The sequence below is a fragment of the Drosophila suzukii genome, assembly GCF_043229965.1.
Source record: "Drosophila suzukii chromosome 2 unlocalized genomic scaffold, CBGP_Dsuzu_IsoJpt1.0 scf_2c, whole genome shotgun sequence".
NCBI classification, from domain to species: domain Eukaryota; kingdom Metazoa; phylum Arthropoda; class Insecta; order Diptera; family Drosophilidae; genus Drosophila; species Drosophila suzukii.
In genome coordinates this window covers 19,661,275-19,720,815 of record NW_027255896.1, presented here as the reverse complement: position 1 = coordinate 19,720,815, position 59,541 = coordinate 19,661,275, and the positions used below count along the sequence as shown (strand labels likewise).

Genomic DNA, 59,541 nt, shown 5'->3' with positions numbered 1-59,541 from the left:
CTGGTTCTACTTGTCTTTTTAATTTTACTTTGAGAAGAAACATACCAAAAACCTACTATTTCGGTGGATCGTACATAGTTATTATTGTTGTGAATACATTTTGTAGTCGAAATTTCGGAAAACTGCGTAAGGCCTAGTTCTCAGATCGGCTAAGAGTTTCACTAATCGAAAAATCGTATTCTTTGTAGTGTGACCCAATTTTTTAAAGTTCATTCGCAATGCATGTGGTGTTTGTAGACAAATGAAAAAGAATTAATTGGAGCAATTTAAATTAGAAAAAGTTGCTAGTGCGCAAAGAAATTAAAAGAAATAAATGGAATATTCAAAGAATGTTTTTAAATATGTAAATTAGTACTTTAACACTTCCTTCACGTCTCACGAAAGCTTTTCCATTTTTCCCGTGCCATCTGCAGCACAGCTCCGAATCCCAATAGGCATATTGGACCTTGAGGAAGTGGGAGCCAGACTGGGAACGGGGTTATTCCACCTGATGCTGCAGGAAGTAAAGCTCCACACAGTTCTAGCCCAGGACCTGACACAGTTATGAGTGAGTAGGTGTACCACCGTCGTATGCCCCATCTCTACGCGCACATAGATCGCAGCACCGTATGCTTTTTGCGAAGCGTCACAGGATCCGTGATGCTTTACGCGGTATTCCGGACGGAAGGAAGCCCATCTTGGAATTCGGACCTGATCTTGGACCGAATAGCTCCAAAGAAACCTGCGCCCCCTTACCATAGTTCAGTTGAAAGTTCATCGTCCCAACCTAGATCGAGAAGAAAAATCTCTCGCATAAATATCTTGCCACACAAGAAATGGAGCGAGCCAGCCTACTAGGTAAATTAGCTTGGCAATTTAAGAGAGAACTTTGCGTTTCGTGGGGGAGATCTTATTTGCTAAGTCTGGTGGGACGAAGAAAAATTCATCGGACATCGCTTTCCAACGTACTCCGAGAGGTTTGGCTGCTCCTTCAGTGTTCATCTCGAGGAAGTCTGCGTTCAGAAGATGATCGCTTTGGATATGAGCTAGGATTTCTATGTGGTTAGAGGTCCATTTTCTCAATGGAAAGGCACTGTGTAGCTCACGAGCAATGAGCTGAGTGCCCTCTGCGGAGTCAGCTTCCGAAAAAGGATCATCTCCATACGTGTAATTGCAAATGACGTTGCTAGCTCTTGGATGGCTGAGCTGCACGTCAGCCGCCGTTGCACAACTTGAACCGCGAGGTCGTAAAATTGACTCAAAAAGTTACCGTTTTTAATTAAAAAATTTCGAATCTACCTCTCGCTGTTGCGGAATTAGATGCTTCGGATCTAGATCTGTCGAAGCATTCACTACGAAAAGGTAAACAATGATGACAGGGAACCATCGATAATGGAAGGCGCAGAAACAACAGGCTATATTCTTGATCAGGATCACTAGTCGATCTAGCCATGTCCGTCTCTCCGTATGAACGCTGAGATCTCGGAAACTATAGGAGATAGGGATTTGACATACGAGGGTGGTCCGATAAGTACTTAGCCTCCAAAAGAAAAAGGAAAATTTTGGAAAAGTGGCGATTTATTTCTCAACATAATCTCCTTTTAGCTCGATACACATGACCCAGCGATGCTCCAGCTTCAACCAGTCTGAAAAATACGTTTTATCGAGGTCTGCAAAATAGGCTTCTGTGGCGGCGACGACCTCCTCATTCAACGCAAATTTCTGTCCAGCGAGTGACTTTTTCAACAAAACAAAAAAAAAGATTTTTATTTAATTATAGAAAGGAGTTTTTATTGGTAAAGTTATTTCTAGTTGGATCCCCAATCTTAAACTGACTTTAGAACATCCATTATTCTTATAACTATGGCTTTTAACAGTGACAGCGACGCGAGCAGCGAAAGTGGACTTTGATTAAACAATTTTGATTGGTCAAATCTGTGGCCCGATGAATGGGTTCTGACGAGTGGGTTCTGTGGCTGTACCCTTTGTTTAAAAATTTGAATATTGTTTATGTCTGCCGTCGTCGATAAAGGCGTGAGAAGTGTTTATAATTTGGGTGCCGCCGATCGAAGGCGTGGTAAAGATTTGTGTCTGACGGGTTAAATGATTATGTCGGATTGATTTAGACTTATTTTATTGACAATTGGAATAATACGGGTTGTATGTTAGGTTTGGGATCCAGGGTATTTGTGTATACGTCACTCTACCCTCCTTTAGAAGATTCAACATCCTTGTTGAACTAAAACAAAATTAATTTTTTGTTGGCTGGCGCCAATAGGTAAAAATGATGTAAGTAGTGTTGCTTAAAAGCATAATTATTAATATTGTAAAAACAACCCACTTATAAATTGATTCCTGTTTTTGTTGATAGGTTATAGAATTTTTAACTTTTAACAATCGTATTGGTTCATAGAAAGTAATATTAGTGCTGGATAATATAATTTTATATATTTTTTTATTTTATTTAAAAAAATTAAAGCTAGTATATAATACTAAAATTAATATTTAAAAAAGAAGGGGCGCTGGAAGCTAAAGTCCTTCGGCCCGTAATATAATTTAATATTCTTTGAAGTTGTAATTTGTATATCTCTTACTTCTAAAGTACATTGACTTAATTGTAATATATTGTTACCCCGAATTGTTTTGTTGAACATTTCGCAATCTTGATTAATTAGAGTTTCACTTAAATTATAAGTAATAATCATTTTAGGCTCAATATATTTTACAGATTCATTTTCTGTTACAAGTGTGTTGACATTTTGCAAATTGATTAGTAAGGATTTGAGAGATACATTGATCAGTGATAATTAATTTTTGGTCTAATATTTTTGCTTACGAATTTGGTGAATTTTCCAAGTAAAATACTTTCATTTCGTCATTTACAAAATATTTATAATTATCAATAATATCAATATGTCGGCCTATACTCGTATTATCTGGGTATTTAATAATTGTTTCTTTATATGATGTGGGTATATGGGCTAGAACAAAAGTTTCTTTAGTTTGACTGCTTAACCAAGCTGAAGTTTTGATTGATAGTAATTTTCTTCGTCTACTTTCTCTAACTCTTCATGTTTTAATATTTTCTCTAGTACTCTATTCTCTAGTACTCTAGTACTCTATTCTTGTTAATTGTAAACTCATTTCATACGAGTCTTTTTATATCTTTGGATTGTTCATGTATTTTGTGAGGAAAGCACCACATTTTGTAAATATAAGAAGACATTAGTAGGTTAAGGATAGACATAACTGATGTAGCTAAATAAGAGAAAGACAAAGACCCACGGAGGGGACTAGCCCAAAGGAAATCCACACATGCACATACCACGCGCTGCAGGAGAGAGAGGGGAGAAAGAGGCCACGAAGGGCGCAACAATCGACAGCAGCCGAAGCTCAAAACGCAGCCGAAGCTAAAGACGCAGCCGAAGCTAAAAACGCAGCCGAAGCTCAAAACACGCGGTCCTCTGCCCAGACGACGACAGCGCAGCAGCCGACACGATCGTCGGCAGAGGACTGCAGCTGAAGCTTCCCGACTTGTCGGAAGGGACAGTCGCTCGTAAGACGGCAAAGGAGGCGATCTTCGTGGTTCGCAGAAAGCGTGGAGATAAATCCAAGCTTGGAATTGGACATCATCACCGCCCCAACCCAGAGGATGCGGAAGAAGTAAAAGTGGCTGAGCTGACCGAGGGCCCGAAATCCCAAAAGTTGCAGAACATGTGTGGCAGGTAGGATAGGGATAACATAAAAAGAAAATGAAGAGTAACAAAGTGGAAAACAACAATGTGTCAGTGAAAGTTCGAGAGTGTCCGGAAATAGTGCCCTCGTGCTTACCGGGACGAAAAGAGGAAGAGGGCTCGCGGATGATGGGGCCCCTCCTTCCTCCGACCGCCCGGGAAGTGTTTTCCTCACCTTCGGATCGGGGAACTGGCTCACGGGTGACTGAGCCAGCCTCCCTTCTCCGGAAGTTTTCCCCACCTCCGGATCGGGGAACTGGCTCACGGGTGACGGGGCCAGCCTCCCCTCTCCGGAAGATTTTCCTCACCGAGTTCGGAGAACGCACCCCGGGTGACGGGGTCTGCTTTCCTATCTTCGGGAATTCCTGCTGAGGCCGGAAATCTGATTCACGGGTGACGGGATCTGATTTTCCGGACCTATGTCCTTGGGCTGGAAATCGACTCACGGTTGATGGGGTCGATCCTGGCCTTTTCCTTTTCCCCCCTCCTTTAGAACGACCCGAAAGTAGTCTTCGTCCTGTCTGTCTTGAAATATAAACATTTTCTGTGAAGAGACCCTGGCGTGACCGAGTTTCATCCCAGCTCTAGGACTACTTTACAGAATGGCGCCCGAACACGGACTTGACAGGATATGTTAAAGATAATTCCATCCATCGTGGTTTAAAGCACCACCAGTAAAAATTTCAGAGTCGAAAAAAAAAGATTTGGGTCGGAAATCCAGGGGATCATCAGTTGCTAGGCCAGATTTGTTTGCCGGAAATTGTCAAACTCCGTGATAAATTAGAAAGAGAAGCCGTTGGTTGTTTTGAACTTATTGGTGGAATAATTTATAGAAAGAATGATGCCGGAAGGTTATGTTTGTATGCTCCAACTCAAATACAAGAACAGTTGATCAGATTATGTTATGAAAAGTTGGGTCATCTTGGTGTTGATAAGTGTGTTGATGACCTGAAAGATAAGTATTGGTTTCCGTTGTTGAGAAGCAAAGTCGAATCCTTTATCCGCAATTGTTTGCCGTGTATCCTGCATTCAGTACCTAAAAGTGTCCATGACCGTACCCTTCATAGCATTCCGAAAGCGCCAATTCCGTTTGATACCGTTCACATTGACCATTTAGGTCCGTTGCCGTGCATCAATTCGAAAAGAAAACACCTGTTAGTTGCTATCGATGCTTTTACCAAGTTCGTGAAATTGTACCCGATTAATTCTACCAGTACCAAAGAAGTTAATTCCAGTCTTTTGAAATATTGTGAGTATTATAGCCGACCACGACGAATTATTTCGGATCGTGGTACTTGTTTTACATCATTTGAGTTTTCTAGTTTCCTAAGTGAGCGAAATATTGAGCACATTAAAGTTGCTACCGCTGCCCCCCAGGCGAATGGTCAGGTGGAACGCATAAACCGAGTGTTAGCCCCGATGTTAGGTAAATTATCCGAACCATTGAATCAATCCGATTGGTACAAGTTGGTCAACCGAGTTGAATTTGCAATCAATAATTCCGTTCAGAAGAGTACCGGAAAGACTCCTAGTATTTTGCTTTTTGGTAGCAACCAACGGGGACCTATTGTAGACGAACTATCCGAGTATCTTGGGGAGAAGTTTAGCCTTTCTAACCCGCGTGATGTTACCTTCGAAAGGATAAAAGCTAGTGAAAATATAAAACGGTCACAAGAGCAGAATGAGTTTCGATATGCTTTGAAACATAAGGCACCCCCCCGTTATAAGGTTAACAATTTTGTAGCTATCCGAAATGTTGATGTTACTCCAGGATCTTGTAAGAAATTCTCGCCGAAATATCGTGGTCCTTATAAAATCAACCGTGTATTCCCGAATGATAGATATGAAGTCACCGACATAGAAGAGTGCCAGCTCACCCAACTTCCTTACAAGGGCATTCTTGAAGCCGCCAGACTTAAACCTTGGGTGCAAACGTGTACGAAAACAATTAATTCTTGTAGTTGACTATGTAGTTAGTAAATATGTAAAGATCGAGGTCGATCTAGAGTCAGGATTGGCCGAATGTAAGCTGTGTAATTCCAATGCATAATGTTATTTAGTATATTTAGTGCAATCTAGTATTAATCGATTTAGTTTTAAGAGATATTGTAAATAATAATGAACGGGCACACTACAAATAAGCGACGCCGATCAAGAAGAGCAAAAAAGCGCAATCAAATTTAAAAACTTTAAATAAAAACTGATAAGTTTACAATTAAAAATTTCGAAATTTAAAAAAAGTGTGATTTATGGCGTACTAAGTTAAAATAATGGTAAGTATATTGAAAAATTGGTATAGATTTAGTTGTAGACTTAAGATAAGTAATTTATAACAAATTCAAGTCTATAAAAATCAAAAAGGAAACGCAAATTGCAACTCAGGGATGCAACAATGCTATCGGATGCACTTGCCATTCTTCTCCACCCCTTGAATTTGGCGTGTTGCATAGAAGTGTACGCTGACGGAAATAAAAAAAAAGTCATTTTAACTGTTTTTAATATATTTTATAAAAAAACTGTTGTTCACTGTAGTTTTTCTAACAAAGTTGCAGCATAATAACATCTATATATATGTAAATAAAACTGGATTTAAGCCGGCCACAGCAGAGAATGTGGCCGTTGTTTTTGTATATGTATGCATGTACTTATAAGTGAATTTGTTTTCTTTACAATCAGTTTGGTTCGGAACAGTCTTAAATGTTGTGTTTTAAAAATATTATTTTTACTAAAGTAAAGGTCTGACGGCACTAGTTTCGGAGACTTTACCAAAAATGACCGAATGGCGCTTCAAAAGTTAAGGAATAGAACCTACAAGGAAGCCGCCAGGACTAAGAAAATAATCAAAATTGAAAGAAAATAATTAAAAGTTCCTTACTCATCTATAATTTGTAAGTCTAAGATACTCTCAAGTAGCTTCAAAGGTTATGTAACAATATTAATTCCAATATGCAGATATACATTAAAAAAACTAGCTTTTGTAATTCAAAAAAAATCTAACCTATGTTAGCTAATTTTGAAGACATTTTCCCTAAGCAACTCCATAGGAATTTCCCTAACCAATTCCATAGGAATATTCCTAACCAATTCCATAGGAATTTCCTATATCCAATTGCATAGGAATTTTCTATATCCAATTCCACAGGAATTTCCTATATCCAATTCTATATGAAATTCCTATGTAAAATGGCGAGGGAAATTCACGGTGTCAGGGCCGAAAAAATGAGACCCCCTGAATTTCCCTCGCCCTTTTCCATAGGAATTTTCTATGTAAAGCGGTCGCGATCGTTTCAGCACAAGCTGACTTTTTCCGGCCTTTTGAAGGTGCTTAACATTTTGGACAGTCTTAAGAAATGGGAATGGACTCTGTCCTTAATGGAGATGTAAAACCTGCAGCCGATTTCCGTTGGGACGTCCGAGAGGCGCCACCCATTATCCACGGTCGGAATCACTCCTCGCGGTCTACTGCCGCCCCATCTCCCCCACAGGGACAACTCACTTACATCTTTACATTGGTACTCATATTAACTGATTTATCTGTCTTTAGTCTTCAAGACCAACACTTGGTCGCCGCCTTCAATTTTACGAGGTCAAAGCCGAGAATGCGTTCCCCACTGTATAAGGCTACAGCCCCTTGGACGATCGAGACCATTTAAAAGAATTCCTGAGACCGAACCGGGATTTATTTAAATAGTTAGATCGCCCAGTGGCCAACAATAGAAGTCGTCACCGGCATAGGGGTAATCGTGCATACGCTATCTGTCCCAATATCGGTATACTTCCAGCCGTTTCGAACTTAAAGCCTAGTACTCACATCGACAAAAACTGCGAGTTAACCACAGGAGTGAGCGAAAGGCTAACGCTTTTCGTCGGGTCTGTTTTTCAGCGCAGGATGTCAGTGCAGATGAAACAGGACGCCTAATCCAAGCTGTTGCCCAACATTGTGGGACTTCACCGACAGGAAGCAATATCAACACAGGGCAAATCCGCAAAATAGTTGAAGTATTGGAGGAGATCCACTAGAAAGTTTCAGCTTGAAGGAACATGCCGAGTGAGACTTCGCTCCCTACATGGACATCCTGCCGGGCGGGTCCTCGCAAAGAAAGTATGATCTGTCTAAAAGAACTGGGTTGCGTTGTACTAATAGAAGTATATTTTTAGCAGAACCATTAGTTATATGATCTCCGACGACCTCTCCATTAGTACTCCGTACACCACCACCACCAGCTAATTGGCAGCTTAGGCGGAGCTAGAGGAAAATAGGTCGCCCGCTAAGAAACAGTTGGAGAAGCCATAGCCATCCACTGCCAGGATGTTGGGCGACTTCCTGCAGCATCAGCGAATCAACCCCGTTCCCAATCCGGCTCCCATTTCCTCAAGTCTAAAATGCTTATTGGGACTCGGAAATGGACTGCGGTGGCGCGGGAAAGTTGGAGAAGCATCCGTGAGACGAGAAGGAAGCTTTAAACTAATAATTTACATAAATAAAAACATTCGTTGAACATTCCATATATTTTCGGTTTAATTACTTTGTGTACCAGCCGACTCCTCCTTTTTAAATTTCTCCAATTGATTTGTTTTCGTTTTGGCAACAAACCCAGCTGCTTGTCAGTAAGACCATGCTAAATGCGTTGCGGGTGAACTATGAGAACTTCGGTCACACTACAAAGAATACGATTTTTCGACTCTTAGCCGATCTGAGTACTAGGCTTAAAATGCAAAAACTAACGGAAGACTGAAATACTGAATCGATTTGCTTGTGTGGTCCCATTTTCTGCTGAAGCGAGTGGTTGCGACTGTTTCGCGTCTCTTTCTTCTTATATTTCTTATAGCCTAGTACTCACATCGACGAAAAACGCGTGAGTTTCGATGAACGCCGTTAGCCGCGACCCAAAGAACAAGTAATTTAATCTTTGGCGGTAATCGTGCAAAAGCGGTGGGGAATTTTAAAATTAAAAATGGAAGAAAAACACCAAAAACGCCTAAAGGAGGGCAATGCAGATGAAAAAGGACGCCTAACCAACGCTGTTGCCCATTATTGTGGGACTTGACCGACAGGAAGCAATACCACAACTGGGCAAGTCCGCAGAATAGTTGAAGTGCTGGAGAAGATCCACTTGAGAATCCCAGTGGGATGGAACGTGGGACTTCGCTAGATCTACGACGGGCTCTCCATTGAGGACTACACCTCCACCAGCTACTTGGCAGCTAAGGCCGAGATGGTGGACGCGCCGGCTTTTATAACTAAGGAGGAAGAGGAGGAAATAAGGTCGCCCGCTAAGGTTAGCTGGAGGAGACATCACCAGCCATCACCAGGATGCTGGCCGACTTCATGCAGCATCAGGCGAAACAACCCCGTTCCCAATCCGGCTCCCACTTCCTCAAGGTCCAATATGCCTACTGGGACTCGGAGCTGGACTGCAGATGGCGCGGGAAAGATGGCCAATTTTCCCTCCTCCGCCTCCGTGGGACAAGAAAAAAGCTGTAAACACTAATTTACATAAATAAAACATTCGTTGGACATTCCAATTATTAAATTGTCAATTTCTTTGTGCACCAGCAGAGTCTTCTATTTTAAATTGTTCCGGCTGATTTGTTTTCCGTTTGTCAACAAACCCACCTGGTCGACAGTAAGACCTCGCTACATGCATTGCGGGTGAACTTTGAAAACTTCGGTCACACTACAAAAAATAAGCTTTTTTACTAGTGAAACTCTTAGCCGATCTGAGTACTAGGCTTTAGGAAGAAAAAGTGTGAATAGGCTGTATGACGTAGGTTGGAGAGATATCAGTGGGAAGAGGATATAAAAGATTTCGTTTTAGATTATTTGTATTTAAATGGTTACTGACGGTATTTACTGGAATTTATTTACAGGTACTTATATCTTTCTTTTTAAGATTCACTCCTATCATATTTTTAATACTTTTTGTTGCAGTAATTCCTATTAAAGGAACTTTAGTAAAGGCCATGCCAAGGTTCAGTGGAGCCTTACAGCTCACCGAAATAGATGACTTTATAACGCCGTCACAGGTTTAATACTACATAATACACATACAAGATAAAGATCAGTGGGTTAGTCCCGCGTAGTACCGCTGCGTAGGTCTGCGTCTTAGCTGTGTAGCTCTGCGTCTTCGCTACGTAGCTCTATGTCCTACTGCTGATCCTGATGTATCTCGTCTTGAAGTTGCCTAGGCCAGGTGCTGGAACGATGATTAGGTTGACGGTAAACTTTACCGCTATTGCTAGTCAATAATAAAAGATATGGTTTAACGGCTTTGCCGGAGTATGTAATTTATTCAGACAAGTGAACTGTCGTATTGTTCATGCAAGACTGACAATTAGAGTTTACAACAAGAACCTTAAAGCCAAGCCACAATGCATCACGCCACAAAGTCATGGTCGGCAAGCCGACTCAGCCTTCCATACAGCGCACCACTCCACTTCGAATATGAAGTGTCAGCATATCACTGTTGGTCGTTCTTAGCGCAGAGCGCTGAACTTCAATGTGGCGCATCAGCATTACTTACGTAAGCTAATTGATAACTAGGGAAATACATTGTGCAATATTATACTTAGTTGTTTACTACCCCCCTCAGGATGATGACCGTCTTCGGGCATACTAAAGTTGTCTATGGCCTTCTGTAACTCCATAGAGACTCGTCTTCTCCTTAGCACGGAAAAGGAAGAGAGAGCCGATCAGTCCAACGTTCAAAAACACACCAACTGCGAACCAAAGTTTGGGCGAGCCTGCTGCATCTACTTCCTCTTTGAAGCCTTGGATGAATCGCAAATTTTCGTTGTTCATCCAGTGAAGAAAAGGTATGCTTAAAACTGGGTCGTGGCCGATGATGTTTAGTAGCGGTGACCTAACAATGCCAGGCTGCTTGCTTTGCATCTTTCGCAAGTTCACAAATTTGGTGCCGTTGATTGTTTCAGAGTTTTCGAACGTTACCAGGTGCGTTCCAGATGCGATCACTTCTGCGGAATTGTCTATTTGGATGCGGGCTGTCGCTTCATTGATAATTACGACGCCGTCATCTACGGGCATTATCGCCCTCAGGTGGCTATGTTGAGTGGGCAGTGTTTTCTGCGTGGAGCGAACGCGCAGAGGTTTCTTGTCGAGACCGTTCGCAAAAGGTGTTGTGTGTGGTCTCAGTGCATTCTGTGACCACATTCCGCCAGTGTGTTTTCGTCGAGACGTAGAACGACTTGTTGGTGCGACACAGGGTGTACGGTAACCTTCTTACATCTGGATTTGTTGCAAATGGAGTCGAATGGGAGCGACGTTATCGATAGGTTAGGTCGATAGGGCGATAGCTGCAGCAGCGGGATGAGTCTGGCGGGCGATCTGGCCATTTGAAGATTAATTCCGGTTCGCTCTGGGATTACTTTAAATGGACCCATGTATCCAATGACCCAATTTTGAGAGAGGCCATGTAATATGGCGGGGGGTATGAACGATGATCAGCAGATATCGAGATAGTCGCGGCCATACTGTCCAACAACCAAGGCAGATGCAGCTAGAAGTGATCCTATAAATTTTCTTTGTGCTTAAAATTAAATAGTGAGTTATGTTAAAGTTGTATAGTAGTTCGGTATTTAATATTTATCATTTATAAAGGCAGCCGGGGTCCCAATAAAAAGGGCCCCGGAAGATTTATTTGGAGTTCTACTGACATCGCCATACTTCGCCATACCTGCCAGCCCGACTTGGCTGCCCAGCAACCGGTGTCCGTTCGACCCGTACCAACCACCATCCAGAAAAGCCTTTCGCAGTCGACGCCGACGACATCAATCATTTCCCGGTGAGTCCGTTCCGGTGTACCGCGTCCACCTCATCTCGGGGACTTCCAGTCGTCGCATCGCGGCGTTGAGAGGTACCGCCATTTTGTCGGGCGGCCGAACCTCCGACTGCCCTTGCATAACTCACCGGAGAGCGCCAGTTTTCTTTCCTGGAGACCCGTATCGCTGCTGGCCTCCTGTTTGTGAATTTATCCGGAGTTAGACCAGAGAGCCTTATTTGTCCTCGTTGCTTGCCTAAAATTTGAAAGGTCGCGAGCATTAGTTAAACGGTATAGCTTACAGTGCAGTTACGTACCTTTTTGGCCTGTCCCTTCTTTTCCCCTGGAGCTCCTCAGGATTAGGTGACCATACACACGCGCATCGCGCATGTTCCTTTGAGGGCCGCGTTTCCATGCGAGCTCTACCAATACATGACTGGTAGAGCATAGTTTCCGCGGCGCCTGTACCCTTTTCCAGCAAAACAAGTCCTCTGCTTTGACCGCGTAAATATCCGAGACGGCGGCCAGGTTTCGGTCTTAAAGGCTGAGGAAGGATATACCTGTTAAGAGGAGCATGTATATAAACAATTGTACTTACGATATTTATTAAACCTATGTAATATCTACAATGTGTGAGCTTTCCCAGTGGGGGACATGAAACCGCCGTAGTCGTGAGGAGGGGGCTCCTGCTGACTGAGAATGGGTGGTGCCCTGCAGCATCTTGAGAGCATCCATGGTTGGGTGGGAGCGTTTGGCTAGGTCATCAATAGCCACCAAATAAACCGATTTTCCCGTCAATATTTGCAGGTATTTACCTTTGTTTACGTTTTTGTTTTTAGTGATGACCGATAGTTAGTCAATGTGAGACAGTGGAGTGGCGTTAGGGGTACTCTACCCTGAGGAAAGACTGAGCTAGCGGCACTGCCACCGATAAAGGCAGTTCGTAACAAATTTGACTTTTGGAAAGGCTATTAAAACATAAATTAAGTTTTCGGACTGAAGGACTCTTATTTTGGAAGCTTCTATCAAACTAACTATTAGAATGTCCTGTTCGATTAGTGTTGGAATATGACATTATTTCATATCGATAAGAATATCGTATAAGCAAAAGTATTAAGTTCCTTGGATCACGTCTTGTCGTTTTGGTTCCGATGAGCTGGTTCAGCTCTCACTTATTCCGCTTAATTTTGAAGTGACAAGACGTGATCCAAGGAACTTAAAATATATATCTAAAACTATACATAAAGTGTATTTAACTTGGTTTGTGAGTTGGTGGGAAGTGTAGTACTGCGCCGAGCACATTATACATGCTGTGGGAGGACCACAGGACGAATACAAGAGACAACACGTGAAATCTGGATTCTGACGAAATAGTGTGACGCTTCCAGGAAATCACACACACACATATATAAATTGTGTGTATTCTTATAGGTTATGGGCCCAGACCACGCCATAACTGCAGCTAAGTAAAAGTATAATTTTATTATATATATTAAACAAAACAATGGAGAAAACCAATAAACGAAATATAAGGCCATTTGATGGAGAAAAATATTCCATCTGGAAATTTCGTATAAAGGCATTGTTAAACGAAATAGATGTGTTGAAGGTTATAGACCAAGAAGAAGAAGAAGAAGATTTGGTTGAATGGCAGAAAAAGGAGAAATGCGCAAAAAGCGTGATCATTGAGTACTTAAGTGACTCGTTTTAAGGTTTTGCTAAAAGTGAAGATACTGCAAAGCAGGTTTTCCAAAATTTAGATTCAATCTATGAGAGGAAGAGTTTGGCCTCACAGTTGTCTACACGCGAGCAACTGCTATCTTTAAAACTTAAGAGCGATTCTCAGTTATTAAGCCATTTTAATTTGTTTGACGAACTCATTGCCGAATTGCTAGCATCAGGTGCTAAAGTTGAAGAAATGGACAAGGTTTCGCATTTACTACTAACACTGCCATCTTCGTATGACGGCGTTATAACGGCAATAGAAACTTTAGCAGAAAACAATTTAACCTTGGCCTTTGTAAGAAATCGTCTGTTGGATCACGAGATCAAGCTAAAAAATATTATCAAAGATACCAGTCTAAAGGTTATGCAGGCTGTAATAAAGGACAGTAAGCCTCAATTTTCTTATAAGAAAAGTAGCAAATTTGCAACAAATACAGTTTCAAAGTTCCAGAAAAAATGTTCTCATTGCGGCAAGAGTGGTCACATTAAAAAAGATTGCTTTGCTCTAAAAAGGGAAAAGGAGAAACATGGAAATGGCAAACAGGCGCAGATGACATCCACACAAAGCCAAGGATATCATAATGGGATCGCATTTATGATGAGACGCGCAAATAGCCAACCAAAAATTGGGTTCTTATTGCATTCTGGCGCATCAGACCATTTGGCCAACAATGAGAGTTTGTTTACAACTATCACTGAACTAGATGAACCTATTAAAATTTCTGTTGCCAAGAACGATGTATTCATTTATGCAGTTAAGAAAGGAGCAGTGAAGCTGTTCACAGATTCAAATGAGAAAATTGAGCTTAAAGATGCCTTATACTGTCCTGATATCCCTGAAAACTTGATCTAAGTTAAAAAAACGCAGGAGGCAGGCCTTACCATTGTATTTCACCCAGGAGGTGTAACTGTTAGAAAAGGTAAAATAATTGTAATGAATGGAAGTATATTTGGAAATGTTCCATTGGTTAATTTCTTTTCTAATAAACGAGCTTGTATTGCAAATGCAGCTAAAAATAATAATTATAGTTTGTGGCATGAGAGGCTAGGTCATTTGAGTAAGGGAAAGTTTTTAGAAGTTAAAACCAAAAATATGTTTGGCGATACAGATTTGCTGAATAACATAAAACCAGAAAATGAATTATGTGAAGCTTGTGTCAAGGGAAAGCAGGCGAGATTAAGTTTTAATAAATTTAAAAATAAGGACCACATAAATCGACCATTATTTGTTGTACATTCTGATGTGTGTGGTCCAATAACCCCATCTACTGTTGATCATAAGAATTATTATGTAGTTTTTATTGATGAGTATACGCATTATTGTGTAACTTACCTGTTGAGTTATAAGTCAGAAGTTTTTAGTGTATTTCAAGACTATGTAGCGAAAACGCATGCTGTGTTGTTTAAATAAATAAATAATTAAATAAATAATTAATTTAAATATAGTTAACCTTTATATTGATAATGGTAGGGAGTATTTATCGAATGAAATGAAAGAGTTCTGTGTTCAAAAAGGCATTAGTTACCACTTGACGGTTCCACATACTCCGCAACAAAATGGTGTATCCGAAAGGATGATTAGATCTATAACGGAAAAAGCTCGAGCTTTAGTTATAGAGGGCAAGATTCAGAAAACTTTCTGGGGTGAAGCAGTGCTAACAGCCACCTACCTTATTAATAGAAGCCCAACTAGTGCATTACATGAATGCAGAAAGACACCTTTTGAAATGTGGCACAGCAAAAAGCCGTGCCTGAAGTACTTAAGAGTTTTTGGTTCGACAGTATACGTTCTCAATAAAACGAGAAAAAGAAAATTTGATGACAAATCATGGAAAGGTATACTTGTCGGGTATGAACCAAATGGATATAAAGTATGGGATGTGGAGAATAACAAATTTGTTATTGCAAGAGATGTAGTGTTTGATGAATCAAGCAGGATAATGTCTAGAGCTGTGGATGTTGATAACAACATGGATTTTCCCATTCTTTAAGAAAATATTGAACCTGCTTTTCAAGACTCTGGTCTTATTGAGAGTGAAACGGTTCAGAAAAACACTGATATGGTAGTATCAGATGTGCAGCCTAGTGAAATTGAAAATGAAGTGGAGAATAAAGTGGAAAATGCCGATCCAGAGATATCTGGTGTTTTATCTGAAGAACCAAGTGACTCTAATACTCAAATTCGAAAAAGCAATAGACTAAAAGAAAAGCCCAAATTGTCATATAGAGGTATGATTAAAAATTGTGTTATGAATGCGCAAACTTTAACAGGTAGTGCTCCAATATCTTTTGATGAAATTAATAATAGGAGAGATAAAGAACAGTGGAGAGCAGCTATTGAAGATGAGCTTAATTCTCATGAAACTAACAAAACATGGTCACTGGTAGAAAGACCTGAAAACAAAAACATAGTCGATTGTAAATGGATATTTACAATAAAACAGAACGAGTTTGGTAGACCAGTAAAATATAAAGCCAGACTTGTAGCACGAGGATTTACACAGGAATATTTAATCGATTACGACGAAACATTTGCCCCTGTGGCTAGAATTGCAAGTTTCAGACTTATAATGTCTTTTTCAAACCAGTATAGCCTTAAAGTACATCATATGGATGTAAAAACTGCTTTTTTAAATGGAGATTTAAAAGAGGAAATATACATGAGAGTTCCTCAAGGACTGTCTTGTAATAGCAGTCATGTTTGTAAATTGAATAAAGCAATTTATGGTCTTAAGCAGGCGGCTAGATGTTGGTTTAAGGTGTTTGAAAAAGCTTTAAAAGATATTGGTTTTAAAAATTCACCTGTAGATAGATGTATATATATTTTGGATAAAGGGACTATTTTAAAAAATATAAATGTTTTGTTATACGTAGATGACTTGGTTATTTGTACAGAAAACATTTTAACAATGAATAAATTTAAGTCATATTTAATGAGCAAGTTTCAAATGACAGATTTAATGGAAATTAAGTATTTTATTGGTATTAAAATGGACACAAAAGAAAGTAAAGTGGAATTAAGCCAATCAGCTTATATTAAAAATATTTTATTAAAATTTAAAATGGAGCAATGTAATTCTGTAAATTCACCACTTCCAAGTAAACTGAACTTTGATTTATTAGACTCTGATGAAAGAGACGATTCTCCTTGTCAAAGTTTGATTGGATGCCTTATGTATGTAATGCTATGTACAAGGCCAGATCTCAGTATATCTGTAAATCTTTTGAGTCGGTATAGTCAGAAAAATAATAAAGAGCTTTGGCTATGCTTAAAAAGGGTATTAAGATATCTGAAAGGTACTATTGATTTTAAGCTAACATTCACTAAAACTGAGAAGAATGACGACTTCTTTGTTGGATATGTAGATTCAGATTGGGGTGGAAGTCAATTGGATAGGAGAAGTACAACAGGATATCTTTTCAAGATGTTTAAAACAAACCTGATTTGTTGGAGTACTAGAAAACAGAATTCAGTGGCAGCATCATCAACCGAAGCCGAATATATGGCATTGTTTGAGGCTGTAAGGGAAGCCCTATGGTTAAAATCTTTACTAGAAAGTTTGAACATAAATCTAAAGCAACCTATTACAATTTTTGAAGATAATCAGGGCTGTATTAGTATCGCCAACAACCCCTCTTGCCACAAAAGTTCAAAACATATAGACATCAAATATCATTTTTCACGGGAACAAGTTGAAAATAAACTAATAAAACTTGAGTATATTTCTACAGATCATCAACTGGCGGATATATTAACAAAACCACTCCCAGCTCCACGCTTCGCACAACTAAGACAGCGTCTTGGCTTAACCGATTGATGGATGCAGACGACAATTTTTTTTTATATACTTACATAAAAGTTGAAGACATAATTTAATTTATCATTTAAAAGAATAATTTTTTGAAACTATGTTATTGAAATTAAAATCTGTTATATTTTCTAGTTATTAAGTTTGGAAACAGAAGATATTCCTAATTACTTTATAATTTTCAAATTTATAATATTACTTCCTGAAATTGCCTTTAATTGTTTTGTATGTTAATCACATCATTTTGTCATTTTGAATATTCATTTTTCTTTGTGTTAATTTTAAGATTGACCTAATTGGGTTTTACTGGGTTTCCCCAATTCAAGCAACAAATGTTGGGTCAATGTGCACTCCCAGAAATATCTTGCCTTGCCAATTCAAATTTCAAATTTTTTATTAAACTTTAAATTTATAAATCATGAGCATCAGACTTTTGAGGAGGTGTGTTGGAATATGACATTACTTCATATCGATAAGAATATCGTATAAGCAAAAGTATTCTGCTCACTACTGGTAACACTAATATCGTTTTGGTTCCGATGAGCTGGTTCAGCTGTCACTTATTCCGCATAATTTTGAAGTGACAAGACGTGATCCAAGGAACTTAAAATATATATCTAAAACTATACATAAAGTGTATTTAACTTGGTTTGTGAGTTGGTGGGAAGTGTAGTATTGCGCCGAGCACATTATACATGCTGTGGGAGGACCACAGGACGAATACAAGAGACAACACGTGAAATCTGGATTCTGACGAAATAGTGTGACGCTTCCAGGAAATCACACACACACATAAATAAATTGTGTGTTTTCTTATAATTAGTGACTTCAAATCAGCGTGATCAAGAATAGTCTACCGTCACCGTCTAGTACCGGGATGTAGTCAGCGTGCGAAAAGTCGGTGATCCGTGCTTTGGCCGCTGCCAGGGAGATTAGCAATGTGAGGGCAAACCTGAAATCCAAGCATAGCGTAAGATAGGGTGTTTAAACTTTCTTAAATCGACTTACTAACTAATTGTAGAAGACCACCTATTTGAGGTTGTCCTTGTGGACCAAACCCCCCCTTAATGAGCACAGCCGTTCCGAGGTCTGATTCCACTTTTTGTTCTGAGCATAACGGGGTAAATTTGTTCCCTAACCTCTTATTGTTTTTTTGGGATACCTTTTCTCCTACCTCAAAGGTACGGTTCTGTCTGGAGTTGATACATCTTTTGATATTATCTTCTTGAGCTTTTACCAACCTTTCTTTGATGTCTGCAAGATACACATTGTGCCCAGCATGAACAATCTCAATTGGTTTTTCACGAGTAACTGAGTGTATGGTCCTGTTATACTCTACCGTAGCCCTCAGTATTAGATCTACCATATCATTGACTTTCTTGTCCAGTTTTAAACGATTTCTGCCAAGGTGCTATGAAAGCGTTCAACTTGGCCATTCGACGAGCTATGCAAGGGGGGCGCATTTACAACGTCAATGCCATAGGTATTCCTAAGCATGGAGGTGATCGTTTCTGAGTTGAAGGCAGCTTCATTATCGCAAAATATTGTTTTGTTTTTGGGGAAAAAGTTTAATAGCTGCAATAATGGACCAGTGATGTCGACTGTAGTTCAATCGATTGAACGACTCCAAACTTAGAGAACTTGTCAATGCATGTCAAGAATTGTTTTTTATCGGTTGAAAAGATATCAATGTGCAACATTTCGCCGGTGCAACTTGGGATGGGTTTTACCCAGAGGAAAATAATAGTCGCGAAGGACTTGTTTCACATTTTCCTGTGCCGCTCTGTGCGTCTTTTGTGCTCAGTTGTGATAACCTCTAATTGATCATTATTATCAGTTATATCTTGCACGAAATTTTTGCAGTACCAAAATTGGGTGGCTGGGAAGTGGGAGATCAGCTCATGCTAAAGTAGGCAGATCGCAGTGCACAGCGTTAACGACGTCTGTGCTCACGCGCTCTTTAAGAGACTTTAAAATGCTGCCTTTGTCTGTGAAATTGATAAAATGACGAGTTTTGCTGCGAAACATAACCAGATTCCGATTTAACGGGAAACGTGCTTCTTCAAGACCAGTCTGGTTCCTAAAGCAGTTTAGTGGCTTGTCGGTAGCCTCGATTGTGTAGGTCAGAGAGATTTCGCTCTGAACGGTTGCAGCGTCCGACTTAGGCTCATCTTGCAGAGCGTTAAGATTTTGTCTGGACAAGGCATCAGCAACAAAATTTTCTTTGCCTGGTTTGTAAAAAACTTTGGCATTGTTTTGGTCTATGTACGCCTTCCATCTTTTTATTTTGGCGTTTGTGTTCTTGTCAGCTACCGCGAATGTGGGCGGCTGGTGATCATTGAAAATCTTAAATTCGCTGGACCCATACAGAAAATTCTGCAATTTTCCCAAAGCCCAAACAATAGCTAACAATTCTCTCTCATTAGTGGCGTAGTTTAACTCTGCCTGTTTTAGTGTACGGGAAATCATTGTTATTGGTCTACCCTCTTGGGATATTACCGCGCCAATGCCTCTAGCCGAAGCATCGGTCGTAAGGTCAAAGAGCTTTTTAAAATCTGGGTACATAAGTACGACATCTTCTGATGCCAAAATGTTGCGAAGTCGCTCGAACGCATCACGTTGCGTTTCATTGAACTCGACAAGGATTTTCTTTGAGTTGTGTTTACTGACCCAACCATTTTCGCCTTAAGTATGTCTGCTATTGCCGTCGCCTGGTTGACTTAGTTAACTTATACATAGCTCTAAAAAGTAAATATACAAATAAACAAGTAAAACTCATTTTTTCAGGAGCGTTGGGAAAGGACTTCTAGGACCCGGACACATGTTTGAGAAAGGCGATGACGAGCGTGAAAAACAAACTAACAAAACAAACAAACAGAAATACTAACAATAATTGTCCCTTAATTGAAAATCTGAATCTGAAGTGAAGTCCCGTGGTACTTCGAAAAATTTTAATTTGTATTTTCATTTGTGAAAATGCGGACATCCCACACAATTGTTTATATCACTTGTTCTTCACTTGGGCCAGAGGACATGTCCCACGGGATTAAAAAAGAAGAGTCTGCTGGTGCAGAGTATAAAGCTTCCTTTTTGTCCCACGAATGCTTCGCCATCTTTCCGGCGTCATCTGCAGTCCAGCTCCGAGTCCCAATAGGCATGCATGTTGGACGTTGAAGAAGTAGCAGCCGGATTGGGAACCGGGTTATTCCGCCTAATGCTGCAGGAAGTCAATGGCTGGTAATGGCTCTTCCAGGTGCCCTTGAACAGGCGCCCTTTCTTGCCCACTTTTTCCTCCTCCCTATAGAACCCAGCGCGTCCACCATCACCGCTTTAGCTGCAAGTAGCTAGTGGAGGTGGAGTCCTGTGGTTCCCCGATGGAGGGCTTGTCAGAGATTGTTCTGGTGGTCGCAGCCTGCAGGCTTTTTTGGTGTTTTTCTTCCATTTTTAACCGCGGCTAACGGCGTTCATCGAAATTCACTCGCTAAATCTGGTATCTTTTTGGTATTTCTTTAGCTCATCTGAGTACAGCGCTGAAAAACACAGCCGACGAAAAGCGTTAGCCGCGTACTAGCCTCTCGCTCACTCCTATGGTTTGCTCGTGGTTTTTGTCCATGTGAGTACTAGGCTTCAGGGTGTATCAAAAATAATTCGGTATCGTACGATTTTTACGCTTCTTTTTGTGCGTTCAGCAGAACTATCGTAAGAATTCCACCGGTGATCAGGTATCGTGTTGTTCTGCTGAACGCTGCCATCGATGTATTTCTATTAAAGCCTAGTACTCAGATCGGCTAAGAGTTTCACTAGTCGAAAAATCTTATTCTTTGCAGTGTGACCGAAGTTTTCAAAGATCACCCGTAATGCATGTAGCACGGTCTTACTGTTAAGCGGCTGGGCTTGTTGCCAAACGGAAAAGAAATCAATTGGAGAAATTTAAAAAGGAGGAGTCTGCTGGTACACAAAGAAATTTAAATAAAAATAAATGGAATGTTCAACGAATGTTTTTATTTATGTAAATTAGTAGTTTAAAGCTTCTTTCTCGTCCCACGGATGCTTTGCCATCTTTCCCGCGCCACCGCAGTCCAGCTCCAAGACCCAATGGGCATATTAGACCTTAAGGAAGTGGGAGCTGGATTGAGAGCGGGGTTGATCCGCTGATGCTGCAGAAAGTCGCCCAGCATTCTGGCAATGGCTGGCTATGGCTTCCCCAACTGATCCTTAGCGGGCGCCCTATTTTCCTCCTCTCTATAGAAGCCAGCTCGTCCTCCAGCTCCGCATAAGCTGCCAAGTAGCTAGTGGCGGTGATATCCGCAGTCCTAATGGACAGGTCGTCGGAGATCGTTGGTGGTTCTGCTAAAAATATATTTCTGTTAGTACAACGTAACCAAATCCTTTTGGCCAGATCTTACTTTCTTTGCGAGGACGCGCCCGGCACGAAGTCCATGTAGGGAGCGAAGTCTCCTCCAGCACCTCAACTATTCTGCGAATTGTCCCCTTTTCTGGTATTGCTGCCTGTCGGTGAAATACACAATAAATGGCAACAGCTGGGATTTGGCGTCCTTTTTCATCTGCACTGACCTCCTGTATCCGATTTTGGCGTTTTCCTTCCATTTCTAATTTTTAGTTTCCACATCGCCTTTGCACGAACACCGCCGAAGATTAAATTTCTTATTCTTTGGGCCGCGGCTAACGGCGTTCATCGAAAATTCACTCGAGAAATCTGGTATTTTTTCTGGTATTTCCTTAGCTCATCTGAGTACCGCGCTGAAAAACAGACCAGACGAAAAGCGTTAGCCGAGTATTAGCTGAGGTCCAGAGGGCATCACGCGGCTAGGTCAAGGCGGTCGGTTTAACCCTATCAACAAAGTCCTGGCATTACGCCTGGAGAATAACGAGTATAACAAGCCAGAAGAGAGAGCGGTCGATCGGTACGGTCTCGAGTGGAGTTGTCCAGGAGAGTCCTACGGTTTCGACTTGCGAGGTCCCGGAGCGGCGTGTCCGAACCCCAAGTACAACAAGCCAGAAGGGAGAGCGGTCGATCGGTACGGTCTCGAGTGGAGTTGTCCAGGAGAGCCCTACGGTTTCGACTTGCGAGGTTCCGGAGCAGCGTACGCCCGAACCCCAAGTACCAAAAGCCACGCTACGTCCAGCCGCGCAGCCAGCACCGCCAGGAGCAGTGCGCAAGATAGCGTCAGCAGCAAGTCAGCCACCACATCACGACAGCCGCGCAACACAGAGCGAGCCACACGGAAACGTCCCGGACAACACGCAGAAGGGTGAGGCTAGGGTGGAACGTTCGTTTACACTAGGCGTAGAAGCGAAGTAAAGCGCGAGGCAGCTTCCTGGCGTTCCGCCTTGACTGTCCGCGCGGGTTGAGCAGAAACCCCAGTGGGACCATCCGGGACAGAGCAAGGGACGGGCTGTGCTGTGTCGAAAGGTGCGATCCTGGAGAGCGCAGCTTCTGTTCACCCTAGTCTGAAAACGGTGACGCTTCCCTAAGCCCGAACGGCTGATCCCTCTCGCGAGTCCGAGTCGTTACCAGCAGTCACCAAGTCAACGCGTCAAGGGCGAGCAGCGAGCGAGCATCTTTAGGGAGGAGCAAGGATCTTCAGGGAGCTACAGGACTGGAGCACCGAGTTAACAAGGCGAGAGGTCGTCGAGACAACCAGGAGCGTCGGAAGTACCGAAGGTTAGAAGTGACGAATCAAGGCCAACCAAGCTACCAAGACATTTGTAACAATATACCCGCAATAAACCCACTACGAACCCGTGAATTCTGTGCTTTCTCACTGAGCTTCTGGGCGGTCACGTCCATATAAATTTGGTGGGACGGAAACACAAACTACTGTGCTAGCCGCTCGAATCTCGTAGCGAGCAGACCACAAAAATCAGTTTGTTACAATATTTATCTTTAGAGACAATACTTTTAAGATATATAATGATTTATGTTTTAGGTAGCATTTATTTTGGGAGATATAATGATATATACTTTCCGTAGCATTTCTTTTGGGACATTTAAAAAACCCTCCCCTCGAATACGGTTTATTTATGCAGATCATCTGATCGCTACAGCGATTTTTTACGTGAACAAGAATCCGCATAATATTGCAACACCGAATTTAAGCGGCTGTGGGCAGAGGCTACTAGCGGTATTTTTGGATTATTTCGATGTGCAACGCAGAATTGTTTCCATTTGCAAGTGAGTTTGCAACAGCTGTTTTGAGTTATTAAAATACGCCAGCTTATTCAAATAACATGTTATTGATAAATGACATCGCTGAACAGTATTTTTACGGGATTATTATATGTGCACAGGTTGTCAAAATTATAGACAACTTTGCTGCAGGAGCAACTGTTGCAAAGGAGTGCTTGGACATACGTAAAGCCTAGTACTCACATCGACGAAAACCGAGAGCTAACCATAGGAGTGAGCGAGAGGCAAACAGGCGGCTAAAGCTTTCCGTCGGGTCTGTTTTGTGCAACGCAGAGTTGTTTCCATTTGCAAGTGAGTTTGCAACAGCTGTTTTGAGTTATTAAAATACGCCAGCTTATTCAAATAACATGTTATTGATAAATGACTTCGCTGAACAGTATTTTTACGGGATTATTATATGTGCACAGGTTGTCAAAATTATAGACAACTTTGCTGCAGGAGCAACTGTTGGGAAGGAGTGCTTGGACATACGTAAAGCCTAGTACTCACATCGACGAAAACCGAGAGCTAACCATAGGAGTGAGCGAGAGGCAAACAGGCGGCTAAAGCTTTTCGTCGGGTCTGTTTTTCATCGCGGTACTCAGATGAGCTAAGGAAATTCCAGAAAAAATACCAGATTTCGCGAGTGTATTTTCGATGAACGCCGTTAGCCGCGGCCCAAAGAATAAGAAACTTAATCTTTGGCGGTATTCGTGCAGAAGTGGTGGGGAATTAAAAAAGAAAAACACCAAAAACGGCTAAAGGAGGTTAGGGTATATGAAAAAGGACGCCTAATCCAAGCTGTTGCCCATTACTGTGGGACTTGACCGACAGGAAGCAATACCACAACGGGGCAAACCCGCAGAATAGTTGAAGTGCTGAAGGAGAGGAGCTGGACTACAGATGGCGCGGGAAAGATGGCGAAGCATCCGTGGGACGAAAAGGAATTTACATAAATAAAAACGTTCGTTGAACATTTCATTTATTTTTATTTTGTGCAACAGCAGACTCTTCCGTTTTAAATTGCTCCAATTGATTTGTTTTCCGATTGGCAACAAGCCCAGCTGCTTGACAGTAAGACCATGCCACATGCATTGCGGGTGAACTTTGAAAACTTCGGTCACACTACAAAGAATAAGATTTTTCGACTAGTGAAACTCTTAGCCGATCTGAGTACTAGGGTTTAGCTAAGAAACAATTAGGGTATTCAATTGCGTTGCAAGCGTTTGAAAAGTTTAAAAGTGTAAGCAGTTCCAACACCAATTTCCATACAAAATATTTTTCAAGGCCTACAACACCCCAGCCTATGTATACAAATCTGTTGTACTTGTGTAGAAATAGGGGGTTAATAATGGGTAGGAATTTTATCTAAAATACTAAAAATATACTGAAAAGTTGGGTTTAAATCCATGGTAATGACAGTGAAAGGAAAGAAACAAATTTGAGTATTAAATGCAAAAGAAAAATATTCGTCTTCTGTAAAACAAAATAATTGAATAACAATTTCAATGGAAGAAAAAACCCTCAAGGAAGAGAGCCAGGGAGGTCGAAACTAGGCCATGGTCATAGCCTTCTTCTCACAAAAATATAAAAGTTAGCTTTCTTTTGTACGTCAATATCCTGCAACGATGTTTTCAAATAGAGGGCGTTCACAATTCTCGTCTGGCAAACTTACAAAGCTTACACTTTTGCAACGCAATTGAATACCCTAAATAATTTATTATTGTTATTGCATTTTCAGGATGAAGGCGAAATTAAGTATTTTGGGAGACTGATGCGCAGCAATATTCCGATGAGTTCTTCAAGGAATTCTGCCACGTTGACCGAATATAATATCAGCAGCTAGTGGGTTTTTATAAGCCTAGCATAAAAAACCTTGTTTCGCTTAGCCATTCCCAGCGCTCTATTCGATTGGGTAATCGTCGTTCACAAAAACCGTCGTATTCAAAATGTAAACGAATTCTGTATCAAAGTCATTTCTCCTCGGGCGATAGTTCTGCCAGACTATTCGGCACTACAAAAACCATTGTATGCAAAATTGTAAACGAATTCTGAACCAAAGTCATATCTGTCCGAAAAGAAGATTCAAGATCCTAACAGACCAATTTGCATTAGTTGAATATAGGTAGTTCGATCACTGTGATTTTACTTAAACAACAAATATCTATACCATTACAGGTACCGGCTTTTTGACGTAAAGGTTGGCTGCCCAGAACGATGTCACGATCCACAAATTTAGATGCAGTTAAGCTGAAAACGAACTGGAGGAGACACCAATATTAAAAGACAATGTAAGAAAAATATGTGGAACTCCGATCCCAGTTGTTGTCCTGGCCGACTAAGCATTTAGATTTTTCACGACGGTTATAAAGTCATAACCCTTTCCAATAGTTCTTTCCGCGGAACAACGAGCCTTCAACTACAATTTAACCAAGTGTCGACGTGTAACAGAACCGGAGAATCGGAAAGGGCCTTGACAATCATATCACAAGCTCAAACAATGTGATATTATGCTGCTGCATACTCCCCAATTTCAAAAATGAGAGCAACATTGATATTTAATCAAGATGGGCAATGAAATTCGGAGAAGTACGCCAGCAACCTGAAAATGTATTGTGGATGGGAAATCAGAACCGAGAATTCGAAGCTATTCCTCAAGGACTTGCAATGCACTTTAATGACCAAAACTATGCAACTAGATAAGGAATTTTTGTGCATAATTCTATATAAAATAAAAATAATAATTTTATATATATTAAAACCAAATGACAAGCAATTAGCCGATCTGAGTAAATCATATATATATTTATGGAACATAATTACATAGTGACGACAGTCACAGATTTTTATACCCGTTACTCGTAGAGTAAAAGGGTATACTAGATTCGTCGGAAAGTATGTAACCGGCATAAGGAAGCGTTGCCGACCCCATAAAGTGTATATATTTTTAAACAGGATCACTGCCGAGTCGATTTAGCCATGTCCGTCTGTTAGTCTGTACGTCTGTCCGAATGAACGCTGAGATTTCGGCGTGCAGATTCCTGAGACTCCTTCGCAGTAGAGCTGTAAAAACATCGATAGTAATATCGATAGTATCGATAGTAACTGGGCTGCGCGATACCTCGATTTTTTTTCCACCATCGATGTATCGCGTTTATTTAACATCACTAGTTGCAGAAGCGTGGTTCTTCTTCTTCTTTGAAGCCAAAGCTTAACAAAAATCAGTGGCTGCTGGATTAAATTTTTTGTGGTACAATGTCATTAAGAGCAGTTTTCCAAAGAATGGATTATCTAAACTTTTTATTTTATTTTTTATCAAACGTTTTCTTTGTTTAATTCGTAATCAACAACAATTCCCGAGGAACGGATGATCTCTCTTTTGTTAATCTCATTATATTCATTATAATCTCAAGTAGTTCTTAACTTTATTTAATTTATAATCAACTATATCAATATCATGTAATTCCCGAAGAACGGATGATCTCTCTTTTGTTAATTTCATTATAATCATTATCTTAACTGGTTCTTAACTTTAATTTATAATCATGTTTTCGCTTATGATTATAATCAATAAAAACAAGAAAGAAAGTTAGCTTCGGCAAGCCGAAGCTTATATACCCTTGCAGCTATAATTATTAAATTTAAAAACACAAAAAATGATATTCCCAATAGTATAAGATACTATGTCAAAAAACACCAAAGCTATAATTTGTTTCATATTATTTTCCTACCAATTTTCCGATCGTTCCTATGGTAGCTATATGATATAGTCGTCCGATTTTGATCAAATTAAATTCGAAACTCAGAACTAATTAAAAAATGTTATTTCCAAGCGTTGGAGGTTATATGTTGAAAAACACCGAAGCTATAATATGTTTCATATTATTTTTCCACCAATTTTACGACCGTTCCTATGGCAGCTATATGATATGGTCTTCCGATTTTGATAAAATTAAATTCGAAATTCAAAACTAATTAAAAAATGTTATTTCCAAGCTTAGGAGGTTATATGCTAAAAAACACCAAAAATATAATTTTTTTTATTTGTTTTTCCTATTATTCCCATGGGAGCTGTAAGATATAGTTGTCCGATCCGGCTGGTTCCGACTTATATACTACCTGCAAAAGATATAAGACTTTTGGGAAAGTTTCAGCCCGATAGCTTTAAAACTGAGATACTAGTTTGCGTAGAAACGGACGGACAGACGGACATGGCTAGACCGACTCGTCTAGTCATGCTGATCAAGAATATATATACTTTATGGGGTCGGAAACGTCTCCTTCACTGCGTTGCAAACTTCTGACTGAAATCAATATACCCTCTGCAAGGGTATAAACAAAAATTATAAGTAATTATTATAATCAAAAAATTTTAGATTTTTAACCTATTTGTTTTTATGTGTGTTTAATAGTTTAATACATTGTATGGTTTTTGTCGCAGCTGTATTCATACCTCGCAATTAAAAAAATTGAAAGCAAATAGGCTTAAAATACAAAATAAAAAATTAAATAATAATTCGATTGATACTATCGAAAATATCGATGGTTTGGACTATCACTATCGAAAACATCGAGTAGGGGCACTATCGATGTTTTTACAGCTCTACTTCGCAGCCCAAGTTTGTTTCAGCAGAGTGCCACGCCCACTCTAACGACCACAAACCGCCCAAAACTGTGGCTCCTACAGCTTTGATGCTAGAATAAAATGAAATGTATTGTTCTCATCAATACCTATCGATTGACCCAAAAAGAGTTTGCCACGCCCACTGAACGTAGACATCTCGGAAATTATCAAAGATAGAGAATTGGGAAGTTTGTTACGCGATTATGCCACGCCCACTCTAACGCCCACAATTTAACTAAAATGTATTGGTCTTGTCAATACCTATCGATTGATAAAAAAAATAAGCGGAGGTGGAGAACTAGCTTCTACAGGATGGAGGTAAAATGACGCCCGCTAAGGGACAGCTGGAGGAGCCATCACCAACCATTGCCAGTATGCTAGGCGACTTCCCGCAGTATCAACGGAAACCCCGTTCCCAATCCAACTCCCAATTCCTCAAGGTCCAATATGGCTATTGGGACTCGGAGCTGGACTACAGATGGCGCGGGAAAATTGGCAAAGCATCCGTGGGACGAGAAGGAAGCTTTAAACAACTTATTTACATAAATAAAAACATTTCCATATATCTTTATTTAAAATTGATTGCTGTGCATCAGCATGATTTGTTTTCCGTTTGTCAACAAAATCAGTGAACTGTGAAAACTTCGGTCACACTACAAGGATTAAGATTTTTCGACTTTTGAAACTCTTAGCCGATCTGAGTACTAGACTTAAAGGCCTTGACATCGATAAGGCCAATAGCCCGAAAAAGTGCTCACACTGGGCTTACCCTAATTATCGGGTTATGTCAATTGTTGATTTCGATGATTTTAAATACAGAGCTGAAGCAATTGTTTTGTCAGTATTTGAAAGCGTCTGCGTGGCCGCGTATGAGCACAGGATTCAGGAATCTATCATTAAAATTGACATTAATCTAATTTATTGATGGAATATGTCATGAGTCGTTTTCATTAATTGTTTATCAAATTCATATAAGCACCTACATCTAATTTTACTGTCGCAAGGCTCTTTAATGTCTTTAACATATATACAAATTCCTCCTTGAAGCCTAGTACTCAGATCGGCTAAGAGTTTCACTTAGAGCTGTAAAAACATCGATAGTAATATCGATAGTATCGATAGTGGCTGGGCTGCGCGATACCTCGATTTTTTTTCCACCATCGATGTATCGCGTTTATTTAACATCACTAGTTGCAGAAGCGTGGTTCCAGACAAAACGAAAAATTTATGAAAAGAGAAAAATGGACAAGTAATCAATAAAAAAAACATGTTTATGAAATGTGCTTGGTTTTTCATTAATAGTTTTAATGTTCTCGATTTTAGCATCAGAAGGCAAACGATAATGGCTTATAACGACTTTTTAAAGCATACGAGAATTTTTAAGTTTTCTAACTTATGAATAAAAAAAAATATATAAGTAATTATTATAATCAAAATCTTTTAAATGTTTAACCTATTTGTTGTTATGTGTGTTTAATAGTTTAATACATTGTATGGTTTTTGTCGCAGCTGTATTCATACCTCGCAATTAAAAAAATTGAAAGCAAATAGGCTTAAAATACAAAATAAAAAATTAAATAATAATTCGATTGATACTGTCGAAAATACCGATAGTCCATCACTATCGAAAACATCGAGTAGGGGCACTATCGATGTTTTTACAGCTCTATTTCACTAGTCGAAAAATCTTATTCAATGTAGTGTGACCGAAGTTTTCAAAGTTCACCCGCAATGCATGTAGCATGGTCTTGCTGTCAAGCAGCTGGGGTTGTCGATAAACGGAAAACAAATCAAATGGAGAAATTTAAAAAGGAGGAGTCTGCTGGTACACAAATAAATTTAAATAAAAATAAATGGAATGTACAACGAATGTTTTCATTTATGAAAATTAGTAGTTTAAAGGTTCCTTCTCGTCCCACGGATGCTTCGCCATCTTTCCCGCTCCACCGCAGTACAGTTCCGAGTCCCAATAGGCATATTGGACATTGAGGAAGTGGGAGAACGGGGTTGATCCGCTGATGCTGCAGGAAGCCGCCCTGCATCCTGGTGGCTCTGCTAAAAAGATACTTCTATTAGTACAACGCAACCAAATTCTTTTGGACAGATATTACTTTCTTTGCGAGGGCGCGACCGGCAGGATGTCCACGTAGAGATTTAAGTCCCACTCGGCATATTCCCTCCCACTGGGATTCTCTAGTGGATCTCCTCCAGCACTTCAACTATTCTGCGAATTTGCCCCTTTTGTGGACTTGCTTCCTGTCGGAGAAATTCAACAATAAAGGGCATAAGCTTGGATTTGGCCTCCTATTTCATCTACTCTAACACCCTGAATCCGACTTTGGGGTTTTCCATCCATTTTTAATTTTTAGTTTCCACATCGCCTTTGCACGAACACCGCCAAATATTAAATCTGAGTACTAGGCTGGATTTAATACATTTTTGTTCCAATTAATCTCGTTAATCATAATCATCGGGTGCCTACGCCCAAACCCTCTGTTTACACCCCAGTCCTGATATGTTATGATCGTGTGCCTATGCTGTGCCAGAACAGCTGTTTTTGTATATTTCTCTGGAGATCGTCGTCAACGATACGCAAAAATGCCGAGATATACCGATATATACCAAACACTATAAAATAGCCAATATACAAGACACACAACTTTGAAATTCAACTGCAAAAAATCCACGCATATCCGTTTCGCACGAATTCCATTTATTTTTATGTTAATTTCTTTGTGCAAGCAGACTCTTCTTTTTAAATTGCTCCAGTTGAATTGTTTTTCGTTTGTCAACAAACCCAGCTGCTTGACAGTAAGACCATGCTACATGCTTTGTGGGTGAACTTTGAAAACTTCGGTCACACTACAAATAATAAGATTTTTCGGCTTCAAAATTTAAATAAATAAATTAAGTAATATACAGAATCTGTTGTTTATTTAACTAATAAATTATAGACTGTTTATATAAAGAACATACTTGAAATTATTCTTATGACATTTGAAATATTATGGTATTTATTTTAAGAGTGGTATTTTTTATACTTATTGCTGCGGTCACGTTGCTGGAAGTCAAAATAAAGGCCAACAAAGATAAAGATGGTAAATTCTCCGAAAAAGGTAGGAAGCAGATATGTTTGTGCACCAGAAAATTAAAGGTATTACTTGATATTTTCAATTGATAGGTTATGAAGCACGTCGAGTTTATAAATCGAATTCGAAAAAGCCTATACTATGGCGTGGGAACAGTGGACACAGATATGGAGGTCTCTCTGCCCTTTGCGGAGTACGCGTCAGAGATGTTTTCAAAACCCCATCGGGGTCATTCCTTGCATCGTCTGAGTTGCGTTGCTGCTGGAAATGTGCAGGCGACGCCATGCTCTCTTATTATGGCATTGATCTACCTGGACCGCTTAAGCGTCACCGATCCAGGTTATAGCTGCCGAATCACTCCACAAGAGCTGTTTGTTGTGTCACTGGTAAGCCAGCATCAACACCTGTTGATTAACCGGTGCCAAAATCAAACAGTGCTGCACCAATATATGTTTAAATTTCGGCTGTATAAACATTACATATATTTACAGATGATTTCGACTAAGTTCTATTCAGGCCATGACGAACGTTTTTATTTGGAAGACTGGGCTAGTGAAGGCCATATGACGGAAGAAAGACTCAAGGAAATTGAGCTTGAGTTCCTATCTGCTATGGTAAATAGTACTTAGATTATGTTACAATAATAAAATATGTTCGTTTTAGGACTGGAATGTATACATATCCAATGAACTCTTTTTCGATAAACTAAACAATATTGAACGATCGCTGGCCAAACGCCAGGGTTTGCGGAGAGGATGGCTTACTTACAGTGAGCTGGCGCTGATGCTGCCCAGCTTGGCTTGGACGAAATTGCTGGTGAACAGTTTATCAGTACTAGCAATGAGCTATGCAGCAAGTGTAATTACTGTGGCAGGAGCCTTTTTTATAGCCAGTCAAGTTCCAGGAACGTTATGGCACCGCGGAGTAAATACTGCACCATCAAATAGTTTAAAACTTACCACTTCGGCCACTTCTGTTATTAATGGCGATGTCTCCGCTTTATTATTAAACGTGGAAAAGGAACTGTTGAAACTTAAGAAACAGAACTGCTCAGAAGAGGTTACGACAACGATTTATTTGAGTCATCAACCCATACCTAATCTACCATTTAAGAGAAACTTTCGAAAACTCCGATTGATTTCATCGCTAGAAAGTGCAGAGAACTGGCTTAATATAAATTCACAGTGTAGGGTCTGCGAATCCCAAAATTGGGTTCCTTTTCGTAGTATACAAATGGAAAACCGTTGGAAGCACGCTAGAAATGGTTCGGTTTTTTGGCAAGTAATTTCAGAAGCAATGCAGCGATCGCCTATGCAGCGACGGCTTGAGGTGCGGTCAAAACTTATATAAAATACATCAATTACTAATGTCTTTCGAGCCGGAAACATATTTCTTATTGCACAGAAACCTTTTTGTTGGTCCATAAAATAGGAAATCACATTGCGTCAGTCAAATGATTGCTCCGGTGAAACAATCGGATGGGTCTCAGAAAGATCTTTGGGCGAAATTCGGGGAAAATGTACATACATAAGCATCAATTTTGAATTTCGCCTGAAGAGATTACTGTGACTCCCCAAACAATTTTTTACTACGATAAATAAATTACAAGGCTTAGGCGGCAAAAAACTGGAGCCGTATATGGTCAGCACCAAATTATCATTCCACGGCCCAACTTTTTCCGCGATTAAAAATTTTAATTAACCAGTTTGAATAACTGTTTTAACATTATTATTCATAACATGTTTTATTAATCTAAAATATTACAAATAAATGACCTGCTTTTGGAAATATCACGCAGATCCAACAACTTCATATGTATGTACAGTGACGAACTTAAGTTTGGCACACTTAGCATCTTGAACTTCAAGGGCGATTTTCTACCTTTATAAATGTGTTATAAAATTCAATAAAATTATTTTGAATAATGGGAATATTTAACAATCAAATTAATTTTTTTCATTGAATTATCTCTTAAAACTAAATTTTAAAAATGAAAATACCAAAATATGAGCAGGTTTAGCTGCACCAAAGTCTTGGCACACTTGTGTTTTTGATAACTATTTCGTTAAAACTTAGCCGATGTGGTCTCTATATCTTAAGTGGTATAATGCTAAATTAGTATCATAAAATCGATTTATTATCTTAAGTTACACCAAAAATGGTTAAATAAAAAATTTAAAAAAAAATACCTTTATCTCTGCGAAAAATAATATATTTTTTTAGGGTTCAGGGTCAGCTTTATACTGACATTTGTGAATGGGTGCCCTGAAGCCGATTTTATCGTTGGGAGCCTTTTACGGCGTTCTAAAGGACTTTAACCATGGAAAAATGCATGGCTCATAAAACGGTACAAAGCTTTGAGTGGCCAGGGAAGCGTAAAAGGCTCCCAACGATAAAATCGGCTTCAGGGCACCCATTCACAAATGTCAGTATAAAACTGACCCTGATCCTTAAAATAAAATATTATTTTTCGCAGAGATAAGGGTATTTATTTTTTTTAATTTTTTACAATTTTTGGTGTAATTTAAGGTACTAAATTGATTTTATGATACTAATTTAGCATTATACCACTTAAGATATAGAGACAAACCGGATTTGGTAAAAAAAAGCAAACAAATCGGCTAAGTTTTAACGAAAAAGTTATCAAAAACACAAGTGTGCCAAGACTTTTGTGCGACTAAATCGGCTCATATTTTGGTTTTTTAATTTTTAAAATTTAGTTTTAAGAGATAATTCAATGAAACAAAATTAATTTGAGTGTTATATATTACCATTATCGAAAATAATTTTGTTGAATTTTATAACACATTTATAAAGGTAGAAAAGCGCACTTGAAGTTCAAGATGCTAAGTGTGCCAACACTTAAGTTCGTCACTGTACATATTAACCAGGTAGTCGAGTTCCTCGACTATCAGATGCAGATAACCGATACTCAGCTAAGGGGCGCGAAAGGGAGACTAAGATATGAAAGCAGAAAATCGAGTGTTTTGACAAAACCAATACATTTCTGCTTAAGTTTTAGCATTAAAACTGTGGTCGCCACAGTTTTGGGCCTTAGAGTGGGCGTGAAATGCTCTTGTGCTACGTATAAGTCTCTAGAAACTATGTATGTGCCTAAAACCCCCTTCCCATAAAGTCCATCCGTTCGTCCATCCTTACTATCGCATACAAGAGTCCGTCAAATTTGGACGGGGAACTAACTGAAAAATTTTCGGAACGGCAAGACCTTATGGACCATCCGTTCAACGGATGGTAAATGGTGGATCGATCTCTGTGGGAAGACGCTATAATTCCAACTGTCGTGCTTTTATAATTTCCGAGATATCAGAGTACATACGTACGGTTTTGGGCGGTTTGTGGGTGTTAGAGTGGTCGTGGCATATTAGGTCAATCGATAGGTATTGACGATAGCCATGTAACTACAAAACATTAAATTTCAAATTTGTGTTCTAGAGTTAGAGTGGGCGCAGTATTTTGCTGAAACAAACTTCCACTGCGCAGTCTAATCTCAATATTGTAGCTTTTATAATTTCCGAAATCACAGCGTTTAAACGGATAGATGGACAGGCTAGATCGACTCGGCTGGTAATCCTCATCCAGAACATATATACTTTATGGAGTCGGAAACGCTTTCTCTTACATGTTCCGTATTTTCCGACGAATCTAGTCTACGCTTATACTTCATATACTCTTCCTCTAAAAAAATATCGCGTTATTTATTAAACCAAAATATCGAAAAATTTTCCGATTATTTATATTTGGAAAAATAAAAGTTTGTCACGGTCAGACCGTGGGCGTTTCTTCAGAAAGGTTGGCCTTTGCTTTAAAGTGTTTGCAGCTAATCACTACAATCAGATCATCACCAACCCTTTTTTTTTTGCAAAAAAAGGTTTGTATAAGAAGAAATTAATTTAACAAAGGCATGTCCTACGATTCATCACTGCACAAATCTGGCACAAATTCTTTACTCTTTCAGCGATCCTATCACTAAATAACTCTTTCATCAGCAAATGCAGCACCTTCTCAGCACTATAATACTTAAAGAAAAAAATTGAGCGAGGGAGAGTCGACCAGTCGGCCAGACTTTGCGCCAGTGCTAAATTGTGGAACTGAGTAACATACGTTACTCGATGATCATATGTATCACAATAAAATTTTACTTAATGTGCCGTGCCTTACACAATATCCTTCTTTTTTATAGTTATTTATTATCTCAAGAATTGTTAAACAAGAGTTATTTAAGACGTTTTTGGAAGCAAGTGAGTGTTTTTCAAGTTCGATTATTTCTATTTACTTTGTGGATAAGAGTAAGAGATTGTAGCATGTCACGTTGATAGCATACAGGGCGCTGATGGTAATTAACAGAGAGAGCAGCGAAGCAGGCGCTTGATCCGGCTTTTCAGTTCGGTAGTGGGGGTGGGAAGAAATCACTGATCTTTATTTTAAAGCCTTGTACTCAGATCGACGAAAACCGCGAGCTAACCATAGGAGTGAGCGAGAGGCAAATACGCGGGTAACGCTTTTCGTCGGGTCTGTTTTTCAGCGCGGTACTCAGATGAGCTAGGGAAATATCAGAAGAAATACCAGATTTAGCGAGTGAATTTCGTTGAACGCCATGAGCCGCGGCCCAAAAAATAAGAAATTCAATCTTTGGCGGAGTTCGTGTAAAGGCAATGTGGAAACTAAAAATTAAAAATGGAAGGAAAACCTCAATATCGGATGCTGGAAGTCAGTGCAGATGTAATAGGACGCCAAATCCAAGCTTATGCCCTTTATTGTGGGATTTCACCGACAGGAAGCAATTCCACAAAAGGGTAAAATTCTCAGAATAGTTGAAGTGCTGTAGGAGATCCACTAGAGAATCCCAGTGGGAAGGAATATGCCGAGTGGGACTTAAATCTCTACATGGACATCCTACCGGGCGCGTCCTCGCAAAGAAAGTAAGATCTGTCCAAAAGATCTTGGTTGCGTTGTACTAATATAAGTATCTTTTTAGCAGAACCACCAGGAATACGATATCCGACGACCTCTCCATTAGGACTCCGGACACCACCACCACCAGCTACTTGGCAGCTTAGGCGGATCCAGCTCCCTCTGGCTTCTATAGGGAGGAGGAAAATAGGGCGCCCGCTAAGGAACAGTTGGAGAAGCCATAGCCAGCCACTGCCAGGATCCTGGACGACTTCCTGCAGTATCAGCGGATCAACACCGTTCTCCCACTTCCTCAAGGTCCAATATGCCTATTGGGACTCGGAGCTGTACTGCGGTGGAGCGGGAAAGATGGCGAAGCATTAAAATTAAAATTTTTTTGTATACCAGCAGACTCCTCCTTTTTAAATTTCTCTTATTGGTTTGTTTTCCGTTTGGCAACAAAACCATCTGCTTGACGGTAAGACCATGCTATATGCATTGCGTGTGAACTTTGAAAACCTCGGTCACACTACAAAGAATAAGATTTTTCGACTAGTGAAACTCTTAGCCGATCTGAGTACTAAGCTTAAGGCTCAACTTCATACACATTTTAATAAAATTAATATCGCGTGCTGTTATAGGAAAAGTTGAAATAAATGTAAAAAGAACAACATTCAAGTATAGAAAGCTGTGATGTTATTCAGTGTCTTAATCCTCACCCTACCATGATCACCTTTCGCATGCCCACGGCTGGCGATCCCTAAAGTCCTCACTTCCTTTTATTTCCTGGGCTCCATAAAGGTGAGCAAGGCTTCCATAATTCTACGCATTACTTAGATCTCATGTTCATAAATTTATTAAAACTAATCATTAATAATAATAATTTTTGACTTCAATTTATTTAATTTATGTTAATTTTTATACCCGTTACTCGTATAGTAAAAGGGTACCTCGACTATCAGATACCCTTTACTAAGCTAAAGGAACCAAAGGGAAATGGAGATATAGAAGCAGTAAAGCGAGATTGAAATAAGATTGATAGACAGATTTAGGCGTTATGGGCGTTAGGGTGGGCGTGACAAACTTTTTTTGGGGTCAATCGATAGGTGTTGACGAGACTTATACATTTCAGTTAACATTTTTTTGAGCATGAAAATTGTGGTCGCCACTGGCTTACGCGGTTTGTGGGAGTTAGAGTGGGCGTGGCAAACTTTTTTTTGGACCACAACTACAAAGGCTGGTAATCAATATTACTATTCGCTCTCATGGGTTACAGGTAAACTGCCTTCTTCTAAGAGCTCAACAATCTTCTAAACCAGCGGTCGGCAGCGGTCTTTTAAGTGAGCATAGGGAATTATTCTGCCCATCAGTTGCTTGCTCACGTATAACGTAGATGTTCGTATGACTTCGGTATGGGTCTTTGGGTCATTTTTTTCTCAGCTTCAGCGCGCTTTTTTGCTGCTGCGGCAGAGATTCTGAGTGCAAAACAGACAAACGTCAGGCTTCACTCACACTAATGCAAGGTAAACTTGTGATGGTTTGTGTGTTCCGACCGCTGTTCTAAACGCATTGTATTTTAAATTTACTACAGATACAGATTTACCTATGTAAACTTCGGCTCTGCTGGGCGCTGCAACGACTCCACTATATTTCAAAAGTCGAGCCTGACAAGGAAAATGGTGTCTTCTCCGTTTCTTCACGAAAAAGCAAGGCATATTTGTGGCGTTCAAGTGTCGGTGCTGCTTATTGGGGACTCTGCCTTTAGATTTTTCCAAACGCTGATAGATTTTTCCACAACTGCATCTGGCCATTTATAATATCACATATCATTTTATTTTTTAATTGGCCTATTTATTCTAAATTTTAGGTATTCGTTAAATCCGATTGGAATTTAGCTTGGCTGTCTGTCATTCTCGACAATATTTCAGTCTGCGCTCGCTGCTCCTCCAGCCTTTCTCGAGCTATAGAAGGGGGCGCAGTGCTGCATAAGCTTTGACTGCCGCTGCAGATAGAGGCTTTCATCTGCAATAAATACATTTTATTAGATCATTTTAAACCAAAAATATATATACAAATATTATACTCTCGTTCTCCAAGGTGTTCTGCTCCATGTTGTGGATGCTGTATGTGCCTAGAAACGAGTGGAGCAACTCATAATGCTGCCAGGCGGAAGGAGCGCCACCGCTTGGTCCCTTTTTTTTCGGTGGCTCGCGTACACTCATAAAGTTATTTTTCTAAATACTAGAAAAATCGCCCTAAACATGAAATCGCCCTAACATTAGGAAAAATTGCCCTAAATACAAGAAAAATCGCCATAGAAAATATTTTTTAGAGTAAATTTTAGATCACGTCAAAATAACAAATAGTAAATATGTATATTACATTAAAATAATAGTTTTTAATGATTAAGTCTAATTGGGTAAAATAAGTCATAATTTTTTGTCATTAGTGAGAATATTTCTTAGAATTAAATTGAGAATTTGTTCTTAGAACAAATTGAGACATGCACCCTTTTTGCGCGTCGCCTAGCGCGAGTGGTCTTTGGTGCAGCGGTAGTGCTCTCGACTGCAAACCCAGCGGTCGTGAGTTTGATTCTCGCTGCGACCACGAAGATTTTTCTCAAGAAGTAAGTTGTTTTAAATTTATGTTATTTCTCTGATTCTGCTTAATGACTACTTTCAGTTCATAAGACTCTAATTAGCAGTTTACCAACATGCGTGGAGCGGCCAAATAATAACCTTGCCCTTCTCACCCTCTCAATTTATAGTTAGAAAAGGGACATTAAGTAAAATAATACAAAAAAATTTCTGGAAAAAGTACCACGGATAATGTTTGCCGAGAACCAGCAAACATGTCCAAACACGATTGTTTTATAAAAATTAGTTTTAATATTTACGGCACTTGCTCTTGTTTTTAGGGCGCTTGACCATAATTTCAAGAAACACCGCCGTTGGTGCTTAAATTTTTTTTCATATGTTAAGGGTATTTACCATTGAAAACAGAAAAATCGCCCAAGATTTAAGAAAATCAACCCTAGATCTAAGAAAAAACGCTCTAACTGTAAGACTAATACATGCCTATTTATAGAAATTGTTGCCCTTATTTTGTTATCCAGTCGCCATTGACCCCCGCTTTAGGGCGATTTTCCTTGTTTTTAGGGCGATTTTACAGTAAAATTTCTATGAGTGTATTATTGACTGTAAAATTAAAAACAATGAATTATTACAAATATAAAGAGCATTTATGTTCATACCAATTGCCTCGGCGCCTTCCATTTTCAAAAGTTGTAGTGAATGTTTCACTTTCCACTTTCAAGAAGAAGAGTTTAGAGTTGCAACCAAAAATAATCGCCTATGTATCGCATAAAATAGTCCGTCAAATTTGTATGGGGAAATTTTCGGAACGGCAAAACCTTATGGACCATCCGTTCAACGGATGGTAGATGGAGGATGGATCTCTGTGGAAGGACCCTATAAGGCAGATTTTACTTTTATGAACTTAATGGTTAATCCCTCCTCACACAGTCATTTCGCTAGAGCTGTTAGCACCCGCAGGTGTCTTGAAAACGTATCCGAAACTACAAGCAGATCGTCTAGACAAATAAATATTTCATTTCGAAGATCTAGAGAAATAACTTTATCCATGAGCTTGGACATGGTCTGCGTTTTTTACAGTAACCTCGTTGACTTTTCGGCTATCAAAACAGAGTCTAACTTTTCCAGGATTGCGCACGAGTACGACTGGCGACGACCAAGAACTGTCTGACTCCTGTATCACTCACAGTGCTACCATTCTTTCTAATTCATCATACATTAGTTTCTCAATTGCAGGAGATACTGCGTTGAGACGCTGTTTAATAGGCTTAGATTGACCTATGTCAATATCGTGTCATATTGTCTTTCCTCAGCCTTTTTTCGCAAATTAAGGAAAACCAGCTCCTGGAGTTGCAATTCTGATAGACTGATACACGAACTTTTATTCCTAGCAAGTGCAGATGCACTTGCTCGGAACTTTTGATTATCAAGAAACACTGACAAAAGGATATAGGTTGTCCAAAATTGAATACTTAAATAAAAATTTTGGTTTATACGATATAAAAAGTCATTGGTTCTGTCCCTCCTCGAAAACATATAGACGTGGGGATTAAGCCGACTATATCTTGACTTGACCCATCGGCGGTACGGAATTTGGCTTGCACCGATGTTACGTTTGCGTTACTAACCGCTAGATCTCGCGGGATTTTGCCACCGATGCCATTAATCGTTGCCCCGATGTCCATTAGCCAACTAAGTGTTTTTCCCAGTAAAGTCACCTCTCCGAAGGGTCGATAATCCTTTGTCTTGTCAATTACTGAGGCTAGTATTGCGCTTAAACTAGTTTTGCATTTTGCTCTATAAACAATTCTACGTTTTTGTTTTCGAGTTGCCTCTGACTTGATGGATACTCCAATTTGGTGTTGCGCCTTTAGATGCAAAGGAATATTTGATAGATTAGGAACGTCCGGTGCTAAAGAGGTTGAGTATTGTTTGGTAAATCGGTATTGGTTGCTTTTGTTATCATCCGTTTGCGAGCAGCGCACGCCCTCTCGAGTTTTTTGAGATAATACAGTTGCTGGAAGTGGGCTTATAAGTCTCCGGTTTTCCACATCCGTAGCAAAACACACTTCGCTCTACTGTGCACTCCTGTTATGGGTGGCCAGGAACGTCACACTTCCAGCAAGGCCCTGCTATAGCCGCAATTTCTGCATCCTTAACGTCGCTTTCCTTTATTTTATTATCAGACTGGCCCATGATTTCCTGGTCTTTATGCCGAGGCGCAGGTCGAGAAGCTGGAATGCTGGGTTCCGCAACAGACTGAAGATATCTTCACGTGTCCGAACTACATACATGTCTAAGATGAGCAATGTTTGAAATTGGAACATATAAAATTTCGTGTTTAACTTCTGGTAACAGATTTGCTCTTAGTATTTTTAAAATAGCGGTCTTAGATAACGGATACACTAATTTGTCTGCTAAAGATATAATTGCTTTGTGTAGACTGTCGAAAGGTTAATTTGGTCTTTGTTTCCTTTGAAACATCTCTGACCTAATCTCGAGATCACTTCTGCCATCCTGAAACTGAGCTCGAAGAGCCGCCTTCAAGCCTGGCCGAGTCACTTCTTGAACAATCTTGTGGTAACGCCAAAACCACTCCTTGGCGCTTCTTTCTAGTAAGTTTCTTGCATAATGTGCGACTAATGCAAGATCCCCTAGAGATTGCATCGCAAGTGCTTCCGCTCGATAAACAAACTCGTCTACTGGGACGGATGAATGACCTCAGAAACGTACTTTCCAGTTCGAAATTATTTTCCCTATCCGGTCGGGTCTTAAATCTGCTTGCGGTTGAGATACTGACTTTGAGAATAGCTCTCGGCCCTATTCTAAGGGTAAGGAGCCTCAACCGAGAGCTATTCTGTTCCAGGCGTTGCTGAGTAGTAAAAAATTGATCGCTTCCATTTCGCAAAGTACGCGATAAGTGTTGGGTTTGATCAGCTAAGGCACAGGCAATCGCTGTCCCAATGACCTATTGTATATTTGCAGCTAATGATTCGTGAGTATTGGTATTATAACCTCCTCATGGCAACTTGAAACTTTCGTCCCACTTGGATCGCCTCCTTGGCCACTGAATCCAGCTATACCCCCTTTATCTAATAAGCTTGTAATTGAATTTTGTAAAGCTACTTGACAAATTAGGAAAATTTTCTTGTTTCCTAATCGGGAAGCAAAGCATCTGCGATGGAAGGAGGCTGTTAAATACAGCGACACAAATATTGCAGCGATGACGCTCATCGCCCTCTGCTTCTCTAACGTCTTTAGAACTGTGTCTGACCGGCATTATAATATTTGTTTGTTTTTCTTTGTTATTATAACTATTTTTTTTATTATTTTTATTTATAAATACTTTTAATTCATATAACTTTTCTTATTATTTTCTTAGGAAATTAATTTCAAATAATTTTCGAAAATCGACGATTTTCAATTATGCAAAAAACTGGAAGCCATTGCGTCCCAAGTAGCCCAATCATGCCAATAGAAGATCAGAAAATTATAGATAGGGTTAGAGAAATATAATAGATAGGAAGTAAGGAATAATGCGACTCTCAAGCATTATAATTAATCTAGCCAGGCCATAAAGTGGGTTTCTAGTGCAAGTTCGCACTAACATATCAGTGTGACAATGACGAGGTTGTAGACTGTACTCACTTTAAAACCTTTCTCCAATCGTCTCTGCTTGCTTAACATTTTCTATCGGCAGTATTTGTTTCTGGCTTAAAGCGTATAACGTCTCCACTATTTCTTTTAATCACAGACCTAACATTTTATACCGTTAATATCTTTAGACCAGTTATTAACTTCATTATCTGGACTCTTTAATTTGGACCACCTTTAAGCCAAAATACCTTTTACTATTGGCAAGAAAATCAGAACGAACATAACAACTAGTTTATATGGAATTGAACTGATCGCCTAGATGTTATTGACGATTCGGGCCAGCCGGACACAGCTCCACGTTGGCCGGCATTTAATCCATAATAATTTGTAGCATGTAATATTGATAGTATACAGGGAGCTGATGATAATAAATAGAGAGATCAGAGAAACACGCGCTTGTTCCAGCTTTTCAGTTCGGTAGTGGGGGTGGGAAGAAGTAACTGATCTTTACTCTTTACTTTATACACATAATACCGCGTGCTGTTATAGGAGAATTTGGAAATGAAAGTAAAAAGAACAACATTCAAGTATAGAAACTTAATAGGAAATGATATGGCACTGAAATTCAAGAACAACGGATACACGAGGACAATGTGATGGTATTCAGTATCCTAATTCCCACCCTACCATGATCACCTTTCGGAAAACCTCCGGCTGGCGATCCCTAAAGTCCTCAGTTCCTTTTATTTCCTGGGCTCCATAAAGGTCGGCAAGACTTCCAAAAATATACGCTTTACTTAGATCTCATGTTCATACATTTATTAATACTAATCATTTTGAGGCTAAATCTTTAACAGAAGAACACTATAGACAATTTTTGACTTCAATTTATTTAAATTATGTTAATTTCTTTTAACTAGATTAAACATGTAGGAATCGTTAGATTCGCAATGTTTTATTGTGATAAAGTTTAAACATAGAAATGCTTAAACTAGTTTTACAGAGTTCTTTTTATGTCACATGAATTGTATTGTTGTTAACGACTCCCCGCTCACTCGTGCAGGTATCGGCGGCATTAATCGAGTACTTTATCGAGGATTTTAGATGGCAAACTGATTAAGAGTTACTATATAACTTAGCCCGCTGCGAGTGTGCCGTTTAATAAGCTCGCCAGATTCAAATCCTACATTCGGCCCTCCTGACTGTTCATTCGCCTCGAATGGACCTGACCAAGGTTTCATGTACTCGGAAACCGTAGATGTTTTAAATGGACCCTCTGAGTCGCCTATACGTTCTACTTCGTACCGCCCATGATCCTTGATTGCAACAATCTTGTAGGGCCCTAAAAACTTCCCCTTAAGCTTTAATCCGACACCCTACAGAGTTCCCTTAAGTTCTGCGGGACGCGGTGACATGGCTCAAGGCAAAAAGCTTTTCTGTTTTTTTTTGTGCCTAAAACGCTCTTTTCAGTTCTGCAGTAGGGACGCGGTGACATGGCTCAAGGCAAAAAGCTTTTTTGTTTTTTTTTTGTGCCTAAAACGCTGTGCCGCTGTTGACGTCAGCAGAGAAGTCGGCGCAGTGTAGAAGACTGCCTACGAAAACGATCGTGCAACAAAGAGAGGCAGATATTCGGAGCTTCCCTCTCTTTCTTTGTCTTATAATCTGCCTGCACTCGGCGCTCTCAGAGACAAATTTCGGCAGGTCCGTTATTTCTTTTGAGTCTCTCCGTTATGTCCGGCTAGCGACTAATGTTTCGGCGGAAAAATTTTCGTGGCGCAGCGACACGACGCAGAAAACAAAAGAAATCATTCATTCTGTTTGAGTTATTGAAAGGGAAGCAAGCCATTTAAATTGTGCGCAGCAGATTTACTTCTTTCGTTTTTATACCCTTGCAGAGGGTATATTGATTTCAGTCAGAAGTTTGCAACGCAGTGAAGGAGACGTTTCCGACCCCATAAAGTATATATATTCTTGATCAGCATGACTAGACGAGTCGATCTAGCCATGTCCGTCTGTCCGTCTGTCCGTCCGTTTCTACGCAAACTAGTCTCTCAGTTTTAAAGCTATTGGGCTGAAACTTTCCCAAAAGTCTTATATCTTTTGCAGGTAGTATATAAGTCGGAACCAGCCGGATCGGACAACTATATCTTATAGCTCCCATAGGAATAATCGAACAAAAAAAATTAATTAAATAAATTTTAGCATATAACCTCCTAAGCTTGGAAATAACATTTTTTTATTAGTTTTGAATTTTGAATTAAATTTTATCGAATTCGGACGACTATATCATATAGCTGCCATAGGAACGATCGGAAAATTGGCGGAAAAATAATATGAAACAAATTATAGCTTCGGTGTTTCTCAACATATAACCTCCAACGCTTGGAAATAACATTTTTTAATTAGTTCTGAATTTCGAATTTAATTTTATCAAAATCGGACGACTATATCATATAGCTGCCATAGGAACGATCAGAAAATTGGTAGGAAAATAATATGAAACAAATTATAGCTTCGGTGTTTTTTAGCGTATAACCTCCAACGCTTGGAAATAACATTTTTTAATTAGTTCTGAATTTCGAATTTAATTTTATCAAAATCGGACGACTATATCATATAGCTGCCATAGGAACGATCGGAAAATTGGTAGGAAAATAATTTGAAACAAATTATAGCTTCGGTGTTTTTTGACATATTATTTTATACTAGGTTAGGTTAGGTTAGGTTAAAGCGGCTGCCAAATCATTGACACACTTAGTCCTTAAAAGGTCCATTGTGGTACCGCGTGGATCTGTATCCCCTTTCTTAAAAATCTGCTGCCATTATTGCAGCTGGCTTAGCATAATTCCCATCCGGTTGCTTTAATGAATTTTATTATTCGTTTTAGGCTTATGTTCGCCAGTTCGGATAGACTGTTCATGAAGGGATTCCCTAAGTGGTACAGTCTAGATCTGCACAGGGCCGGGCAGGAACAGAACAGGTGTTCCACCGTTTCCTCTTCCTCCTCGTCCCTGCAGCATCTGCAGAAATCGTTTCGGGGCGCGCCCAATCTGCTTGCGTGTGTGCCAACCAACCAGTGGCCTGTTAACACTCGTATTACCATTCCGCACTCGGTACGGTTTAGTCTTAATAGTTCCGAAGTTCTCTTCGCGTCGATGATTGGCCATGTCTGGCGAGAGATGCGACAGTGCTTAACATGTGTCCATGCTAGGCTCGCAAGTTTCTTGTATTGATTTCTAATGTTAAGCTTGCAGGTGGCCATCGGCATACCGATGTTCTCCTTGTCCGGAAGGAGAGGAACGGTAGTGCCATGCCTGGCCAGCTCATCTGCAATACAGTTGCCTGTAATGTTCCGGTGACCCGGGACCCAAATCAGGTAAATTTTAAACTGCAGAGCCATCTCGTGCAGAGATTTTCGGCAGTTTGATATGGTGTGGGAGTTTGTATTGGTCGAGATAATCGACCTGATAGCCGCTTGACTATCACTATAGATGTTAATCAGTTTATTCTGACAGTTTGCATCGTTCAGAAGCATCAAAGCTTCAATTATGGCAAATACTTCCGCCTGGAAGACGCTACAGTGATCCGGAAGTCTGAAGGATTTCCTGATATTAAGTTGTTCGGAGTATATACCTCCTCCGACTTGATTATTTAATTTTGAGCCGTCAGTGTAGAAATTGACTGCCTCTGTAGGGCCCGGCTGGCCTTGTTCCCAGTCTTCTCTGGTTGGGAGCAAGGCTTCAAAGGGGGTGTGGATGTATTCAATAGGTTTACATAGATCTGTACTGGGTGGGATCATTGTGTCCTGCTGGAGTATCCTGGCATGACCGTATATTTGGGGCTTCCACTGCCCTAAGTCCCTCATCCGAACCGCAGCTATCTTAGCTCGTTCCATGCCGGCTAAGTCCAGACTTGGAAGGTTCAGAATAGCATTTAGCGCCTCGTTGGGGGTGGTGCGAAGGGCTCCGCTTATGCATAAGGATGCCATTCGTTGTACCTTGTTTAGGTTTGTTGTGGTTGTCTGCTTCATTAGCGCGGGCCACCATATTGACACTCCGTAGAGCAGAATAGGCTTAACTATCGCTGTGTGTATCCAGTTGACGATTTTTGGGGACATGCCCCATTTCGTTCCGATGGCCTTTTTGCAGGAGTAGAGGGCAATTGTTGCCTTCCTCGTTCTCTCTTGGCTGTTTAGTCTCCATGTCAGACGCTTATCTAATATTAACCCCAAATACCTGGCGTTGTTACTGAAGGAGAGAGAGCAGTTATTTAATTTTGGTGGGTTTAGTTGAGGAATCTTGTATCTGTTTGTAAACAGCACCAGTTCCGTTTTCGAGGGGTTTACCCCTAGACCTCTTTCTGTTGTCCAGTCAGAGAGTATTTTAAGTTTGGCGGTCATTAGATCGCATAGTGTCTGAGGAAATTTTCCTGAGAAAATAATGGCTACATCGTCCGCATATGCCACAACCTTGCATCCACCCCCTTCCATGTAGCACAACAGCTTATTTAATGCGATGTTCCATAGCAGGGGGGAGAGTACACCACCCTGAGGGGTTCCCCTGTTCACGAACCTTGTTTGTGTTGAGATTCCTAGCGTGGAGGTTACCATTCTGCTCATCAGCAATTTATGGATTAACTCCACGATTTGGATCTCAACACCCAGGTCGGTGAGGGATTCGGTTATGGCTGTAGGGAGAACATTGTTGAAAGCGCCCTCTATGTCCAGGAATGCAGCAAGTGCGTATTCCTTGTGATTGAGTGACTTTTCGATTTGGCTGACTACCGCGTGTAGAGCTGATTCGGTGGACTTGCCTTTTGAATATGCATGCTGCGCTGCTGATAACTGTTTCGAGTCCATGACTGACCTGATGTGCAGTCCAATCAGTCGCTCGAAGCTCTTAAGGAGAAAGGATGTCAGACTTATGGGCCTAAAATCTTTCGTCGTCGTGTGCGAGGCTTTGCCCGCTTTGGGTATAAAGACTACCTTTGTTTCCCTCCATGATGATGGCAACGTTCCTATCCTAAGAATGGTACGGAAAATTGTCTTTAGCCAGTTGATGGCAAGTTGACCTGCGTGTTGGATGTGCGCAGGTGAGAGATGATCGGGTCCTGGTGATTTGAAGGGTTTGAAGCTGTTTATGGCCCAACTTATGTTGCGTTCAGAAAGAAGCGTTTCCAAGTCAATGCTTAGACCTGCATGATTTCCTGGGAGACGTTCTACCGGGAGACTACTCGGAAAGTGGGTGTCTAGTAGTAGGCTTAGGGACTCCTCACTAGAGTCTGTCCACGAGCCATCTGGTTTTTGAAGGTACCCCAGGGAGGGGGTTGTTTTGGAGAGGATCTTCCTAAGCCGAGCTGCATCGGCTGTTTCCTCTATGTTTGAGCAGAAGGTCTGCCAAGCTGATCTTTTTTCTTTCCTTATGGCCTTCTTGTAGGAGACTAGTTCTAACTTGTACTGTTGCCATTTTAGATCCTCATTTCCTGCTTTTGCCCTGTTAAAAAGGGTTCTGCAACTGGATCTCAGTTCTGAAAGTTTCTGTGTCCACCAAGAAGGCTTTTTGGTTCCTCTCGGTTTGCGTTTAGGGTGGGCTGCTTCAAAAGCCGAGTTGCAGGCATTCGTGAACATCCCTACTATGTTATCAAGACTGAGTATATCACTGTTGTCACTTGGGGGTTCTATTGGAAGAATGTTTAGTAGGGCTTCCCTATAAGCGCGCCAGTTGGTACGTCTAAGGTTGACGAATTCAGCTGGAGTAGGAGGGTCTAGCGATAAAGTGGTTTCTATAAATCTATGGTCAGAGAAAGAGTGTTCGTTTGAGACTTCCCAGTTTCTGACTGCTTCTAGCAGATTACCTGACACCATGGTAAGGTCAATGACTGTTTGGCTATTTTTTGTGATAAGGGTGGGGGTATTACCCCTGTTGCATAGAAATAGATTTGAGCCAAGGATGAAGTTAAAAAGAGACTCACCCCTGTTGTTGCTTGTTGGGCTTCCCCACTGAGTGTGGTGAGCGTTTGCGTCGCAGCCGATTACCAGTCCTATTTTGAGCGCCTCGCTATCTTTGACCAGTGTCCGGACAAGCTCGTCTGGGGGGTCTTCCTTCTCGAAGGCCATGTAAGCTGAAGCCACCCTGATTGTAGCCGCTGGAAGTTCCAGACTTGCTACGGTGTTGTCTCCGTTGCTGTAATTATGAATCAGAAATATGCTAAGGTGCCTTTTGGCTAAAATGCAGGTTCGAATTTTACCTTCTTTTGGATCAAGCAGCAGCTTGAAATCTTTGGTACCCAGTCCAGCAACCTTGCCTCCTACCACCCAAGGCTCCTGTATGAGTACTAGGTCTGCCCCGCCGTCAGCCAGGCGGAGCAGGAGGGCAGCCGACGCTGCTGTACTGTGATGGAGGTTCACTTGCAGTAGTCTTAGCGACATCTGCCGAGTTCCCCTCCACCACCGTGACGTCCGCTTCCTTGCTGCCGCTGAGGTCGCCGTCGTCTTCGTCCGCCGGGTTCATCGCCTGCATCCCTCTGCTTAGCGACGCGTCGGTTGAGTAGCCATCTTCCGGCTCGTCATCTCCAGGAGCCTCTATCTCCTCGGGAAAGACCTGCTCGGCTGGGTTGCCGGTCGGGTCCTCCTTCGAGTTAGAGTCTCCCTTGTAGACTTTTATGCGGATGGCACTGAATCCGAAGTTCAGCTCCCCGTGAGCGGCCTCTATTGGGGATACTGACTCCTTATTCAGCACCACGATGGCCTGGCTGATCGGCCCCTCGTGAGGTTCCACCTTTACGACTTTCCAGTCGTGCGTGGGCAAATTTGGGTTGCACCTTTGCAACATAAAGAGGATGTCCTCCGGTGTTTTGATGGACGACGGCAGCCATATCCTCGCTCGTGGTCTGCTGGGGACGTCGCACCAATCTAGTGCAACGATTTTCGCCCCAGGATACACCTCTCCGAGCTTCTCCGTCGCCTTCTTGTAGAGGTCAGCTGATCTCTGGCTGTCGCAAGACACCACCTTGACGCTGCCCTGGAACCAGCCTGCGTCCTTGCAACATGGCGTCGGTTGGGGGAAGTCCCGGAGCAAGGCCATGCAGATGACCGCTAGCTGCTCCTCGACCGCCTTCCACTGGTTTCTTGGGATCCGGCCTCCGGGGTTTCCCTTGTCAACCAGTCCAATCAGAACCTTGTCCCGCGCTATCTCCGCAAATGACAGGTTCTGTTGGACCCTAGTTCTCTTTGCCGCAGGTCCAGGCAACTCTAGAGATCGTTGTCTCTTTGGCTGTGTACTTACAGCATTAGGCTTCTCTTGCCCGTAGTTGGGGAGCACCGTCTTCGCCCATTCCACCTTCTTCAGCCATTCAGCTGAGGGGTAGGCAATCTTGCTCCTGTTGTGTGAGCGGAGTGTCTGCGCGGCAGTCCGCTTCTCCGCATAAGTGTGTTTATTTTGCTCGGTGGTTGGAGCGACCGTCTTCGTCATACCTCCTGCAGTTTTTGGCGCCGGCGCGCACTTTGCAGAGGTGCTGGCGGCCGACTGTCTTCCACCTATCACCCCCAGTTTGGGGTGGGGCCCTTTTGGGATAGCCCCCGAGCTGGTGCCAGCACAGGCGGAGCCAACGCTCGCAGATCCTGTCGCACCCATCTTCTCCTCCGTCACGGGTTTCTTAGGAGTGCCCGGCTCCATTGTGTTTTTATTTTTATAATTATTGGTATCCATAATCGATTCCCACGAGTTGCGGAGAAAGGGAAGGTCCACCCGGGCAGAGATCCGCGATGCCCGGGTAAGGCGATAAATAGAGCAGGGGGCCGCCATCTCCCTGAGCCCACCGTTTGAGACTGAGCTAGTTTTTTGCCCGGGCCCTCAGCCAGGCTGACTCTCGGCACGGTCCGATTTACACCTTAGTCCGGCCCGAGGTGAGATGTTGTGTGGGATAGGAAGGAGGTAGGTTGTGCGTTTGGGGAATAAGGGGTTGTGTAGAGCAACTATTTAAATGCGGCTGAACAATTCGCATCGACGGTACTGCCGCTAAACAGCGACAGATACCCGGGGCTGTTTATTGCAGAGGTTTCGGTCTGGCGGAATCCGTTTGACCTAGCCTACTGCTATTCACAGCTGGCCTTACAGGCCCTTCGCTATCCGCAACCTGCGACCCGCTTGGTCGCCTCCAGCTAGGCGTCCTCGAAACCATCTCACAAGTTCCTTGGACCAAGATATTTTATATTATTGGGAATATCATTTTTTGTGTTTTTAAATTTAATAATTATAGCTTCAAGGGTTTATTCTTGTTTAAAGTGAAAATAATAAAGTCAGGTAAGTGTTTCATTAAATTGAAGATGTTGTGCATTGATCTTAGTTTAAAGTATTAAGGTATTCAATGGGTTCCGTAAGCCGAAAGTGGATGATGAAATGTTTGGCGCCAATAAAAATCCTGCAATGGGTGAAACACAGCTCTAAAAGGTAAATATGCAAATAAACAAATAAAACGCATTTTTTAAGCATATGACTATAAATTTTATCAGGAGCGTTGGCCAAGGATTCGGAGGACCCGGACAAAGGTTTAAGGAAGGCGATGACCAATGTAAAAAGCAAATTACGTAACATAAAATTAGGCTTACTAACAATAATTGTCCTTTAACAGAAATCCTAAATAACATTATTGAATTAAAATATATTTAAAAGTATATTCAAATTTATTTTTTTTAAATTCTATAAGTAAAAAAACTCACGGGAAAAATTTTGATTTTCACAAGTGATTTCATTTGGGACGTGTCTCTTGCAAGTGATTTCATAAGTGAAAGCTTATGGAAAAAATTTTATTTTCACAAGTGATTTCACTTGGGACGTGTCACCGGCACGTGACAGGCCATACGAAAAATGAGTATAAGGAACAAGTGAAATCCCGTGGGAATCGAAAAATTTTCATTTTAATTTTCACTTGTGAAAATGCGGACATCCCATACAATTTTCTATATGGAGCGTCACTTGTTCTTCACTTGTGCAAGAGGACATGTCCCACGGGACTCACAAGGTGATTCACAAGTGAAACTTTTTTTTTTTGGAACTGAAGGGTTTTTAATTACTACCAAATCATTGAGTTAATAGACTCTTTCTTGTTTCCGCTTCAAATCAAACGCTTTCTTATTTTCGTCTTGCAATTTTTGATGTTCTCTCTGGCTGTGTGTCGAAACTTCGCTCTTTTTTCATCTAGATTTTTTATCGCGAACTCCTGCATTAAGGTCCGTCAGTTCATGGCAGCCGGCTAACCGCATATCAACTCCAGTTAAAAGCTTGAATGGAGTAATCCTGGTGCTTCTCGGCTCAGTGCTATTGATAATTTGTTGAACTCGTCCCACGTATTTATACCAAGCTAATGGACTTTCATAGCTCAACATTGCTAGCATTGGTACGACGATCTTGTGAAGTCTTTCGACTTGGCCATTTCCGCGTGGTACACCTGTCGCTATAAGCAGATGCTGTATGTTGTGTGACTCGCAGTATTCCTTGAATGCGAGAGATGTGAAAGCAGTGCCTCTGTCGGACACTATGCGGTAAGGATGTCCAAAATGTACGGCTTGTTTATCCAGACAGTTTAGAACTTCGTCTACATCAGTGCTACGAGTTGGGTAGAGCCAAACATAATTTGAGAATCCGTCTACAATGACAAGGATGTTATTAAATCGCTTGGTCGTCATATTCATGGGCCCGACGTGATCGATTTGGTATGTAATGAAGGGTAAATCGCCTTTGTCAATTGAAGTTAGAAATCCCTCTTTCTTGCCGGCCTTGGCATTTACGATAATGCATTTGATGCAACTCTCGACGATTCGATCTGCTTTATCTTTCAGCTTGGGAATAAAATACGACCTTTCGATGATATCCTGTGTCTTTCTGGCAGAAAAGTGCCCTTGGCTATGTGCGCTCTGAATTATTTTCTTTTCCATAGTCGAAGGTGCTACGACTAGCTCACGATTCGGATCTTTGAAGAGAACGTCATTCTGTATATAGAAGTCCTGGTATGCATCCTTTTCTACAAGGTTCCGAGCTGCATTTGTCCAATCATCGTTAATCTGGGCGTCCTTTAAGCGATAAGTAATAGAGTCTGACAAAAAGAAACATGAGACTCGACACAGGGCATCAGCATGTTTCATTTGAGTCCCCGAACGATGTTCGACCTTGTAGTTGAAGTCCTGCAAATATAAAGCCCAACGAGCTATGCGAAGAGGAACTTCCTTTTGGCTCATTGTCATTTTGAACGCGTTAGAGTCAGTTACTATTGTGAACTTTATGCCTAACACATAGACACGCCACTTGTCTAGAATTTCCTCGAATGGTGATGTCTTTCGGCTCATGTATTGGACCGGATGGAAAGCACTGTCTACGTGGTCCTTTTGCAGTAAGACTGCGCCAAACCCGTACTTGAACGCGCATGTGTGGATTTCCGTTTGTAAGTTAGGATTATCCAACTTTAAAACTGGTTCGCTAATAAGAGCAGTCTTCAGCTTTTCAAACGCAAATTGTTGTTTTTCTCCAAATTCATTCTTGGAATCGCCTCTCAGTAAATCCGACAAGGCCCTGGCAGTGGATGCGTACCCGTTTATAAACTTTCGGAAGTAAGAATTAAGAACTAGAAATCGCTGAATCGCTTTTTTGTCATGTGGTATGGGAAACTCTATCACAGCTTAAATCTTTTCTGGACCTGGGGTGATGGCTCCACTTTGAATGATGTATCCTAGGAACTGTACTTTACTGTGCAATGTTTTGCAGTTGCTCCAGTTGATACGTAAACCGTTCCGAGAAGCAACCTGCAAGACATCTTTCAACTTAGTCCTTCTTCAAAGTCATGACTGGGTATGATTACATCGTCCATGTACACAACGACAACATTAGTGGCGATGAGCTCCCTTAGAACTGCCATGATAAATCTTGTGAAAACCGCAGGTGAATTTGATATGCCAAATGGTACATAAAGGAATTCAAATTGTCCAGATTGAGTCTCAAATGATGTATACTTTCGAGAGCCGGGTTCAATCGGAACGTGGAAGAAGCCATTTGTTAGATTATAAGTAGTGAATATCTTGGACCATTGCAGCTTGTCTAGCATGGTCTCCATATGAGCCATCGGAAAATTGTCTCGAATAATTTTCTCATTCAGTTTTCAGTAGTCACAGCACAGTCTCTTCTTGGATGTTAATAGACAAGTATTTTATCTTTTAAAATGATTTTAATTTGTACCGGAGCATTTGCGTTGCGCTCGGGTTCACACTCTTCAATCAAACTTTTGGCCGCAGATCAATGGCAATCAATGTGATCGAAAACTTCTGCCTGTTCTGCACACATGTGCTTAAAGTCTTGCAGAAACTCGGACCCAAAATTGATATTTTTATCTTCGCTACTTTTTGATTCATTCCGTCGCATAAGCTCAGTGCCTTCTTTTGTAACTTTCATGTCCACAATATCCAGGATAGTTCTGCCCAAAATTGCGTCGAAACCCATGTCCTCATCTTGAACTAAGTGAAACTGCACCTTCATGTGCATGTTGTCTATTTCAACAGGAATGACAATGCTCCCAAAAGTTAGATCTTGACTCTCGCCTATTCCTATAAGAGTTTCGTTGCCTAGCTTGAGAAAAAGGTTCCTGCGCATTAGGCATAGATCTGCGCCTGTGTGGACGAGTCCTTTGAATTGAGCGTAGAAAGATTTGATAATTTTTAGTTCAAGACCGGAAGCCGTAAACTCCCTTTTTGGCTTAATAGCTGCGTTCTCCACGTGAACGGTATTAGCATTGCTCTCCTGTTTTACCTCAACTTCGATTTTGCACTGTGCAGCACGATGACCTAGCTGTCCGCACCGATAACAATTATTGTTATCCTTCTTGTTGCAATCTTTCTTTAAATGGACGGTTCCCCGCACTTAAAGGCATCTTGTATGGATCTTGTATACTTCGATCTGCTCCTTCAGATCCCTTATGGTTTTCGTCTGATACAACATTATTTTGTTTGCCTTAGCATCTGGAATTACAATCGAGAGCGGTAGCTACAGATTCGACTCCATCCGAGTCGTTGTTATCATCATCGTCCTAAATACCAAAGTGCGCAGATGTCTCAAATTATCATTTCACCAGACTTGGAATTTGGCAATCATTGTAGTTGTGTTTGTAAATCCCTACTTCTGCACTCTATTGTTTGGGTCAATCCCGGTTAAGCCCCCAAATTGTAGAAATCGTTAGATTCGCAATGTTTTATTGGGATAAAGTTTAAAGATAGACGTGCTTAGATAAATTTTACAGAGTTCTTTGTATGTCACATGAATTGTATTGTTGTCTTCACGAACGCTAAACGACGACTGCCCGCTCACTCGCGCAGGTATCGGCGGCATTAATCGAGTACTTTATCGAGGATTTTAGATGGCAAACTGATTAAGAGTTACCATATAACTTAACCCGCTGCGAGTGTGCCGTTTAATAAGCCCGCCCGATTCAAATCCTACATTCGGCCCTCCCGACGGTTCATTCGCCTCGAATTGACCTGACCAAGGTTTCATGTACTCGGAAAACGTTGATGTTTTAAGTGGACCCTCTGAGTCGCCTATACGTTCTACTTCTTACCGCCCAATGTCGTTGACAGCAACAATCTTGTAGGGCTCTAAAAACTTCCCCTTAAGCTTTAATCCGACACCATACCAAATAATTCAGTTCATGGACTCTTTCTTTTGTCCGCTTCAAATCAAACGCTTTCTTATTGTCATCTTGTACTTTTTGATGTTCTCTCTGGCTGTGTGTCGAAACCTCGCTCTTTTTTCATCTAGATCTTTTATCGCGAACTCCTGCATCCAAGTCCTTCAGTTCATGGCAGCCGGCTAACCGCATATCAACTCCAGTTAAAAGCTTGAATGGGGTAATCCTGGTGCTTCTCGGCTCAGTGCTATTGATAATATGTTGAATTCGTCCCACGTATTTATACCAAGCTAATGGATTTTCATAGCTCAACTTTGCTAGCATTGGTGATGTCTTTCGACTTGGCCATTTCCGCGTGGTGCACCTGTCGCTATAAGCAGATGCTGTTTGTTGTGTGACTCGCAGTATACCTCAAATGCGAGATATATCCAGGATAGTTCTGCCCAAAATTGCGTCGAAACCCATGTCCTCATCTTGAACTAAGTGAAACTGCACCTTCATGTGCATGTTGTCTATTTCAACAGGAATGACAATGCTCCCAAAAGTTAGATCTTGACTCTCGCCTATTCCTATAAGAGTTTCGTTGCCTAGCTTGAGAAAAAGGTTCCTGCGCATTAGGCATAGATCTGCGCCTGTGTGGACGAGTCCTTTGAATTGAGCGTAGAAAGATTTGATAATTTTTAGTTCAAGACCGGAAGCCGTAAACTCCCTTTTTGGCTTAATAGCTGCGTTCTCCACGTGAACGGTATTAGCATTGCTCTCCTGTTTTACCTCAACTTCGATTTTGCACTGTGCAGCACGATGACCTAGCTGTCCGCACCGATAACAATTATTGTTATCCTTCTTGTTGCAATCTTTCTTTAAATGGACGGTTCCCCGCACTTAAAGGCATCTTGTATGGATCTTGTATACTTCGATCTGCTCCTTCAGATCCCTTATGGTTTTCGTCTGATACAACATTATTTTGTTTGCCTTAGCATCTGGAATTACAATCGAGAGCGGTAGCTACAGATTCGACTCCATCCGAGTCGTTGTTATCATCATCGTCCTAAATACCAAAGTGCGCAGATGTCTCAAATTATCATTTCACCAGACTTGGAATTTGGCAATCATTGTAGTTGTGTTTGTAAATCCCTACTTCTGCACTCTATTGTTTGGGTCAATCCCGGTTAAGCCCCCAAATTGTAGAAATCGTTAGATTCGCAATGTTTTATTGGGATAAAGTTTAAAGATAGACGTGCTTAGATTAATTTTACAGAGTTCTTTGTATGTCACATGAATTGTATTGTTGTCTTCACGAACGCTAAACGACGACTGCCCGCTCACTCGCGCAGGTATCGGCGGCATTAATCGAGTACTTTATCGAGGATTTTAGATGGCAAACTGATTAAGAGTTACCATATAACTTAACCCGCTGCGAGTGTGCCGTTTAATAAGCCCGCCCGATTCAAATCCTACATTCGGCCCTCCCGACGGTTCATTCGCCTCGAATTGACCTGACCAAGGTTTCATGTACTCGGAAAACGTTGATGTTTTAAGTGGACCCTCTGAGTCGCCTATACGTTCTACTTCTTACCGCCCAATGTCGTTGACAGCAACAATCTTGTAGGGCTCTAAAAACTTCCCCTTAGCTTTAATCCGACACCATACCAAATAATTCAGTTCATGGACTCTTTCTTTTGTCCGCTTCAAATCAAACGCTTTCTTATTGTCATCTTGTACTTTTTGATGTTCTCTCTGGCTGTGTGTCGAAACCTCGCTCTTTTTTCATCTAGATCTTTTATCGCGAACTCCTGCATCCAAGTCCTTCAGTTCATGGCAGCCGGCTAACCGCATATCAACTCCAGTTAAAAGCTTGAATGGGGTAATCCTGGTGCTTCTCGGCTCAGTGCTATTGATAATATGTTGAATTCGTCCCACGTATTTATACCAAGCTAATGGATTTTCATAGCTCAACTTTGCTAGCATTGGTGATGTCTTTCGACTTGGCCATTTCCGCGTGGTGCACCTGTCGCTATAAGCAGATGCTGTTTGTTGTGTGACTCGCAGTATACCTCAAATGCGAGATATTTGAAAGCAGTGCCTCTATCGGACACTATGCGGTAAGGATGTCCAAAATGTACGGCTTGTTTATCCAGACAGTTTAGAACTTCGTCTACACCAGTGCTACGAGTTGGGTAGAGCCAAACATATTTTGAGAATCCGTATACTATGACAAGGATGTTATTAAATCGCTTGGTCGTCATATTCATGGGCCCGACATGATCGATGTGGTATGTAATGAAGGGTAAATCGCCTTTGTCAATTGAAGTTAGAAATCCCTCGAAGGTGCTACGACTAGCTCACGATTCGGATCTTTGAAAAGAACGTCATTCTGTATATAGAAGTGCTGGTGTTTGTGGGGATGATAACAAATATGCCACCCTTACAGTTATAATTAATAACGCACGAATAGGTTATATTAAAATGTATAGCGTTTATTCGGAGCGGCAGACGGACTGTGTAATAGCTCGGCTCCAAGAACTTCATATAGACATTTGCAGGCTTTCAAAGTAGTTGCTGAATAGATAAGCGACAGCTTTAGTGGTATAAGAAAGAAGGCGACAAAGATAAGCAGAGGGCGCTGCAGGTGCCGTCGTACACCTATGCGCGCATGACTAGGCGCTGGCGATCTGCTCCGAACATACTCCTTCCGTTGGAAGAGGTAAGGTTCCAACAATCTCGGAATCGATGGGCAGAACGGCTAGTTTGGCGACGGCTCTCTTGATCAGACCCGTAGGTGTACGGACCATAGCTACTCGGATGACTCCGTCCCCGCCGGGTATGACTTCCTGGATGCACCCAAGCTGCCATCTCAAGGGTGGAACGTTGTCCTCCTTCAGCAAAACTATGCTTCCAACCTTGATGTTAGACTTTTCGACGCGCCACTTGCTCCTCTCTTGAAGTAGGGACAAATACTCGCTGATCCACCTTTTCCAGAAATGTTGTTGCATCTGGGTCAACTGCTGCCATCTGCTGAGGCGGCCTTCGCTAAGATAAGTAATGTCAGGTTTAGGAAACTTAGTGTAGCTGGAACCCTTCAGGAAATGCGCCGGTGTTAGCACCTCAAGGCTTTCAGCATTTTCTGAAATTGAGTGGACGAGAGTTAAGGATAGCAGAAATCTCATTCTTAATTCTTCTTAATTCATCGATGGCTAAGATGGATGCACCGACGACTCTGTAGAAGTGAAATTTAGCTGACTTCACAGCAGCCTCCCATAAATCACCGAAAAGCGGGGAAGGCGGAGGGACGAACTTCCAATCGATCCCATCAGCTAAACAGACGGAAGATATCGATGCTGTGTGCTGCTCGCTCAAAAAGAGCTCTTTCAGCTCGGCAAGCTCGCTCTTTGCACCGACAAAGTTTGTAGCATTGTCGCTCCAAATGGTACGCGGACTGCCTCTAAGGCTGATGAATCTCCTCAGCGCTGCGATGAAAGAATCCGTAGTGAGATCCTGGACTACTTCCAAATGAGCAGCCTTCGTGGAAAAGCAGACAAAGGCGGCGATATAGAACTTTTTGAGGAGTTGAATAACTCCCCACAAATAGAAGCAGCAGCAGATGGCCGGCCGCTTACCAGTTACGCGGCGAATTCGCGTAGTAACGGCGCGTCGAGGAGAGTTTGGAGACTTGGATGGAGAACGAGAGAGTTTGGAGACCAAGGATGGAGAGCGAGAGAGTTTGGAGACCAAGGATGGAGATCGAGAGAGATTGGAGACCAAGGACGGAGAGCGAGAGAGTTTGGAGACCAAGCATATAGAACGAGAGAGAATGGAGACTTCGCGGGCAAGGCAAGAGTGCCGTGTGCAAAAACAGGATAACGGAACTCCACCGGACTTTGGACTCTCCCGTGAACTTTGGACCGGGAGAGGAAGTGCCACATCTCGGCACGGACTTTGGATCCAGAGTGGAGAGATCCAGCGGGCCGTGCGCAAAAGGGAAATAACGGTGCTTGGATGCCCTATATAAGGCCGCAGAGCGCTGGCAGCTGGATCAGTCGATCACGAGGAGTTAAACCTTCAAGATCAGTTAAAGTACCAAGTGAACAGTCAGTCAAGCAAATAATCTACGAGGGAGCTACAACCAAGCGAGTCGTCGGAAGCAGCGTCGTGGGAAGCACACAAGGAGCAAGATCGCCACGTCGAGACGTTCGGGATTGGGACATCAGGAATCTCCGAATTGAGACACAAGTGGCTGAGTTCCGGAAGGCATCACGCGGCTAAGTCAAGGCGTTTGTTTCCAACTTTGTCACGACCACACAATGGCGAGTCGCCCGGCAGGTCTGTCAGAGACAAGCAAAAGAGTCCTGCGACGAAGAACCGTCAGCTTGGGGAGGAAAGTTGCCTGCGACCCAGCGTACCTTGCCCGACCAAGCAGGACCTGGCGTGACGGACGAGCGGTAGATCGATTTGCGGTTTCAAGAGGCGGCCGCCTGGAGAGCCCTGCGATTACCGGCGAAGTTCCCGAACAGCAATCGCCCAGCTCTCCGAGCGCCAGAACGACGAGATACTGGGTAGAAGACAGCGCAGAGGACATCGACAGCGACGCCAGCAGACATTTCCGGCAGCCACGTTACCACCGCCGCGCGGAGCTCATTGGGGAGCGCAGGAGCGTCGCGGACGTCACGCATTAGGGTGAAGCCGGGTTGAACGTTCATCTGCGCTAGGCGTAAAGCGAAGTGAACCGCTAGACAGCCTCCTGGCGGCAGCCTTGACTGTCAGCGCGAACTGAGCAAGACAGGTATTGCCTCGAAAGGCGTCGGCCTGGAGAGCAAGGCTTGTTCACCCTAGTCTGAGAACGGTGACGCT

General features: G+C 41.4%; 5 protein-coding genes and 4 long non-coding RNA genes across 22 annotated transcripts; 5 read left to right on the top strand and 4 right to left on the bottom strand.

Annotated features, from left to right (window-relative positions):
* The first annotated feature begins 3,751 nt into the window (after positions 1–3,751).
* LOC139354202 (uncharacterized) lies at positions 3,752–9,243 on the top strand. 2 transcript variants are annotated; one of them, XR_011605314.1, is made up of 3 exons: positions 3,752–5,986; positions 7,597–7,815; positions 7,875–9,243. It is a non-coding gene; the product is annotated as an uncharacterized lncRNA (long non-coding RNA). The 2 variants fall into 2 exon arrangements; XR_011605313.1 differs by having other exon boundaries at positions 7,872–9,243.
* A 188-nt stretch (positions 9,244–9,431) lies between these two features.
* Positions 9,432–19,980, top strand: LOC136117058 (uncharacterized). 4 transcript variants are annotated; one of them, XR_011605307.1, is made up of 5 exons: positions 9,440–9,584; positions 9,646–10,529; positions 12,331–14,136; positions 16,949–17,965; positions 19,813–19,980. XR_011605307.1 is itself a non-coding variant. In XM_070998441.1 (4 exons), the coding sequence occupies exons 3-4, from the start codon at positions 10,342–10,344 to the stop codon at positions 10,876–10,878; spliced, it is 420 nt and encodes a 139-aa protein (XP_070854542.1). In that variant the 5' UTR covers positions 9,519–9,584; positions 9,646–10,237; positions 10,307–10,341; the 3' UTR covers positions 10,879–12,120. The 4 variants fall into 4 exon arrangements, 1 of the variants encoding a protein (XP_070854542.1); XR_011605306.1 differs by having other exon boundaries at positions 9,432–9,584; positions 12,331–17,965; XM_070998441.1 differs by lacking the exons at positions 12,331–14,136; positions 16,949–17,965; positions 19,813–19,980 and adding an exon at positions 10,647–12,120 and having other exon boundaries at positions 9,519–9,584; positions 9,646–10,237; positions 10,307–10,529.
* LOC139354200 (uncharacterized) lies at positions 9,976–11,942 on the bottom strand. Its single transcript, XM_070998444.1, has 2 exons — positions 11,809–11,942; positions 9,976–11,747 (listed from the first exon to the last, which is right to left on the bottom strand). Exons 1-2 carry the CDS (start codon positions 11,879–11,881, stop codon positions 11,506–11,508), a joined length of 315 nt encoding a protein of 104 aa, XP_070854545.1. The 5' UTR covers positions 11,882–11,942; the 3' UTR covers positions 9,976–11,505.
* A 1,015-nt stretch (positions 19,981–20,995) lies between the features above and the next one.
* Positions 20,996–21,834, bottom strand: LOC139354199 (uncharacterized). 2 transcript variants are annotated; one of them, XM_070998443.1, is made up of 3 exons: positions 21,601–21,834; positions 21,432–21,534; positions 20,996–21,372 (listed from the first exon to the last, which is right to left on the bottom strand). In XM_070998443.1, exons 1-3 carry the CDS (start codon positions 21,631–21,633, stop codon positions 21,137–21,139), a joined length of 372 nt encoding a protein of 123 aa, XP_070854544.1. In that variant the 5' UTR covers positions 21,634–21,834; the 3' UTR covers positions 20,996–21,136. The 2 variants fall into 2 exon arrangements, with proteins under 2 accessions (XP_070854544.1, XP_070854543.1); XM_070998442.1 differs by having other exon boundaries at positions 20,997–21,375.
* Positions 21,835–24,875: 3,041 nt separating this feature from the next.
* On the top strand, positions 24,876–25,994 carry LOC139354155 (uncharacterized). 5 transcript variants are annotated; one of them, XR_011605239.1, is made up of 3 exons: positions 24,907–25,130; positions 25,394–25,506; positions 25,607–25,994. It is a non-coding gene; the product is annotated as an uncharacterized lncRNA (long non-coding RNA). The 5 variants fall into 5 exon arrangements; XR_011605235.1 differs by having other exon boundaries at positions 24,876–25,130; positions 25,394–25,994; XR_011605238.1 differs by having other exon boundaries at positions 24,876–25,166; positions 25,394–25,994.
* A 3,648-nt stretch (positions 25,995–29,642) lies between these two features.
* LOC139353995 (uncharacterized) lies at positions 29,643–30,708 on the bottom strand. 3 transcript variants are annotated; one of them, XR_011605063.1, is made up of 3 exons: positions 30,500–30,708; positions 29,951–30,095; positions 29,643–29,894 (listed from the first exon to the last, which is right to left on the bottom strand). It is a non-coding gene; the product is annotated as an uncharacterized lncRNA (long non-coding RNA). The 3 variants fall into 3 exon arrangements; XR_011605061.1 differs by having other exon boundaries at positions 29,951–30,708; XR_011605062.1 differs by having other exon boundaries at positions 29,643–29,891; positions 29,951–30,708.
* A 138-nt stretch (positions 30,709–30,846) lies between these two features.
* LOC139353993 (protein CNPPD1) lies at positions 30,847–32,874 on the top strand. Of its 2 annotated transcripts, none has more exons than XM_070998204.1 (4): positions 30,847–30,955; positions 31,021–31,314; positions 31,420–31,542; positions 31,592–32,874. In XM_070998204.1, the coding sequence occupies exons 1-4, from the start codon at positions 30,935–30,937 to the stop codon at positions 32,276–32,278; spliced, it is 1,125 nt and encodes a 374-aa protein (XP_070854305.1). In that variant the 5' UTR covers positions 30,847–30,934; the 3' UTR covers positions 32,279–32,874. The 2 variants fall into 2 exon arrangements, with proteins under 2 accessions (XP_070854305.1, XP_070854306.1); XM_070998205.1 differs by having other exon boundaries at positions 30,920–30,937.
* A 1,800-nt stretch (positions 32,875–34,674) lies between these two features.
* LOC139353994 (uncharacterized) lies at positions 34,675–36,251 on the top strand. Of its 2 annotated transcripts, none has more exons than XR_011605060.1 (3): positions 34,675–34,817; positions 34,905–35,868; positions 35,928–36,251. It is a non-coding gene; the product is annotated as an uncharacterized lncRNA (long non-coding RNA). The 2 variants fall into 2 exon arrangements; XR_011605059.1 differs by having other exon boundaries at positions 35,925–36,251.
* Positions 36,252–47,654: 11,403 nt separating this feature from the next.
* On the bottom strand, positions 47,655–49,703 carry LOC139354328 (uncharacterized). Its single transcript, XM_070998552.1, has 2 exons — positions 48,277–49,703; positions 47,655–48,212 (listed from the first exon to the last, which is right to left on the bottom strand). Exon 1 carries the CDS (start codon positions 49,701–49,703, stop codon positions 48,381–48,383), a length of 1,323 nt encoding a protein of 440 aa, XP_070854653.1. The 3' UTR covers positions 47,655–48,212; positions 48,277–48,380.
* Between the last annotated feature and the right edge of the window lie 9,838 nt (positions 49,704–59,541).

Bases quoted from the DNA above. Each gene is read 5' to 3' on its own strand.
- LOC136117058 (XM_070998441.1), top strand. From the start codon at position 10,342: ATGGCCTTCTGTAACTCCATAGAGACTCGTCTTCTCCTTAGCACGGAA. The intron at 10,530-10,646 runs GTATGCTTAAAA...TGATTGTTTCAG, and splicing joins GTTCATCCAGTGAAGAAAAG to AGTTTTCGAACGTTACCAGG.
- LOC139354200 (XM_070998444.1), bottom strand. From the start codon at position 11,881: ATGCGCGATGCGCGTGTGTATGGTCACCTAATCCTGAGGAGCTCCAGG. The intron at 11,748-11,808 runs GTACGTAACTGC...TTCAAATTTTAG, and splicing joins AGAAGGGACAGGCCAAAAAG to GCAAGCAACGAGGACAAATA.
- LOC139354199 (XM_070998442.1), bottom strand. From the start codon at position 21,633: ATGGAAGGAAAACGCCAAAATCGGATACAGGAG. The intron at 21,535-21,600 runs GTCAGTGCAGAT...TTTCACCGACAG, and splicing joins GCCAAAATCGGATACAGGAG to GCAGCAATACCAGAAAAGGG. The intron at 21,376-21,431 runs GTAAGATCTGGC...ATATATTTTTAG, and splicing joins GGCGCGTCCTCGCAAAGAAA to CAGAACCACCAACGATCTCC.
- LOC139353993 (XM_070998204.1), top strand. From the start codon at position 30,935: ATGGTAAATTCTCCGAAAAAG. The intron at 30,956-31,020 runs GTAGGAAGCAGA...TTCAATTGATAG, and splicing joins TGGTAAATTCTCCGAAAAAG to GTTATGAAGCACGTCGAGTT. The intron at 31,315-31,419 runs GTAAGCCAGCAT...ATATATTTACAG, and splicing joins AGCTGTTTGTTGTGTCACTG to ATGATTTCGACTAAGTTCTA.
- LOC139354328 (XM_070998552.1), bottom strand. From the start codon at position 49,703: ATGGAGCCGGGCACTCCTAAGAAACCCGTGACGGAGGAGAAGATGGGT.